We start from the raw sequence: 70841 nt of genomic DNA, 5'->3' as shown, positions 1-70841 counted from the left end.
CTCATATTTGCCACAGTTGTTAGATGATCGCTTAAAAATAAAGCTCCTCTCTCAGATTTCATTAGCACGCGAGGGGCAGCTTGACAGGTGGCAAACTGGCAGCCACTGGGTCATGTGAGCGTACTTAGAACTTTTTTTTTTTAAATAAACTGTCTACATTTAAAAATCAGAAGTTTCCTTGCCAAAAAAAAAAAAATCCACAAAAATCTGAATTTCTAATGTCTTTTAGAAAAAAAGATAAAAAATCTGGTATCTCTGGCCAAGCAGCACAAACTGGAAGAAGCTGCACAGCCCCCTTCAGGCAGGCCCGTGCTTTCCAGCGCCTCATTTGAGACACCTCACTGACCCCTATCGGAGAAGGCAATGCCGCCCCACTCCAGTGTTCTTGCCTGGAAAATCCCACGGACGGAGGAGCCTGGTGGGATGCCATCCATGGGGTCGCACAGAGTCGGACACGACTGGAGCGACTTAGCAGCAGCAGCAGCAGCTGACCTGAACGGGGCTCCCGAGAAGGGATCCCAGGCTTGGTGGCCCTCGGGACTGCCACTGGGGGGCAGCACTGACCTGCTGATGGGGCCTGCGTCAGCCCCAGCCTGTAACCAACCTGCTCTTAGCACATCCTTTCAGAACCAGAAACCTCATCCTTATTTCAGGAGCAGATGCTGCTACCCCACGTTCCCCACCAAATTTACTCCCTGAGAAACAACGGCAGTTCATCTCAACGTTCCCACCAGGCTTTGGTGACAGGGGGAAGCCACTGACTTGACCTGCCCCCTCCTTCTCTGGCTACCATCCTTTGTATCCCCTGCTCCCCCGCCACAGCCAGAACCTCACCTGTTCAGCTCTACCTTCACCCACCTGTTAACACCATCAGGCCTCAGATATTGCAGTAAGAAGCAGGACAAACGCCCTCCCCCTTTTAAGGTAGTTCATTCTTCATCAAATACACTACTTGCCTTTGCTCACTCGGGGTGAAGGTCAGCTGACTTCATGAGGCAACAGGTCTGCTCTCTGCTCTCACCCTCTCCAACCTCACGGACAACATCTTCAGTGGCAGCATTTAGTATAAGCTCCAGCTGCCCTTCAGGACAGACGTTCAGCTACTATGCATTAAGAACCTTAAATTAATCATCCCACTTAATCCAGAATGCCATTTACTGTTCCTACCCCTTTCCTGTATTCCAAAATGCAGGAAAAGCCTCATATAAGATACTCTTGGCAGTACTTCTGAGTGAACAATCAGAAACAACCCAAATGTCCAGCAATAGGGAAACAGTTAAAAAACAAACTATGCTATAGTCCCACTTGATGGGCAACTGAAAACAATTAGGATTATGAAGACCATATGATGAGATGGAGAAGTAATTCTGATATGAAATACTATGTAAAAAGAGAATATAAAATTACATGTACAGTAATGACAAGTAACTAAAATCAACTAGGCCAAGAATTAATGAAAATACCAAAATGTTACCTTTTTATCTGTACTAGAGAACTCAGAGTGTGGGTAAGCATTTTTCAAACCCCCTACCAAATATTATGTATATATTCTTTTTATGTGTGCATAAGAGTATGAAGTTGGAAAATTTGATGTTGTCGAGCTCCGTCGTCTACTCTAATTTAGACTTTGAAAGTCTATAAGCCTCTTGTTATCGTGATAAAAAGGCCCATGGGAACCCGCGCCTCCAGGACTTACCGTCTCCAGGATCCAATGCAATCACACTAGTAAAGCAAAGCTCCAGGGCCCTGAAGTCCTTAGTTAAAGGCCAATGTTATCCTACCTGGAGATGTCTGCACTTACATAACTCCTAAGGAGACCCCAAACATCACCTGGAAGATAGGATTAGATCAAAATGGTTCTCAGACGCCACTTTAATCAAGTTTTGCACTATACAGTAATAGGCAGGGTGGTGAAAGATGGTGATTCCTTTCAAGCTAATTCACCTGCCCCAAGGCGAACAGTCTGGGCTCCCAAGAACAGAAAATGGCGTTCCTTCCCAGGGGAATCCCCTCCCTGAGCTGCCAGGACAGGATTTCCGGGAGAATGAGCACAAAGGACAGGGCAAGCTAGTTAAGAGAGCCAGGTAGATCTGTGAACTCTTGCCAGTGCAAACCGGAACTAGGCATGAGGTACCCCACCACTCCAATCCCAGCCACTCCCACTTGAGGCCAAACTGCCTCCCCGCCAGGACTGACGGCCAGTGTTCACTTGGTAACTCTCCCCGCAGTGGTGCACCCAGCAGCGCAGAAGCCTCAGCAGTCGTGGCCACCATCCAGCTGAGGCAACCTGCAGGCCAGAGCCCTCCCAGGCCTTCCTCCGCACTGGCCCCTCCGCTTCCAGTGTGTCTGCCTCGCCATAGCAGAGCAGCCAGTATGTGGGTGGCTGTGGGGGGTGGGAGGGGCCAGCAGCAGCAATGAAGCAAATCAGACGTGGGTTCTGGGGCTGCGCCGACGTGGCAGCAGGCCCGGCCACGGCCCGCAGAAGGCCCCTCAGGGCCCTGGGTCCTCCATTAGTTCTTCTCCGGGCGGTTTCTGTTCAGGACGGCTTTAGGAGCAAACTCCAGCTTGTCCTTAAGGCTCACCACCTGGGTGTGGTCCTTGCCTAGCAGCTCATCCAGCTTGCGGTCCTCCCGACGCTCTGAGATGCTCTTCTCCTCCTCCACAGGCTGTGGCTCCTTCCCCCTGATGAACCATTCCAGGTGGTAGCCCACAGCCCCGACCACGAAGGCCACAGGAAAGGTGACATAGGGAGCATAGGTGCGCACCGCGGTCCAAAGCACAGGCCACATGGCATCTGCAGGAGAGCACAAGGCCATTAGGGAGAAGAGCACCCTCCCCTCCAAGCATGGACAACCCACGACGGTGCTCCGCTTACCAGGCGGCCTGGCACGACAGACTGAGCATCCGCCCCACGCGGAGCAACGCAAGAGCGCACCCCACTTTATGCAACAGTGGGGTCCCTGAAACGATCTAGGCAATGTCAGAAGATCCCCCTGCTAGGGAAGAGGGCGAAAGTCTATTTTATGGACTACACTCTTTGACAGTTATGCAACCATGTATGGCAGTGTTCCCCACAAGAGACCCTCTGAGCCTTACCTAATAAAGCTTCAAGCCTGCTGGTGACCCCAGGCCCTCCCTGCACAGTTTGCCAACATTTCAAGAGTCGATAAGAGCCTTCCTTTGCTCTATACAATTTCTCCATCAGCAGAGCTAGCCACCCCTTCCCCACTACACACAATCCCACCATGAGTCTCTTGTCCTTTGCCCCACGTAAAGAAGAAGGAGCATATTTAGGCAGCCAAATCCATTACCCAACCAGTCTGGATTTTAGGTAAAGAGATAATGGTTTTTTCCTATTCTGAACCTGACTTTCCTGACTAGATGAACCTCTACAAATCTGCTGGCCAAACCCCTTTCAAAATACACTCTCTTCAACCAAAGCCATATCCTCATATTTACATAATAAGCTCTTGAAAATATCACCAACCCATTATACATTCTCTGGACACACTAGAACTTGAAAATGAAAATTCTATGGTTTTTTTTTTTTTTTAAAGAAAAAAAAACACTGCACAGAACTTCCCTGGTGATCCAGTGGTTAAGATTCCATGCTCCCAGTGTATGGGGCCTGGGTACGCTTCCTGGTCAGGGAACTAGATCCCATATGCGGCAACTAAGAGTTCAAATGCCACCAACTAGAGATTCTGCTTGCCACAACTGAGGCAGCACACAGCCAAATAAACAGCAGTTGATAAAAGAATCTGCCTGCCAATGCAGGAGACATGGGTTTGATCCCTGGGCCAGGAAGATCCCCTGGAGAAGGAAATGGCAACCCACTCCAGTATTCTTGCGTGAAGAAGTCCATGGACAGAGGAGCCTAGCAGGCTACAGTCCATGGAGTTGCAAAGAGTCAGACACTACTGAGTGACTAACACTTTCACTTTTTTTTTTTTTTTCATAAAACAAAACACAACACTGTACAAGCCATGGCCCTAGAATTTCCAGAACTGAAGACAACACCAAAATAATGTAAAAACACACAAAGTGGGTCACGCTAATGGCCATTCAGTCTCAAATGATTATTATTAACAATTATCAAGGACTACTCACAATTATCAGAACAGTGATATTCATTTTTATTGTGCACTAAGTGCCAGAGCCTGGGGTAAGCACTCTATATATCCTATCTTCTCTAAAACACAGGTCCACTCTGTGATAGATGGCATTACCAGAGGGTTAAGTAATGTGCCCAAAAGTCTCAACTGAAATATCATTCCTTTTGTACCCCTGTAGATGTTTCCCCAGCTCGGCTGTCTCTGGTCTACCTCACCAAAGATCAGATGACTCTCTCCCTCTCTCTTTGGTTCCAGTTCTCTTTGGAGGAATCCCAGCATTTTGTGGACCCAAGATTATAACGGACCATCACCAGGGGAAAAACTGCCAGAGCAGCTCTGAGGTTGCGCTCTGAGTCCCTGTCTTAACACCAGGCACTATGCCAGACAATTCACACACTAGTCGTCACGTGACCTTCACAGGTGCAGATCACCTCTATAAGGAAGGAATTACTAGTCCAGATTTTTGTTGAAGGCCACAAAGGCTCAGGAACATAACCTTAACTGGCCCAAGATCACCAGAAATGACAAAGCCACTAATTGGAACCCAGGCCTCTCCATCTTCAACACCTCTGTTCCTTCAGCTGGCAAGAACACACTGCAAATAGGTGTATGAGCACACAGTTCGCTCCATGCAGTCCTGTCCGCCTCTTTGTGACTCCATGGACTGGCTTCTGTCCAAATCCTGGTCTTGAAGAGAGCTTCCTGCAATTCTTCCCTGTCAACTTGGCACTTCACTTCCTAAAAGAGCTTCTCTTTTTGAAAACTCTGAGATTTGTGATACACTCAGAGATTTGTGAAATGATAAGGCACCCCTGAAGAATCTCAAACCTAATACGTCTTCATTTTCTTTCCTATCTTGTAAGCAAGTCCTCTGGGAGTAAACACTTTCCCTCAACAGCAACTCTCTGCACAGGTCACCAATTTGTCTTAAAATATATGAAGCATGAGTCCACCGTGTTTTTCTCTCTCATATGCAGCCCAAGGTCTCCCTCTGTGGTTCATATTCTAATCATCCCCAAATAACTTAATCCATTCAACATTTAGAAACACTTTCTTTGTGTCGCACATTGGGCTGGCCTACCCCATTTGTGTGCATTTCTCAAAACACTTTGCGGTCCAAAAGGGCAAGGCCAATGTTTGTGCGTTCCCACTGTGGCCTATCCATCTCCCATCCTTCCCATCCCATCCGGCATTAAACGCTGAAAAAGTTTGTTGAATGAATGAGCAACTGGCCTGTGTAAAACCACCGCAGTCATTCAACCACCCGCCCTTAAAAGGCGGCAGGAACACAGCAGGTGCCTCTGCTGATCACAGGAAGCTAGATACTATAACAAGTCATCCCTAAGGGGTCAAAACGAGAGGCCAAAGTGTCTGGCAAATACCGTGAGGCCTATTTCCAGCCCCGCACGGAGGAAGTCTGAGCAGGAAAAGGTCAAACGGGTTGCGGGGAAACCTGCCCTTGTGCCGGGGGTCCTGGAGGCCCAGTAAGATGAGAAACTGCAGTCAGGAGATTTGAGAACCGCTAACAAGGGCAAAGGAGACCAGACTGGGTGGAAAAATCAATCCTGACCTTCACTGAGACCGGTCCAGGGATGAAAGCACAAGGAGGTCAGGGTCCAAGGGTCTGCCCTTCGCCCTTCTCTGGGTTCCCCGGGCCCGGCCCCTGTCCCACCTGTCTGACCTCGTCGGGTCCGTCCTCACCCACCTGCCTAAGACCGAGAAGCCTTGACAGCTAAGTGTTCGCAGGGCGCTCAGACGCTCACACCGAGCCCGGGGAAGAGAGAGGGGCCATCTCTTCTTCTCAAGCCTCGTCAGGACCAGAGCCAACGCTAGGCATTACCCCTCCCCTAACTCAGAGGTCAAGGCCACGAGGCGTCACCACAGCTACGGGCGGCCCAGCAGCAGCTCCGGAACAGAGACCGCCTGCCGGGACGCGTGCTCACCTGCGCGAAAGTCCGCACACCACGTCCGGACCCCGCCCTCCAGCCGAGCGCCCGGAGCCCAGACACCGCCTCTCCCAGCTGCCTGCGGGGCCTAGCCCCGGGACCCGCCCACTGGCGCCGGCTCCCTCGGAGCGCAATGATTGGCTGAAAGGACTGGGGGAGCTAGGCGCAACCGGCCGCGCCGAGCTGAGAAGCGTACAGCGTCCCCTTCCGGCCGGGAGGTTTCTCAGTGACGTCACCACGGGCTTTCGGTTGGAGAAAGGATTCAACTGATGTTGACTAGGCGGCCCCTAAGACTTTGGTCTGGACACAGAAAAATAAAAAACATGACCCTTGACCTCAAGAAGGGCTCCGCAGAGTAAAATCTAGAACTCTTAAAAACTATTCCGATCTGGGCTAGCTTTCTAGCCGTGTGACATTGGGAAATGTGTGACATTCAGCCGTGTGACTGAGCCTCCTTTCCCTCTTATGCATAGACGTAATAACACCTATTTCGCAGGATGTTGTGAGAGTTGATGAGATAATGTATGCGAAGTGCTCTGCTGGCATATTGCAAGCAGGGAAATAAATTACACTACTGTCAGCATCAGTTCAGTTCGGTCGCTCAGCTGTGTCCGTCTCTTCGCCACCCCATGGACCACAGCACGCCAGGCCTCCCTGTCCATCACCAACTCCCAGAGTTCACTCAGACTCATCTCCATTGAGTCGGTGATGCCATCCAACCATCTCATCCTCTGTCGTCCCCTCCTCCTCCTGCCCCCAATCCCTCCCAGCATCAGGGTCTTCTCAAATGAGTCAGCTCTTGGCATCAGGTGGCCAAAGTAAAGTATTGGAGTTTCAGCTTTAACATCAATCCTTCCAATGAACACTCAGGACTGATCTGCTTTAGGATGGACTGGTGGGATCTCCTTACAGTCCAAGGGACTCTCAAGAGTCTTCTCCAACACCACAGTTCAAAAGCATCAATTTTTCGGCGTTCAGCTTTCTTTATAGTCCAACTCTCACATCCATACGTGACTACTGGAAAAAATCATAGCCTTGACGAGAGGGACCTTTGTTGGCAAAGTAATGTCTCTGCTTTTTAACATGCTGTCTAGGTTGGTCATAACTTTCCTTCCAAGGAGTAAGTGTCTTCTAATTTCATGGCTGCACTCACCATCTGCAGTGATTTTGGAGCCCCAAAAAATAAAGTCAGCCACTGTTTCCACTATTTCCCCATCTATTTCCCATGAAGTGATGGGACCAGATGCCATGATCTTAGTCTTCTGAATGTTGAGCTTTAAGCCAACTTCTTCACTCTCCTCTCATACAAATAATTAAAAGACAGTAACACCTAATTCTTACTTGGCCTGACACCCCACTCCGGTACTCTTACCTGGCAAATCCCATGGATAGAGGAGCCTGGTAGGCTGCAGTCCATGGGGTCACAAAGAGTCGGACACAACTGAGCAACTTCACTTTCACTTTTCACTTTCCTGCATTGGAGAAGGAAATGGCAACGCACTCCAGTGTTCTTGCCTGGAGAATCCCATGGACAGGGGAGCCTGGTGGGCTGCTGTCTGTGGGGTCGCACAGAGTCGGACACGACTGAAGCCACTTAGCAGCAGCAGCAGCAGCATAGCTGATTAATGAGGACTTCCCTGGTGGCTCAGATGGTAAAGCATCTGCCTGCAATGCGGGAGACCTGAGTTCAATCCCTGGGTCGGGAAGATCTCCTGGAGAAGGAAATGGCAACCCACTCCAGTGTTCTTGCCTGGAGAATCCCAGGGCCGGGGGAGTCTGGTGGGCTGCCGTCTACAGGGTTGCACAGAGTCAGACACAACTGAAGTGACTTAGCAGCAGCAGCAGCAGCAACACCTAAGTCTTAGTTGGCCCCCCAGGTGCAAGTAGTCACTCCCTCCTCTGTGTCCCCATTGCACCCTGTACAGATGTCTATTTTATAGCGTATAGAAGTAGAGAAAAAACAACAGAGTGTAGGCTTCATAACACCCCAGCTAGCTCTGCGTCACCACCCGTGTGATGCAGCAGAAACACATACTAAGCCCCCTCCTCTTCCCCCCATAGAGACCACTGTTCCACACCTCCATGCCTTTATTTACACTTTTTCATCTACCTGGAATGCCCTTCCCACCTTTCTTTACCAAAGGAGCTCTGGCTTGTTTTTCAAGCTTAAAGGACACCTTGGTAGGAAGCCTCCTAGATTGCATTATCAGGTTAGATCCCCTTCCTGTACAATCTCAAAGATCTCAATGCTAAGTTCTGACAATGGAGGAGGAGAAAAAGGAACTGATAAAGAATAAAGAAAGGTGTAGGAACCGGGGACTTCCCTGGTGGTGCTGTGGCCAAGACTCTGGGCTCCCTATGCAGGGGGCCCAGGTTTGATCCCTGGTCAGGGAACTAGTTCCCACATGCTGCAACTGAAAGATCCCTGAAGCCTCAATAATGATCAAAGATCCCGTGCTGCAACTAAGACCCAGAACAGCCAAGTAAATAAGTTTTTGAAAAAGAAATGTATAGGAAACCACTATTAGCAGAAAGTGTTCACTAACTGAATATGTAGAGAGAAGAAAGCTATGACAAACCTAGACAGCATATTAAAAAGCAGAGATATCACTTTGCCAACAAAGGTTCATCTAGTCAAAGCTATGATTTTTTCCAGTAGTCATGTATGTATGTCAGAGTTGGAACATAAAGAAAGCTGAGTGCTGAAGAATTGATGCTCTTGAACTGTGGTGGTGGAAACGACTCTTGAGAGTCCCTTGAACAGCAAGGAGATCAAACCAGTCCATCCTAAAGGAAATCAGTCCTGATATTCATTGGAAGGACTGATGCTGAAGCTGAAACTCCCAATACTTTGGCCATCTGATGCAAAGAACTGACTCACTGGAAAAGACCTTGATGTTGGGAAAGACTGAGGGCAGGGGGAGAAGGGGACGACAGAGGACGAGATGGTTTGATGGCACTGTTGACTCCATGGACATGAGTTTGAGCAAACTTTGGAAGATAGTGGAGGACAGAGAAACCTGGTGTGCTGAAGTTCAGGGGGTTGCAAAGAGCTGGACGTGATTAGCGCTGAACAACAACAACAGAGAAGAGAACAGAATGGCCTACAATAACTAGCCTTCTGTCAGCCAATTAACATTTTCTAGGCATTGCCAAAGCCTTTGACTGTGTGGATCACAATAAACTATGGAAAATTCTGAAAGAGATGGGAATACCAGAACACCTGATCTGCCTCTTGAGACACCTATATGCAGGTCAGGAAGCAACAGTTAGAACTGGACATGGAACAACAGACTGGTTCCAAATAGGAAAAGGAGTATGTCAAGCCTGTATATTGTCACCCTGCTTATTTAACTTATATGCAGAGTACATCATGAGAAACGCTGGACTGGAAGAAGCACAAGCTGGAATCAAGATTGCCGGGAGAAATATCAGTAACCTCAGGTATGCAGATGACACCACCCTATGGCAGAAAGTGAAGAGGAACTCAAAAGCCTCTTGATGAAAGTGTAAGTGGAAAGTGAAAAAGTTGGCTTAAAGCTCAACATTCAGAAAACAAAGATCATGGCATCTGGTCCCATCACTTCATGGGAAATAGATGGGGAAACAGTGGAAACAGTATCAGACTTTATTTTTTGAGGCTCCAAAATCACTGCAGATGGTGACTGCAGCCATGAAATTAAAAGACACTTACTCCTTGGAAGAAATGTTATGACCAACCTAGATAGCATATTCAAAAGCAGAGACATTACTTTGCCAACAAAGGTCCATCTAATCAAGGCTATGGTTTCTCCAGTGGTCATGTATGCATGTGAGAGTTGGACTGTGAAGAAAGCTGAGCACCGAATAATTGATGCTTTTGAACTGTGGTGTTGGAGAAGACTCTTGAGAGTCCCTTGGACTGCAAGGAGATCCAACCAGTCCATTCTGAAGGAGATCAGCCCTGGGATTTCTTTAGAAGGAACAATGCTAAAGCTGAAACTCCAGTACTTTGGCCACCTCATGTGAAGAGTTGACTCATTGGAAAAGACTTTGATGCTGGGAGGGATTGGGGGCAGGAGGAGAAGAGGACGACAGAGGTTGAGATGGCTGAATGGCATCACTGACTCGATGGACGTGAGTCTGAGTGATGAACTCCGGGAGTTGGTGATGGACAGGGAGGCCTGGTGTGCTGCGATTCATGGGGTCGCAAAGAGTCAGACACGACTGAGTGACTGAACTGAACTGAACTGAGGCACTGGAGATGCAAAAATAGCTGGGACCATCTTTTCCCTCAGGAGTTCTCTAATGTGGAAGCAGAAGGGTCTAGCAAATGTTGAGAGAGTGTGCAAAATGTGATGACAGGAGTGTGCACAAGCAGCACAGAGAAGGATCCTCAGGAAGAATCAGGGAAGATTCCCCAGAGGAACCTTGAGTCTCAAATGCTGGCGAGCAGTTCTGCTGCCTGAGAACTGAGTGGGGCTCCAGGACACAGACTTAGGAATGAGAGAGCTGTAGGTTCAAATGCTGGCCCTGCTGCCTGTTAATCTCAGAAAATCTGTTCACCCATTGTTAAAAAAAAAAAAATGACAAAGAAAGGCTTTCTTAGTAGTCTGGTGGTTAAGATTTCACCTTCCGGGATGGAGGGGGGCGGGGTGCCATGTGCAGTTTCGATTCCTGATTGGGAGCCAAGATCCCACATGCTCTCAGTCAAAAAATCGGGGTGGGGGGGTGGGGGGGACAGAAACAACATTGTAACAAATTCAATGAAGACTTTAAAATTGGTCCACATCCAAAAAATAAAAATGAAAATAAAAACTCCCTGGGTTGGGAAGATCCCCTGGAGAAGGGAAAGGCTACCCACTCCAGTACTCTGGCCTGGAGAATCAGACACGACTGAGCGACTTTCTTTCACACACTTCACTTTCAGCTCCTAAGTGCTTGGTAATCGGTCACCCATGTTTTGCTTTCACTTTACATTTCCTTTTCACTTTATGTATTCCTCAAATTCAGGCCTCCTTCTGCAATGTCCTATGTCCATTTATGGCATTATTTAGTAAGCCCAAAACTTGACTGACATTTTCAAGGCCTCTTCATCTTTGCATTAGTCCCTACATCCAGTTTACAGCACCTAGGCCTCCTCAATGTCTCTTAAATTCAACATCATCCCTTACCTGGACCACCTTGGCAACTCCTTCAGTGGTCTCCCTGCCTTCCATTGTCTCCTTCAGTCCATTTCTTTCAAACACTTAAATAAAACCATGAAATCTCCAGCTTACACTCATGGGTCCCTTCCAGCCACATCTCCTTTATTTCCTCTCTACCCTGTCCTGCCTGTCACCTCTCGCAGTCTCTGCTCTTCCCATCCTCTACTACACACGTACTGTTCCATGACTTTGCCTAAGTGGGTCTGTTTGCCTGAAATGAATGTCTTCCCTTTTCATCCCTCACTCCAAAACCCTTAATTCATCCTGCAAGACCCAGTTCAAAAGGCCTCTCTTGCAGAAAGCTTTCCCAGACTTGCTGGCTGTTAGAGGCTCCCTCCTCCGGTCTCTTCAGCCCCCTGGGTGAATAGGCCTCCCTTTGTGCCATAACTTTGTGTTTATGTGACTCGCTAAGCCAGATGGGAGCAACTCAGGGGCCAGATCTAATCCTTCACATGCCCATGGAGCTCAGCACAACCTGGGCCACAACACCCTAAGGAGACTCCCCCCATCAGCCCCTCCACCGGCCCCACACTGGGAGATTTTAGACATCACGTCTGCAGCGGGATGCCTGCAGTCTCAGATGCTGCCTGTCCTCTGCCGTCCACTGCCATATACCTCTTGGCCCCAGCAAGCCTGGCCTAGTTTCTGGGAAAACGTGAGACTCATAAAAAGCTGTATAATGTGGAGGGTTATACTTAGACTTAGCCATTTCCTGGCTTCGTGATTTGGGGTAAGTTGTTGAACCTCTTCAAGCCTCAGTTTTTTCATCTGTAAAATGGAGTTGATAACAACACTGCCTCATAGGACTGCTCTGAGTATTGTCTAGTTCAAACTTCACCCAGGTCCCCACTTTCAAACCTCAGGATGATAAAGTCACTCAGCCAATGTCTCTCTTGGCAAGTCTTGGGATAACAGACTTATGAGCACTTCTAGGTGAAACTTGAGAGAGTCAAACAATTTTAGTGTTCCCAAACCTGGCCAGCATCAGAATCACCTCATTTGTCAAAAACTTATCCAAGGGCAAAGATTCTATTCACTTTGTCTTGCACAGGAGCCCTCTTCACCTCCCACTGGATAGAGGACCTCTTGCTTTTCAGGTGGTCTTCCAAACCAGCCTGTAAAATATCTGCTCATGTCACTCTCCTGTTCAAAACCCTTCGTGGCTCCCCATGGCCCTCAGGACCCAGGCAAACCTTCCTCAAATTGAGCCAAAAGCCCAGCATGATCAAGCCTCTGCATTCCCAATGCCTCTTTCTCCCACAGGCTTCTGCACAGATGTTCTCTGATCTTGTACATTCTTTACAGCCCTCTTTCAGGGGCTAATACCTAGTCATCTCTCCAGCACTCACCCTTATAATGTAACTGCTTGCTTGCTGCTGCTGCTGCTGCTAAGTCGCTTCAGTCGTGTCTGACTCTGTGCGACCCCACAGACGGCAGCCCACCAGGCTCCCCCATCCATGTGATTCTCCAGGCAAGAACACTGGAGTGGGCTGCCATTTCCTTCTCCAATGCATGAAAGTGAAAAGTGAAAGTGAAGTCGCTAGTCACGTCCGACTCTTCACAACCCCATGGACTACAGCCTACCAGGCTTCACCATCCATAGGATTTTCCAGGCAAGAGTACCAGAGTAGGGTGCCATCACCTTCTCCGAACTGCTTGTTTACTTATCTATTTTTCCCATACAGCTGCTAGCACCATAAGAGTAGAAACTTGTTCAGGGCTATCTTCCCAGTGATGGACAGGGCCAACCATGGTTCTTGATAAATACTTGCTGAATAAATGAATGAGAACTGGCTAGTACAGAGTGACCCAGAAGAGCAGGCAACCCTTTGGGAAGGTTCTTCCTCCTGTCTCAAGGTGACACGTCAGCCTGAGGACTGGCAAGAGGACATGGTGAGCAGGAGCTGCCATCTTTTCCAGGGCTCAAAAGGCTGTAGAGCTAAAAGCTCAGGATTGACATTGGACAGACTTGGGTCTACACTCTTAGCTCTGCCTGTGACTTTGACCCAAACACTTGACCTCTCCTGAGCTCCAGCTTTCTCATCTGTTAGAAGATTGAACTACATGTAAGTGTAAAGCACTTACATCTTGCCTGACCCACAGCAAGCATCCAATAAATGTTAGGTTGGGGATGCCACTTAGCTTCCCAGGAAAGTTCTATTCTCTCTTTTGTTTCCCATCAATGTGCCCATGCACTGGAGGCATCAGAAAATGTGACGGCACAGAACTGAACAGTTTTCCGGAGCAGAGAGAACAGTGGCTTTTTAGGGAAAGGAACACCAATATTTGTTCATATCGAAGAACAGCAGCCCTCACTGTTTATGAAACACATGCTTCCCTCTGGGGCGGGGAGGGAAGCCCAGGCAAGTGGAAGGCATAAAGGAAACCAGGTTGACTAGAAGGAGGAGAAAGACTGGCCCCTCCACCCCGACCCCGGCCCCTCTGGGAGGATCTTTCTGTCGCCACCAGGAGGCCAAATCCCCTTTCCCGCAGCTGGCCCACGAAACCCTGCTCTCCCCAGATCAAGATTTTGGCTCGGGCCTCCGCATCCCACCACCCCGCTCCCTGTCCCCCCGACCCGCTCCCCCAAGCACGCATGCGCTGAAGTGGCTTTTTCTGGAGAGAGCAGCTGGCTCAAGTGCAGTTCTGCCGTTTTATTTTTCCTGGGATACTCAAGGGGATGTGGGAACAGCCACAGGTGTGGTGAGGGGAAGCCCCCATCTCCCCTCCCCAGCAGCTGGGGAAAGGGGAGAGGCCCAGGCGCCCTGGTCCTGGGTTGGTCCAGCCACTGTGGTCCCTGGGCCCGGTGGGCTGAGGGCTCAGGGGAGAGCCCCTGGGAGGGTGGGGCGGGCTCCTAGGCGGGGTTCGGGATTCTTCATAAAAAGCCACGAAGCTTGATTTCCCCACGAAGCCCAGCCCCGCGGGGTGGGGGGAGGGGGTGTGGGGTGGGGAGAGGGGGGACGCAGAGCCCAGATGGGGGACCTGGCCCGGCCTGGCCCGTGGAGGGTGGGGTGGGGGAGTAATGGCAGAGATGGTGCCCGTGGGGAGGAGGTGGGGACGAAGCGTCGGACCTCGAGGAAGAGGGGTCCCGGTGGGGGCACAGGGCGGAGAGGCACGGCCCCCAGCCCAGCCCGGGCGCCTTCGCGTGGGGTCAGGAAGGTAAAAAACCCACGAGCGCGTGACGGGCAGGAGGGGCCGGGGCGTGCGGTGCCGGCGGGGCGGGCGCACGGGGCGGCCCGCGTTCACAGTGACCTCGACGCTGGGTGTACAGTACGGGTAGAAAACCGCGGGCCCGGGCCCGGGCTGGGCGGGCCGGGCCGGTCACAGCCTGGTCTGGGCCTCGGGGATGTAGATCTCGATGCTGTCGGCGCTCTCGGTGGCCGAGCTGTGGCGGAAGGAGGCGGCGCGCTTGGCCGCCAGGAGCCGCTTGCGCGCTTCCTGCCGCTGCCGGTCCACCGAGTCCAGGGAGCGCTCCTTCACCGGCACACCCCGGCCCCGCGAGGGCTTCTTTGGTATCGGCGGAGGGACCTTCTTCTCCTCCTGCCGGCAGAGGGGCGGCGCTTAGTTTGGGGGCGGGGTCCCGGCCGACTCCCCACCTCGCTCCCCCTCGACCCCGAGGGGTTCAGAGCGCACATCTCTGACTCGTGAGCCAGGCTCTCGCGAGCGCGTGCGGGGCCCCCGGAAGCCCCAGGGGCGCCTGTTCTGCCAAGGTCAAACTCACATTTTTCATCTTTTAAAAAAAGGTGGACTCGTGCGCCCCCTGGTGAAGCCGTTTTCCACCTCTCGCATCAGAGAGAGGGTTTGCTCCCTCTCGGGGAGTGGATGCGCTCCCTCCAGACCCAGGGGGAGTGCAGCTCCCCTGACCCGGGCAAGGCAATGCGGCTCACATTCCAAGCTGCTGGGCCCCATCTCTATGAAGGTCTAGTGAGATGAGGGCTGAAGGTCCCCTCCGTGCCTAGAGCCAAGCTGAGGGCAGTCTGCCATTCTGGCTCCCTGAAACTACAGCTGCAGCCACCAAAGAAAGGGGTTCTTGCATCTCGGGCAGTGATGAGATGGTTCTTGCCTTGGAACCAAGCAGAGGGCAGGGACCCAGAGGGTGGTCGTAGAGGGTCCCCATCACCTGTCCAGGGCTGCCTTGGCTGCCCAGGGTCTCTTCTCCTGCCCTCCTCTCCCCTGCCCACACTCTCTGGGGAAGGGCATTTCCCAGGGTCTGGACTCTTGGCTTAAAGGGACCTCCCCCCACCTTAGGCTCCAGGAGTTTCCAGCTGTTGGCCTTGAGTTGCTGTAGCTCCAGGAACTTGAGGGTCACATCCTCGATAGAGAGCTGCAGGAGGTCCCAGAAACCCGCCAGGTCCTGGAAGGTGGGCACAGGGAACGCAGTGGGGTCCTGCAGTGGAAGGAGTCAAAGGGGAGGCAGCCAGTCAGAGAGGCCTGAGCCCCAGCCAGGACCTGAGAAAGCCCCACCCCACCCTCATTGTCCAATTCAATCTGGGAGAGTGGAGTGGGGACCGGGAGGCAGGGAGACAAGAAAGAGCCCAGACCTCTCCATCATGGGCACAAACACCTGTCCTCATTTCCAGGCATCCACACGCTCTGGTCATCTACCAGGCACACACACCTGGTGGGCTCTATGCCCACGAGCACTCACCATGCTTTGCTGACACAGCCGGAAGAACTGCTGAACCTTTTGGGACAGGAGAAGTTGTGTGCTGCCCACGGCACTGCGGATTTTCTCCAGGACTGGAGAGCAAAAGGAGATGGGGGAGGGGAATGATGCCTCTCCTTCCTCTGCCTCCAGGAAGTCTGCCTGGGATGACTCTGACCCCTCTTGTTATCTGGCACCATCCATCTGTCAGTCTCCTCCGGCCCCTCCCTGTCCCATATACTCAAGATACTAACAAGTAATTCCTGCCCCACTTCACCAAGAAGACTGACTCCCCAGACACTGATGTTTCTTGCATCATATGATCTACATTTCTTGACTGGTTATCCTTGTGTCCTCTTCCCTTCCATGTCAGGGGACAGGTGGAAATCAGTACCAGTCCAGCCCTACAGCCTTAGCCAGCCAGGCACTAGCTCAGTGATGCCTCGCTGGCAGAACTTTGTCACCCATTGGCATGTGAGTCCCTGGCTCACTGAGAATTACCAAAGAATGAATTACCAAATTACCAAACGTCCCTGACTCATCTTCTAGTCACGATCGTATCAGCTTGGTGGTTCGGCAGTAAACTGTTGTCTCCCCTCACACTGGACCTGCGGGCCCCTCTGGCAGGACCATGTCTTCCTGGCTGAGTCTCCTTCTCCCAGGCCACAGACAAGAGCTGACCCACACGCCGCCTCCCCCTCTGCCCGAAGTCCTGCTCTCACACCTGGATCAGACCTGGATTCCCAGCCAGCCCAGGTGGGAATAGGGGCCCCTGGAATCTCCATGGCCTTGGGCTGGTGGCTATCTCCTAGAAAGCCCAGCCCTTTCACCCACTCACTTTCCCCAGTCCTAGCTCTGGCCTCTGAAGCCGCTCGCGCTTCCTTCCAGGAGCTCCCGGCATGCTGCCAGTGGGAGCCACCAAGCCTGGGGTCACGCAGCCAAACTGTGAGAAAGGCACAGTCACGCCCAAGCTCCTCTCCTGTGCCAGCGCATTCCCGGCCACCGCCAGCCGCCCTGCACTCACCCTCCTCCGGCAGCTCGTAGTCCTCCGCCTCGCGCTCCATCTGCTGGCACCAGTGCTCCAGCTTCTCCACCTCCGCCCTCAGCATCTTGATGAACCACTCGCCATCCCGTGGGCAGGGGGACGTGCGGCCTGAGTCCGGGAGGCTACGTGAGCCGCGCTCCATCCAGGAGTCGCGGCGCCCGGACCCGGGGCCGGGGGTAGGGGCAGGGGCAGGGCCGGGCGACCCATCGGTGGCCGGCGGCTCGTACGGCAGTGGGTAGCCCTCGCGGTAGGCCCACTGGCCCTGCGTGTGGACCGTGCGGAAGACTGAGTAGGTGGGGGCCCGGGGCCCGGGCTGCGGCTCAGAGGCGTGCCTCTGGAAGGAGCGTCCGAACTGCAGAGCCTTATCTTCTGTGGCCACGGCGGCCAGGCCGGCCAGGCCCTCCAGCTCCAGGTCAGCCTGCACGCCGGCTGTCACGCTGTTGGAGCGTTTGAACCTCGCCCGCCTGGTGAGAGAGCTGGCAGTCATCCCTGCCCCTGCCCAGTCTCACCCCAGCCCTCACCTGCACCCCAGGCCAAAAGGACAAGGAATGAGACAGCAAGACTACAAAGTGATGGACAGTCACCCACCACCTTTAAACGGATCGGTCCTCGCCACGGGTGAGCACATAATATACCTACCTGCTGCACCAGTTCTGGCTCCCTCAAACCACGCATACTCGATGGGCAGAGCAGAGGCTGGCATATACCCATCAGACAAGACACAGCCAAAGTGCCAGGGCGTCATCCTGCAGAAGCTGGGTTGAGGGGTGGACCAGAGGTGCCCCAGGAGGGTCCAGGGTGGTGGCTCTTCGCCACAACCACGGAAGTATCTCAGCATTTTAACACTGTGTCTTTGCTAATTTATACCAGCTGTATGGGTATGTCCTTACCTCTATGGAGAGACAAATCAGCTATGGCCCAGAGAGGCCCACGGTCACCCAGCTGCGAAACAGCAGAGCCAGAATGTGGACCCAGGGCTGCCACGCTCCACAGCCCAAGAACTCCCCACCACACCAGCTGCTAGAACATCAGGAAGAACTGTCTTAGAGCAGCTGGGGGAAGGGGGTTGGGCTGCAGCTGGGATGACTTCTCCCCTAGGGACCCCATGGCTCAGCACAGAGCCTGGCCAGACAGTCAGCAGGTGCCAAGAGAACTGAATTAAGTTGCTGACAGGAATGACACAGGGCCTGGAAATTTCTTGTCTTTGAGTTAATAATATGCAAATCGTATGCAAAACAGAGTCAATTGGCCTTGTTCTCCCCTCCCCACCCCCCCACCTGACTGAGTTCAGTCAGAGTGAGGGCTCTTTTCTATAAAGAAGTCACTTCTCCTGAGGGGCATGAGGTTGGGGTCAGACAACACTTAAAGAAGTGAGAGTCAGGAGATGCGGGGGTGGCAAGGAGAGATGAATAGAAGTTTGCGGTCTGGAAATTCAAGGAGCAGGCAAGAAAAGCCCATGTGTCCTAAGCTACCTCCACTCTCATGGTCAGAAGAAAAAGGGGGTTGGGAGCTAGGTTTAGGGGCTCCTCCAGCTTCCTGGGAGACTCCCACAACCCCCACAACTTCAGCCTTCCTCTTGCTGCCCAGGCCTTCTTTCCCTGCCTGCTTCGCCTGCCTGCTTCCCTCCAGCTGGCGGGCTGACTGCTGGGAGCCTGTTGCCATAGAAACCAGGCCCGGAAGGATGCGGCAGGACCCAGGAAAGAGAGATGCACTCATGTGCAGTCTCCAGCCAGTCCTATGTTCCAACCCCCACCCAGAGAGAGAAAGCAGGAACATATCCACATTGCGTCCCACATGGTCTTCACCTTGCCACCTGCCCTGTCTTGCCCTGGTCAAGATTTGCATCATTCTTACCCTGACTACTGGATCAGCCTCCTTTTAGACACAACTGCCTCCACTCAGTATAGCAGAGAAGAGCACAGAACTAGAAGGCAGACCTGAGTTCTAATGCTGGCCTTGATGCTATGTGCCTTTGGGAAGTCACTCATCTTCCACCTAGACCATCTAGTACATATATATACATATGTGTGTGTGTGTGTGTATAAAATACATTATATGGGATATATGAATATATATTATATACAAACACACACACATATATGATATAAAATGATAGGAATGGACCAGTACCATTGCCAAGGTAGCTCGTTTCTCTAAAATTATACTTTGCAGGTGGGGGAAGAGTGTAATTGGTGAGGAGATTAAGAGGGACAAACTTCCAGCTACAAAATATTATAAATAACTCACAGGGGTGAAATGTACAGCATGAGTAATATAGTCAGTACTACTGGAGTAACTTTATATGGTGACAGATGGTAACTAGACTTATTGTGGTGACCACTGCAATATATATATATATATATACACACACACATACATATACACACATATATATAGCGTATGGAAATACTGAATTTTTAAATAAAATTATAACTTAAAAAACTATATTGTATACAATTATACCTATGCATATTTTAGGATCTGGGGCCCAACCTTCCCTCACCAATCCACCCAGGACTAGAATAGTCTTTCTTCCTTTCTTTAATACTTATTTACTTATTTGGCTGTGCTGGGTCTTAGTCAAGGCACAAGGGATCTTTATTCTGAAGTGCAGGATCTTTAGTTGTGGCATGAGAACTCAGTTGCAGCATGTGGGATCTATTAGTAGTTCCCTGACCAGGGATTGAACCTGGGCCCCCGGCATGGGGAGTGCAGAGTCTTAGCCACTGAACCACCAGGGAAGTCCCTGGAGTAGTCTTTCTGAAGCTGACCTCTGCCCAACTCATTCGCCTGCTCAAAACCCTTTCATTGCTCCCCACGCCACCAAGATAGGGTCCAGGCTTCCTGTGCTGATGTTTACTCTGGATGCAGTTCCCTCTGATCTCATCCAGCTTGCACCCTCTTTGCTCCCTGAGTAGATTCTCGGGGCCCTGACTTTAGCCCCTGTGCTTGCTATTCCCCCACTTGAAAGGGCCTTCCTCCTCCTCACTGCCTGTTGGTTCCTTGCTCAAGTGCCCTCTTCTGTGAGCCTTCCCTAGACCATCCGCAGAACCATTTCTCCCTCAGCGGTCTTCTTGCACATGGAGGCAGTCCCACTTTTTAGCGCTTCCCAGGTGGCTCAGTGGGCAAAGAATCCGCCTGCAGAGCAGGAGACACAGGTTCCATCCCTGGGTCAGGAAAATGCCCTGGAGAAAGGCATGGTAACTCACTTCAGTATTCTTGCCTGGGGAATCCCATGGACAGAGGAGCTTGCTGGGCTATAGTCCATGGGGTGGCAAGGAGTCAGACAGGCCTGAGCACCCATGCATTCCACTGTTTGGTTACATGTTTCTGTTTCTGGTGAGAGTTTTGTGTGTCTAACTGAACTGTTAGGATGCCCTTTGGCTTCCTTTGAATATTTTTGTGCTTTGAGCTCCAGTTAGTCTCTGGCTCCTTCAGTGCTCCAGCAATTGCAAACCGTGCTGGGAATGTGGGGCTTGCCCCAGTAAATACATTAGTGAAGATATGCCTCCCCTATTTGCTTTCCTGTTACCCCCACGAAGCATGGACCTGCCCTTTGGTATCACTGGTTCTGTGCCTTTCACTCTCCTCTGAGAGGTCCTGAGAAGATCACTCTGTGTCTTGATGGAAATAGGCCACATAGTCTGGAACTTCAGAAGCCTGAGTGCTCCAGGCTTCATGGTTCTCAAGTCAGTACCTCAAGGAGCTCTCTCATCGTGTCTACTTGAAGGAAGACCAAAGAAATTGAGGAGCTTATAGGATTACTGGAAACACAATCTTTACCAACACTTACAGCCAGGAGCCAGAGATTTGCACAGCGTAAGCAGGAATTGGTCATCCTTGAGCAAGTGGCACTTAAAACTAGCAGTGTCAGACTTCCCTGGTGGTCTGATGGTTAAGAATTTGCCTGCCAGTGCAGGTGTTTGATCCCTGGTCCAGAAAGATTCCACATGCCATGGGACAGCTAAGCCCATGCACCACAACTACTGAGCCCGGGTGCCTAGAACCTGTGCTCCGAAACAAGAGGAGCCACCGCGATGAGAACCCCGGGCACATCAACCAGAGAGTCGCCCCCACGTGCCGCAACTAGAGAAAACCTGCTTGCAGCAACAAAGACCCAGCGTAGCCAAAAATAAATAAATGATTTTAAAAATAAATAAAACTAGCAATATGGGATAAGACTACCCAAGAAAAGAGCAATGGAACAAAGATGCAAAGTCCTGGGAACACAGACATTTCAGGGACTGGTAGAGACAGTGTAGCCCCCGATGTGTCTAAGCCAAAGAGGAAAAGGAAGAAAATCAAGAAAAAGTCACCTAAAAGCAGATAGGAGACCAAAAAAAGTGGGGAGTCCCCCAAAAAAGGGTCTCAAGAGGGAATGAGCAGCCAACTGGAAAATGCAACCAACTGAGAATAAAAGGTGTCCACTGACTTGGCAACATGGAAGCCACTTGTGATCAAGGCGAGAGCCAGTTTGGTGGAGTATGAGCAAGATGCAGAGGCAGGGGCTGTGAGGAGTGTGTGCTTGAGTGCTCACTCACGTCCGACTCTTTGCGACCCTAAGGACTGTAGCCCACCAGGCTCCTCTGTCCCTGGGATTCCCCAGGCAGGAGGTGGAGAAAACTAGGTGAGACAATGGGCTTCCCCGGTGGCTCAGCAGTAAAGAATCCGTCTGCAATTCAGGAGACACGGTTCCATTCCCAGGTCAGGAAGATCCCCTGGAGAAGGACATGGTAACCCACTCCAGTATTCTTGCCTGGGAAATCCCATGGACAGAGGAGCCTGATGGGCTATAATCCATGGGGTCGCAAAGAGTCAGACAGGACTTAGCGACTAAACCACCACCACCACCATCAGGCAAGACAGCTCTTCCAAAGAGCCTGGTAGAGAAGGGAGGAAGAGAGAAGGCAAAGTACTTTTAAGGAAGGGATAATATGATTATCTGGCAATTATATCTCAATAGGACTGGGAGGAGGGACATTTTGTTGAGGATGGTTCTCACATGTTATATCCCTAAGGGGCAGGCAGAATAATGGCCCCCCAAAGAAGTCCATGTCCCAATTCCCACAACCTGTGAATATGTTACCTTCCACAGCAAAAAAGACTTTGCATAAAAGACCACATCAAGGATCTTGAGATCCTACACCATCCAGTTGTGTACATTTTAGTCAAAAGAGTCCTTATCAGTGAAAGAGGGGAGCAGGAAAGTCAGGATCAGAGAAGGCAATGGGGCAACAGGATCAAGGCTGGAATGACATCATGTGAGGACTCTGTCCACCACTGTTGGCTCTGAAACCAGAAATGGGCTACAAGCCAAGGAATGCAGACAGCCTCTCTAAACTGCAAAAGGTGACAAAATAGATGCTTGCCAGAGACTCCAGAAGGGATCAGTCCTGCCAACACCTTGATTTTAGCCCAGTGAAACCCAGTTCAGACTTCCAACCTCTAGAAATGTAAAATCATAAATATGGAGTATTGATGCTGCTAAATTTGTGACTATATATCGTATCAGCAACAGGTAACAATGCAATTTGTAAAGAGAAGTCAACTGAAGCTAGAGGAGAGAAAGGCAGTAATCCAAGGACCAGATATGAGGCGAATAAATAAAAACGAACATCCTCTAAGCAGTTAGCATGTGCTAAAGCACTTTATATGCTTTAATCAATATGCTCAATCATCACATTAGTATCACCCCTACTTACAGGTGAGAAAACTAAGACTTACAGAAGCTTAGTGACTTCCTAAGACCTGATAGTATCAATTTAGGGCAGTCTGTCCACAGTGGCCAACTCTTAAACCATGACACTCCACTGCCTCCCTAGGACTGAGGGAGAGGGCAGCCTTAACCAGAAAGGCAGATACCTCAACCTCTGAGGCCAGACTGTGGGAGGAGTCAAGGGAAGAGATGCAAGCTAGAGATTGGTCCAGAAGCGGAAAGAGATCCCACCAGATGACCTCAATTGTTACAATAAAATATGCTGGGAGGGGACTTCACTGATGGTCCAGTGGTTAAGACTCCACACTTTAACTATAGATGGCACGGGTTTGACCCCTGGTCAGGGAACTAAGATCCCACTTGCTGCAAGGCATGGCCAAAAAATAAAATATAAATTAAAAAAATAATAAAGTAAGCAGGGCAGTTGTCTGCTGGAGATTAGGGGGTAAGGAGGCTGGGCAAGGAAATGAGAATGAACAGCTTTTGAGGAGGCAGGCTAGCAGAGTGGTTAAGCATGTATGTTCTGGAGCCAGACGGCCTGGGTCCAAAGCCCAGCTCTATGGTTTGTGCCTCAGTTTCCTTATCTGTAAATGAGAATGATAACAGTACTGTTATGATAAATCTAAAAAACTTAACCACACCTGGCCTGCCCATTGCAAATGTTAGCTATTATATGGTAAGGCAGGAAGACTTGTAGCTTTCACTGAAAAGAAAGGGAGGTGAACAAATAAAATAATGGGAGTGTAGCACTGAGAACCCAGCAAGACCATTGTAGTTACTGATTATCATGATTGCTTTTGATCATTTCCATCTGTTCTCCCACAGCACTCTGAATAAAACCTCTTTTATACTCCATATCACACTGCATTATAGTTGCGTATTTGTCTATCTGTCTCCCTTATTAAATTGGGCAGTTCCTCAAATAAATGTTGCTTGAGTGGTAGATTGGTTGGTTGGTTGGTTGGAAGGAAGGATGGCAGAGACTACGAATCATCCTTCAACATCCATTGCCCTTCTCCCTTAATTATAGAATCCCACAGTTTTAAGTTAGACACATGGCCACTTCAAATAAAGGTTCTTTTACCAATTCCCCCTTGCAGCCAGGTACAGCATGTGGTTAAGCTGTAGCTCAGGGGATATAAGCAGAAGTAGAATGTGCAACTTTCAGAAAATGTTCCTAAAGGGAAAGGGTATGCCTTTCTTTGTTCCTTTCTCCTCCCTGCTGCCCAGAATGCAGACACGATGGCCGGACCCCAAGCAGCCATTTTGGACCATGGGATGGAAGCCAAGGACTGAGGACGGAGGAGCAATAAGGTAAAAGAAGACTGGGTCCTGACACTGTGTAGCACCTGCCAGCCCTCAACTGACTCTCTGGACTTCTAGGCACGAGAGAAATAAACTTCTGTCATATTTGAGTCACTGTCATTTAGGGATTTTCTGTAACTCACAGCCAAACCTAATCCTAACTCGAACAGATTCATTTTCAGGGCACTGAAGTGCAGGGCTTATGCCCCTATTTAGTTTTGGATCTGGCAGTATTTGCTGCAGTCTTCATCAACAGCTGCAAACACAGGATAGAAATTGGCTTCAGTTATGAATCACCATTAACTCATAACAATGCCTTTCACAATATTTTCTCCCCAAGCCTTTTAACAAGGTTGAGGAGGCCTTCTCCCCTCAAGTCCTTTAGAATGACAATGCTCACATTCCTGATGCTTCTGGAAGTTGTTATCATGGTTACTTCTGGGAGATGTTTCTACTGTGATTCTCTAAGGGATAACAAAAGGCTCTGGGAAGAAACTGGCTTATCCCAAGAGATGCATTGTCCAAGGAATGCTCAACATTCTAGGAGTTGTCAAGTGGTTTGGCTAGGAGTATTTGGCAGCAGACTGGCAGGGGTGGGAGGGAAAATGGGCCTGGAGATTTCAGCAAGGCTCAGCCATTGTACCAGCTCCCTCTCTGAGAAAGAGGTTAAACATATAATCAATCAGGGATTCCCAGGTCCACCATCCCTAGCCTGGGGGCTGTCCCCCTACCCCCACCCAAGTGGGGCTAGGATGGGAGACTGAGGAAGAATCATGACCATCTTGGAGCTGATGGCAGAGGACTAGAGGTGGTGTCCACCCCCCAGTCTTGCGGCCAGTCAGCAACTCACTGCTTTTGCAGGACTGCTCTTGGCCTATAACATCCTGAGGACGGATGCATCCTGTTCTTTCAGCATATTCCCTTCTCAAGCCCCAGTGCCAGAAATGACCACGATGCTAAGGAAGGGGTGGACTGCCTGCACAGAGTCCTCCAGGTATCCCTAAGTGGGCATTTGCATCTAAGCAGGGTTGTCAGGTAAAATACTACAGGACTCTCAGTTAAATTTTAATTTCAAATAGATAACAGCTAATTTTTTAGTATATGTCTCAAGTACTCTTTGGGAAATACTTTTACTAAAAATAAGTCATTGCTTATCTGATAATCAAATTTAATTGGCTAGTATAGTGTTTTCTACTCATGTTTTTTGTTTTGTTTTTGCTAAATTTGAGATTTTAAGATAAGATCTTAGTGGGAGAGATCTAGAAGTGGAAGCTACAAGGGGATCTCATGATTGGAGAGAGTCAGAAGTAAAAATCACGTGGTTTCGATGTTCTCAGAAGGCCCTAGGAACATTCTTCTGATATTCAGCAAGGACATTTGATGCATTCTTTTATCAAGGCCCAAAGTGTGCTGGGTCTGGAAAGACAGGTGCCATGGGATGCTCTGAAACACGGCTGGTAACTGTTTCTTAACTATGCTCCCTCCCTCTCTCCCACCACAGAGTCTTAGCACCTGCTGGTCCTTCTGCCGGGAATGCTCAGCTCCCACTTTTTGTTGATTTTTGCTCATCCTTCAGGTCTTCACTCAAATGTCACCTTCTCCGCAACGGGGAGTCCATGCCTGGCCCCCCGATGGGTCCAAGCCCCGTATCACACACTCTCACAGTGTATATGCCTCTCCTCCGAGGCTCCTGCGGTTACACTTCTCCATCGCTTAGGAGGTTCTTAGATTAACGCAGTAGCAAGCTTCACAGTGCAGGGTTGTGTCTGGCTGGGTCCCTCTTTGTGTCCTTGGTGCCCAGCACAAAACATGACACAGATACCAGGGATACAACTAATGCCTGTGGACAAAGGAATCTTAGGTGGAGGCATGGTGGAGATGGAACTGAAGGGTCACCAACCCCAACTCCTGTCTATCTCTAAGCCAGGCCACCACTGCTGATGAACAACAGCAAAGACCCACAGGCAACTCTCAGGTGTTACGGGCAATAAATCTGAATTTTTCACCCAACAGGTTAGCAGAGAACCCCTACATAGCAGAAAAGGAGAAACTTTTCCTCCCCTGCCATTTTTAAAACCAAAGTACAGACAGAGAAAGAGAGAAATACTGGGACCAGTGAGACAGGAGCAAGGACAAGAGAGTCCAAGAAAATTTGGTGGCAGCGGGTGGGGGGGAGCTAAGCCTGGATGCATGCCTAGAAAGGCTGCTGGTACTCATGGCTCACTTTTACGTACCAGTTGGGACATGGTGTGTGGTAAGTGAGACTTCGAGTGCCAGGGACATAAGGGACAGAAAGGACGGCGCAGGCGCATAACTAAGGATGCCTCCAGCAGACATGCAAGGAACCTGGCCAGAAAGATGCGCCAGATTTCTTCTCTCCCCACCTGTCACCCCCTCTGGATTCCCAGTGTGATCACCTGTCCCAAGCAATTCAGTTCCTTAGACACTGATCCAACACCATCTCCCCTCCCCAACCCATCCTTCCAAACATCCCTGAGCACCTACATGAGGACAAGGAAGACCTCAGTCTCTAACTGTCCCCACCCTTCCTGACTTCACTCCAAATGCTTCCAAAATCAGTCCACTTCTCTATCTGCTGTTCATGGCCTAGTCCAGACGACTGATTGATGTAGTGGACTGAACCAACTTAAGAAGTTCCCACCCACCACCCCCATTCACATAGAAATACTGGATCAAGCAAAGCCCTAAAGGTGGTTTTGCTACAATGCCAAGCTTGAAAATAGGAAAGAGACGACTTCAAGTATCAGAAACAAAGAAGAGATTCAAAATCTGAGTGGTGAACAGGAATCTAAGCCAAGTGAGCCACAGGAATACGGGCCAGACATATGCTAGAGGCTAGATGGTAATGCCCAGGGAGGATAAAAGGAGACACCCTGAGCCTGTGCATCCTGGGGACCTGGAAGGAGACCCCATGAATAAAGCCAGCAGCCAGAAAAAAAAAAGGCTGTTTCATTTACAAATGCAGACTAAAAAACTCATGTCATGATTCAGGTATGTGGCCTGGAAGCAGGATGCTGAAAAATCAGAATATCAAGCCTGCTCTGTGTGTGGGTGTGGGGTCTGAATGAGTAGCACCAGTGAAATACAGAAACCTCAAGCTGAGATATTAACTCTAAAACTGGTCCCAAGTTCAAGCAGTACTTCGGCATAAAGGGAATTGAACCCAGGAGGAAGCAGTGGGCAGTAACAAGCAATGGTGAGCACATAAATTGTTAAAACATGTTTGTAAATCCAAACTATTAAACCATAAAAGACATAACAACAACTGATTTGGCAGGGTTTTTTAAAGAGGTATAATCAGAATACTAGAAAAACATAACATGGAAAATGGGAACTAAGAAGGAAATTAAAGTGTTTCAAGGTTCTTATTTAGTACCTATTTCAAGATAGAAATACTAATTTCAGACTCTATTAGAGAAATGTGAAATTAAGTATATTTGTTTGAAATCTGAGGGAAATCACTACTAAAACATATACTTCCAAACCAGTGGAGAGATGGAGGGAACAGGAGAAATAAAGTCACCTTGATCAGTTCAATAGATGGCAGAAAAGTAGGGGAGGATAAAAACAAAGAAAAAGCATGTCCAGAAGAAAATTTTCAAAGAGATGACAGAAATAAGGCCAAATAAATCAGTAATCAAAAATTTATAAATGGATTAAATAGGTCTACTAAACTCTAGCCCCATACTGCTTATGAGCAGCATATCTAAAACGTAAGGATACAGAGACATGAGGAGACAAAGGATGAAAAAAGATGCAGTGGAAAATTAATCAAAAGAAAGCAGACATGGCATTTAAACCAGGCAAAAGCAACTTCAAGGCAAAAACCAGCAATAAGGATGAAAAGCATCCTATTTAATGATAAAAGGGCCAACCCATCAAGAAGATACAATAATCATAAGCCTGAATACTACTGACTTAAAAAAATGCACAATGTAAGAACTGCCAGTTAAGTTTTATTTGGGGCAAAATGAGGACTGCAGCCTGGGAGATACAATCTCAAACAGCTTTGAGAAACTGCTCCAGAGAGGTAAGGGGGCAGGATAGTATACACGTGATTTTGGTAAAGGGGAGTACGTGCAATCAAGCACATTCTTTTGTAGAAAGTTTCTGCTGAGAAACAACTGTCACCGAGAAGGATTTTAGTGCTTTTCTAGATATGATGAGATACGAGAACTGGGCTCATAGAAACAGCTTCTGAGAGTATCTGACTATCTGAAGACCCGTCCTGCCAGCTTTCCCGCAGAATGCCCCCTTTCTGCTCTCCATCCTGAGCTCCTTCATGGGTGTCGGAGGTGCTGTTGCAGCAACAGCACATGATGTAGTCCTCCTAGAGGTGGATGGCAAGCACCCACGGCAAGTGCCAACTTGTGGTCGACAATACTAAATAGCATTCTTTCAAATTAAAGAAAATGATTAATGAAATTCCCAGGGGAAACAGCACATTCATCATCATGGTAAGACATTTTTAACACACCTGTCTCATAACTGTTAAACATCCAAAAGACAAAGGTAAACATTTGAAAATGTAGTTTATAAGTCTGACTACATATACGTATATGATGAAGAAGCCCTGACAAACTCTAAGGAATAAATATCGTACAGAATGCATTCTATAACCACAATGTAGCAAATCTAGAAATTGAGAATGAAAAGGAGCCCTGCACACACACACACACACACACACAAAATACATTTGGAAATCTTTAAAAAATTCTTCTAAATAATTTACAAGTTAAAAAAGAAATTATGATGAAAGTTACAAACTAGTTAGAACTGAACAATGAAAACACTGCATCCCAAAACTGATGAGATACAGATACAGCAATGTAGTTAGAAGCGAATGGATAGCCTTAAAAACACATTAGAAAATAAGAAATAATGTTGAGAGGCTGAAAATAAACAAATATGGTAAAAGAAAGAAAATAATAACACAAAAGTAGTAGTTTCGAAAGGAAATATTAAAGGTAAAAGAGAAACAATAGAGATACTTATCCAAACCAAAAGCTAGTTTTTTTTTAAGACTAATAAAGAACAATTTTTAAAAATATATTAAAAATAATAAAATATACAAACCTTGGGCAAAATGAGTCAAGAAAGAGAGGTAGGGTATAAATATGTGGTATTAGGAATAAAAATGAGGCACAGCTTATAAATATGTTAAAATTTTATAAAATTATAATACTATCAGAATACTTATACCAAAAATTTTGAAAACTATAAATTTTTGTTATATGGCCCATGTTTTAGAAATACATGAGTCACCAAAATTGACTCAAGAAGAAAAATGAAACCAGAATAGATCAATAACCGCTAAAGAAACTGAAGCTGTAGTTTGAAGTTTCTCCTATCCTAGAGAGGCATCAGGCCCAGACAGCTTTATAGGCAGCCTTTACCAAAACTTTAAGGAAGAGATAACCCTTATTTTACACAAATTGTTTCAAAGAACAGAAACACAGAGAACACTACCAAGCTCATTTTCAGAGTCGAGCATAACCTTAATGCCTGAACTAAATAACAACAATCAAAACAAAATTGTAGGCCAATATCATTTATGAACATAAATATAAAAATCTTAAATACAGTAACAGCTATTCAAAAATCCAGCAATGTCTATGAAAATAATACAAGACTGTGACAAACAAGAGTTCCATATACTCATTCCATATACTCATACTTCCATATACTCATTTTCTCTTTGTCTGTAGCAATAAGAACCCTAATTTTCAGCTCTGCTCATTGCACTTTGCTTCCCAATAAAAGACTATTCCACAGCCAACCTTGCAGCCAGATGCCACCATGGAATGAAGCTTTAGCCAATGTGATGTGTGAAAGTGCTGTCTGTAACTTTTAGGAACTCTCTTAAAAAGGAGGGACTGCATCCTCCTCCTCTCTTCCTCCTTGGTACAGCTCAGAATGCAGACAGGATAGCTAGGGTTTAATCATCAGCTTCTTGGATATGAGTGCTATACAAAGGGTGGAAGATTAGCAAGATAAGCGGAGTCTGAGGTCCTAACACAACTTCTACATCCAGGCTTTTTACTTGTTTGTGTGCATGCTAAGTCACTTCAGTCATATCCAACTCTTTGTGACCCCATGGACTGTAGCCTGCCAGGCTCATCTATCCATGGGATTCTCCAGGCAAGAATACTGGAGTAGGTTGCCATGCCCTTCTCCAAGGCATCTTTCCAACCCAGGAATGGAACCTGCATCTTCCTGCAGCTTTAGTGAGAGAGAAATATACTGAAGACACTACTGAGTCCCTGTCTGCTGAAAGTGAAAGTCGCTCAGTCATGTCTGACTCTTTGCTACCCCATGGACTATATAGTCCATGGAATTCTCCAGGCCAGAATACTGGAGTGGGTAGCCTTTCCCTTCTCCAAGGGATCTTCCCAACCCAGGGATCAGACTCAGGTCTCCCGCATTGTGGGCAGATTCTTTACCAGCTGAGCCACAAGGGAAGCCCAAGAACACTGGAGTGAGTAGGCCCTGTTTAGCCAAACTTAATCCAAATTGATAACAGGATCCATTGAGGTTTAACCCAGGAATGAAGGAATGGGTCAACATGGAAAATCTATTGATATAATTCAGCACATTACAGATGAAAGGAGAAAATTTAGGATCATATCTCAGTAGATTCTGGAAAAGCACTCAATAAAATTCCACTCTCATTTTTTATTGAAAAATAAAAACTCTTAGCCAACTAGAAATAGAAAGGAATTTCCTTAACTGGTAAACGATTTCCATCAAAATCTGCAGCCAACATCATCATACTTCTAAGTGGGACTTAGAAGATATTCACTAATATCAGGAATGACACAAGAATGCTACACTCAACAGTGAACTAGAAGTCCTAGTTGATACACTATTACAAGAAAAAGAGATTTTACTTTTATCTATTTATTTACTTATTTGACTGTGCCATGCAGCTTGTGGGATCCTAGTTCCCTGACCACGGATTGAACCCACACCCTCAGCAGTGGAAATGTGGAGTCCTAACCATTAGACAGCTAGGGAATTCCAAGAAATTTTTAAAATATAGATTTAAAAGAAATATTCTCATTTGCAGAACTGACTACATTAAAAAAAAAACCATCATGATTTTCAGACAAACTTTGGGTCTTACTAAGACAGAGCAGCAAGGTTGCTGAATACAAAATCAACATGTAAAACCTAATAGTGTTCCCATACATTAGTAGTACCCAAGGATATATCTAACAGGGAAAAAAGATCCTCAACTTGAGATTGTCCACAATGCCTTCCTTCTGGATCATGAAAAAATCCTGCTTCCTAGCTTCCCCATGTCTGCCCTTACTTCCCTCAAATTAATTCTTCACTTAGCAGCTAGTGATCTTTTGTAAGCATAAATTAAATCATACCACACCCCTTCTTTAACCTTTCAAAGGCCACTCATTAGTTAGAATTAAATTCCAAGGGGAGTTTAGGGAAGAATGGATACATGTATATGCATGGCTGAGTCCCTTTGCTATCCACCTGAAACTATCACAATACTGTTAATCCAGCTATCCAAGTGTCCAAGTGTTAGTCACTCAGTCGTGTCTGACTCTTTGCAATCCCGTCAGGCCCCTCTGTCCACAGAATTCTCCAGGTAAGAATACTGGAGTGGGTAGCCATTCCCCTTGTCACGGGATCTTCCCAACCCAGGATCGAACCTGGGTCTCCTGCACTGCAGGCAGATTCTTTGCCATCTAAGGTACTGTACTCAAATATAAAATAAAAAGGCTTTTAAAAAAGAATTAAATTCCAGTTCTTTATCACGCCCATGCTCTACATGACCCGGCCCCATCTATTCTCCAATCCACTGCCTCACAACCACCCCATCCTGTTCCACACCAGCCATATGAACTTTCAGTTCCTGAAGCGTGTCACTCTTTCCTCTTCCAGTGCTCCCACACAGTGCTATTCCCTCTTTCTGGGATGCTTCCTGCAAGCCCACCAGCCTCCCGCCCGCTATCACCTGAGTGTTCCCAGTCAGCCCGCAAGTCTCAGCTTAAATGTCACCTGCTTAATCTGAATAAAGTCCCTTCTCTCTTAGCGCCTGCTTTTTTCTTTCATATGACCACTGTAATGTGTAATAATATCCCATTACTTGTTATACCATAGTGTGTAATCATATTTTTACTCATGTATTATTTTCTTTTTAAACTTTATTTAATGTATTTATTTATTGGCTGAACCACACAGCCTGTGGGATCTCAGTTCCCTGACAGGGATCAAACCCACACCCCCTGCATTGGAAGCAGTTTTAACCACTAGACCTCCAAGGAAATCCCACTCATGGATTGTTTACTCATTGCCTTGATTCCCTTCTAGGCCATAACTCCTATGAGGGCAAAAGTCACGTCTTTCATGCTTCCTGGAGCATTTAACAGAAGCTGTCATATAACAGATGCTTAATAAGTATTTTCTAAATGAATCAATCCAGGAATGAATGACAGAGTTTGCTGATTTAGCTCAAGTCTCAGCAGCATGCCTGCTGTATTCTTCCCAGGATTCAGGTTTGTTTTGAGGAATGGGGGACCTCTGGGGGTCTATCTGGCTGAGGGACCAAGAAGCCTCATCAAGAGGCAAACGGGGCCTCTTGGGCTTGGTTTATGGTCCATGGTTCAGCAGTAGAGTTGGCGGCAGGGTTCTGAACACAGAGCTGCACCTAGCTCTGAGTCCTACCCCACCTCTCAAGAACTCAAGTCATGGACTTGCAGGATTCGGTTTGCCATAAAGTACAACTTTTCTGAGCTCTTTATGGTATATTAAGAATTCAAAGGGGACCTTCCTGATGGCCCAGTGGCTAAAGACTCCACACTCGCAATGCAGGGGGCCTGGGTTCGATCCTTGGTTAGGAACTAGATCCTACATGCTGTAACTAAGACCCGGTGAAGGTAAATAAATAAAAAGAATTTGGAGGACAGGAGCTTTCAGGAATAACGGGGGCAGCAAGGGTGTCTTTTTGCTGTCCTCGACAGAGACGTTCACAGCCTTAGGAGCATTTGCAGCTGCAGGGAGCTAACATGAAGAGGAGGAAAATGGTGAATCCCCACAGGAACCTCAAGAAGTCTTGATCACACACACACAAGATGCTCCCAGGGGTTCCCAGAATAGCTGGGGGAATTTAGGAAAGGTCTAAAAGCCCAACTATGGCAACCGGAAACAGAGCTGCTAGGGACTGCTACGGGCACTCTAGTTTTACTCCTTCAGCGGGTACGGCCTGGGCCACACCGATTACCAGGAAACTCTTACCGCCAGCCCCAGGCAGGTTCCCAGACACCACACTTAGGGCCACTGGCCGGGGAGCAGGGCAGCCCAGAAGGCAGATGGGCCACTGTGGCACTGCTACCTGGTCATAAGGGAAAGAAAGCATCTTCCACAGGAACCCAACAACAGAGGGATTCCTTCCAGTGTTCCCTCCAGAGCTCTCAGTGCTAATTTTTCAGTTGGAAATTAAGAAAACAATCTTTCTGAGGCCATCTCATGCCAGAGAGTGGCTGTTGATTTCTTGGGTACAACACAGACTCAAGCATATAATAGGTACTCCCGACTGGTTAAATGCTTGTGTGAGCCGAAGGAGGAGGAGTGTTATATCGACCAGGGGTCCCTGAGAGGCAATCTTCATGTTTATTTGTTTCTTTTTGAGCTCACATACTTGTACACCACAGGAAGTCAGCAGGGACTGGAAAAATCCTGTGATCCTCTGTAAAGCACAACTGCTGGAGGCCTACTCTGCACCCACCTGCTACTGCTCCCTACCACCCCCTTCCCTGGACCTCTGTATATCTCCTGTCCACTGCTCAGCACCTGGGACAGGCACAGGAACTAAGAGAATTCACTTCAGATCTGATGACTGCCCCGGGTGGGGCATCTCTGTGAAGAACCTCTGTGGCTGCTCTGACGCCTCCCCAATAAAAGGACTTGTTCCCCAGGACCAGGAGGAAAGGGTTACAGGGAGACCAGGCCTGTGAGGTCCTTATGTAGCCCTCTCTCCTCTTCTCCCCCTGCCCACAAGGCCTGAGATATCCCCACTGGGACCTACCTCTTGTCTTCTTCCACCTGTACACCGATGGAATGGAACTCTCTTCGACTCCTATTCTCTGTGTCTGAGTCCGAGATAGTCTCCACCTGGTGGCAAGGTTGGGGAGTCAGTAGGCAGGGCTAGACCAAGGCCCTCAAGCTTGAGGGCCAAGGGAGAAGGGCAAGCGATGCCTGAGCCTCAAGCCAGAGGGCAGATCCTGCAAATATGACCTGCCTGAACAGGACGGCAGACCCAGGAGGTTAGATGCATTAAGGTTACAACTTCTGGGCACTGCTCTCCGCTTGCCAGGGGTGATGGTGCCAGGATGAGGGACAACGATGTGGGCCCGGCTGTTTGAAGCAGCAACCCCACCCCACGCCCCGTCGATGATCAGGCTAAGAGCAAGCAAGGAAAAGGTCTGTGTATCCAGAAGGCCCCACTGACCCTCTCAACCCATCCTCAACATGGCCAAGGCCATCCAGAATCCATGGTGTTAAAAATTTAAGCAACCAAGAAAAAGCAAACTTTCGTTGGCGCCTCCTCCTGCCATACCTGAACCCCGATGGACGGCCGCCACTTCCGCTGCCGCGCCAGGCTCCGCAGCTCCTCTCTGCCAGGAATGGTCTTGATGATGAGTGTGGGGGGCTTGGGGCTGGCCCGGGGTGGCACCGGCGCCAACTCCAGGGTGCGCGCGCCCATGGCCGGGCCGTCCAGCCCGTCCGCGGAGCTGCAGCGCCGGGCTGGGCCCTCCGCCGCGGTGAAGCTCTCGTGGGCGGAGTCGGTGCTGCTCTGGGCGGTGATGGAGATGCGGGGCGGGGCCTGGCTTCCCGGCGGGATGGGGGGCGGGGCCTTTCTGAAGTTGAAGGCTGTGGCCCGGGAACCCAGAGACACAGCGGATGAGAAACGCCGTCCCGGTAAGTCTGTGGCCGACCACCCCCCATACCCACGCGGTAGCACAGGACCCAGCAGCCACGCCTAACCCACGTGCCGCTACATAAAGAACCACGGGTCATTCCTTCACCGGCCCAGAGAGGCGAGCGAACCGCCCAAAGTCCGCGACCAGGGCCGGAGCTGGAACCCAGATCACTCTCCAACCTAGGGCTGGACCAGGGGCAGAGAGGGCATACTCACAGGAGCCGGGCCTCCCTGAGACAGAGGCAGGGGCAGCAAGGAGGGGCAGGCAGTCGTCGTCTTGAGAGCAGCCAGCCTGGATGGCCCGGAGGTAGCTGTGGCTCCGCATGCGGAAACAGCCGGGCAGATCCAAAGCGTCCACGGCCTGGGACTCCAGTTCCCCAAATACCGACCCGCACATGGCCTCCAGCTGCTGGTTCAGCTCCTCGCTGAGCTGGGTGCAGGGACCAGAGGACAGTTACCGTTGTGCTCGCATGGGGGCGTGTCTGAGGCACTTTGCCTTAGGAACATCTCTAGTTCTGCCGAGGCGGGGTCTCAGCGTGAGACTTAAGCATTTGCACTAAAAGAAACCTTGAGCCCATGCAGAGAAAGATGGAGGCACCTCTGCCCTGTGCTGGTCCCGGGGCCTGCTTTGGGATCAACCTTGGTGTCTAATCTTTCCTCTAAATACTCCTCCCTCTGCCCCAGCTAAGCAGAGACATTACTTTGCCGACTAAGGTCCGTCTAGTCAAGGCTATGGTTTTTCCTGTGGTCATGTATGGATGTGAGAGTTGGACTGTGAAGAAAGCTGAGCACCAAAGAATTGATGCTTTTGAACTGTGGTGTTGGAGAAGACTCTTGAGAGTCCCTTGGACTGCAAGGAGATCCAACCAGTCCATTCTGAGGGAGATCAACCCTGGGATTTCTTTGGAAGGAATGATGCTAAAGCTGAAACTCCAGTACTTTGGCCACCTCATGCGAAGAGTTGACTCATTGGAAAAGACTTTGATGCTGGGAGGGGTTGGCGGCAGGAGGAGAAGGGGACGACAGAGGATGAGATGGCTGGATGGCATCACGGACTCGATGGACGTGAATCTGAGTGAACTCCAGGAGGTGGTGATGAACAGGGAGGCCTGGTGTGCTGCGATTCATGGGGTTGCAAAGAGTCGGACACAACTGAGCGACTGAACTGAACTCAACTGCCCCAGCTATACCTCTTCCAGACGGCGCCATCTTCCTCTCCACCTGATCCCATCCCCTCAGGGTTCTCTCACCTGACCCCTGGGGGAGAGAACAAGGGAGCTGACAGCCAAGTATGGAGGGTGGGTACTGCAGGGAAGAACAACTTTTACTATTTACGACCCGAAAAAGTGAAAGTCGCTCAGTCTTGTCCAACTCTTTGCGACTCCAAGGACTACAGTCCACCAGACTCTTCTGTCCATGGAGTTGTCAAGGCAAGAATACTGGAGTGGGTTGCCATTTCCTTCTCCAGGGGATCTTCCCCAACCAGGGACTGAACTCAGTTCTCCTGCATTTCAGGCAGGTTCTTTACTGTCTGAGCCACCAGAGAAGCCCGTTTATGACCTACTGCATTACAAAAATGCTCGAAAGCAACCTATAGAGATACAATCATGTGGAAGGAAGGAAATTAATGAGTACATAATGGAGCAAAAATTATCAACCTTGTAGTGTTTCAAGCCCTCCCCCACCTTCTGCCCACTAACTAAGGAGGGACTCAGCCTGGTTTAGCCTGCAGGTTCCTACCCTGCCCTCCTCCTCTGAGGGAAGTTCAGTCATTGATGATCAAGATTCTTGTTTTTGGTTTTGATAGTTTGTGACGCAGAATCATTTTGTGATGTGTTAAAAAAGAATTTAAGCAACTAAGAAAAAGCAAAACAAGAATTTTGTCCATGGAACCATGTTGCATAACACTGCACTAAGACGAAATACACCAGAGGCTGTTGCTTCATTTCCTTGGAAGGAGAAAACTGGCAAAAAGAAAATAGAAAGGTACGGAAGAAGGTGGGTTAGTGGTAAACTCAACACTCAGGGGACAGGACGGTTGCATCTTTGACCCTGAGTTTCAGAACAGCCAACGCTTTGAGTATAGGCTGGGGGCTGTCTGCAAGGGCTATGTTGTAAGACTCAGCTGGACTCAAATGCTGGCTCTGCTACTTCCTAGCAATGTGGCCTGAGAAAGTCATTTAAAGTTTTGGGGCCCCAGTTTAATCACCAGTCAAATAGGAAAGATAATGGTACCATACTCGTAGGGCTATTTAGGGAACTCAAAGGAAAACATGGGAGGCACTTCGTGCAGGTAAGCCCTCCCTCTGTGCTATGTGATGGTGTCAGGGCCTTCCTGGCAAACACAGGCCACCAGTCATGACAATGGTCACTGAGTCCCAGAGAAATTCCCCCAGAGGTGATTATGCAGAGGCCACTGGATGAAGCCATGGACAAGGTCCTCAGTAGCAACCAGAGGATGAATACGACAGCAAGCATCCCGTGGCTGCATCTTGTGACATCTCCCAGGAAAGAGTCATGGCATCCTATTTACGTGCAGTCAACAGAGAAAGGAGTGGCTTGATCCATGTGTAAAATATAGCTCAACATTTCCAAACTCGGCCTCCAAAGTATATATGATATTATAACACTACAGTCTACCTCAAATTGAGCAAGAATTTCCATCCTATTCTACCGATAGGCAAACCAAGGCTCAGAGAGGGTAGATGAATTATCCAAAGGTGGCCCAGTAGGTACGTGAGAAAGCCAAAGTGCTGTTTCCTGACTCTCCTGCCAGGCTGACTGAGAATCAGAATTTCCTGGAGAACTTGTTAAACTTACATTAACTTGGGCACCACCCTAAGGATCTGAACCCAGAGTTCTCTAACTCTAAGCCTCTCTTCATTTTGACTGCTTTGAAGGTCAGAGCCAAATTTTCTGGAGATTCAGGTTCAGTAATTCCAATATTGGCCCAGTAATTAAAAAAGAAGACTGTCTTCAGCTTTTTTCTAAACAAACTTCATTACAAGTGTACAGAAATTACAAAAAAAGTGTTAGTCGCTCATTCGTGTCCAACTCTTTGTGACCCCATGGACTGTAGCCTATCAGGCTCCTTTGCCCGTGGAATTCTCCAGATAAGAATACTGGAGTGGGTAGCCATTCCCTTCTCCAGGGGATCTTCCCAACCCAGGGATCAAGCCCAGGTCTCTTGCATTACAGGCAGATTCTTTACCATCTGAGGTACAAGGGAAGCCAATGGACAAGTCACAGCTCCTTGTGAGTCTACCTCTCAGTTTCCTATCTCTTGACCTCTGGAGTACCAAGCACCAGTGGTGCCAGGCTATTTCCTAAAGCTCAAGAGATAACCTGCTGCTGCTGCTGCTAAGTCGCTTCAGTCGTGTCCGACTCTGCGACCCCACAGACGGCAGCCCACCAGAAGCTCCCCCGTCCATGGGATTCTCCAGGCAAGAACACTGGAGTGGGTTGCCATTTCCTTCTCCAATGCATGAAAGAGAAAAGTGAAAGTGAAGTCGCTCAGTCGTGTCCAACTCTTAGCAACCCCATGGACTGCAGCCCACCAGGCTCCTCCATCCATGGGATTTTCCAGGCAAGAGTACTGGAGTGGGGTGCCATGCCATTGCCTTCTCCCAAGAGATAACCTAACTCCTGCTATTTCTAGGCTAGGCTCAAGATACTCCCCAACCAGAACCAATCCAACCCAGAGGGTCCCTCTGAAGCACAAGAAAGTTGACCCAAACCCAGCAGAGAGCATTTTGGCCTCAAGTCGGAACACCAAGGATAGAAGGAATCTCACTCTGTGGCTTATCTCTGTATCTCTAGCCCTCTTCTGTGTGTAAAGCACTAGGTATAATATCTGGCATATAGCAGATGCTTAATAAACATTAGCAGACTTCTCTGGTGGTCCAGTGGTTAAAAATCCACCTGCCAATGCAGGAGACACGGGTTCAATCCCTGGTCCAGGAAGATTCCACATGCCATGGGAAAACTAAGCCCCAAAGCTGCATCCACTGAGCCCATGCACCTAGAACCTATGCTCTGCAACAAGAGAAGCTACCACAATGAAAAGCCCATGCACTGCAACTAGAGAAAGCCTGCACCAGCAATGAAGACCCAGTGCAGCCAAAAATAAATAATAAAATAAATACATTTTTAAATAGAAAGAAAGAAACTGAAGTTGCTCAGGCGTGTCCGACTCTTTGCAACCCCGTGGGCTGTAGCACCCTAGGCTCCTCTGTCCATGGACTTTTTCAAGCAAGAGTACTGGAGTGGGTTGCCATTTCTTTCTCCAAAATTTTAAAATACTTATGTATATAATAAAAATAAATAAATTTACATTGCTACTATTATTAGTAGCAAGAGGTTCTTAAATCACGATGACAATACTTCTCAGAGGCCCCTCTTTCCCAAAGGTTCTCAAGCTCTTGAAATCCCAACCATATGTTAGTACCATGACCAACTCTATCTAAGGCAGACAGAAGTGGGGTGAGAAACTCCCCAGGGCCACATGTCTTCCATCTCTACTAGCCAAGAGGAACTTCTAGAGTTCCAACAAGGGACCAGGACCCAAGAGAAATGCAGACTTTTATAGACTCTCAGAGGAATATTGCATCTGAGCTGATCTTTACTGCATTACAAGTATGAAATTGTAACATTATGCTGTGAATTCTCCTGTTTTCCCTGTACAGCCTTCCATCCTGCTCCCCCTGGCACTTACTTTCAGGTGAGTCAAAATCAAAAAATCCTCTTGGGAAAAAAGAAGCTTAACCTTTCTGCAATCCAGACTCAGAGTCAGTATTTCCAAGGCTGTGGGATATTTAAAAGAAAATATTTTGTTTGGGTCTAATTGAAAACTGTCTGTACTGGTGCTAGTGGGTCCAGTTGGGGGCGAGGCAACATCCTGTATACTTTACATATAGCATTTGGCTTAGATAACTTTGGAAAACTCTCTCATTTAAAAACATTCTAAAACACTGGATAAAATATAACAAACGTTTTATATGCATAGCTGAGCTCACAAGAAAGCGAGATAAATCCCCAGGGGACAAAAACAAAGAGGAGATTGGAAAATCAGAATATTAACTGTGTGAGCCAATGCTGCAAACAGCCCAGTGGAGGTGGGAGGTAGGGGGAAGGGGAAGCTGGTCTCCGTAACCAAAGGACTTAGATTTTAACACCCACTTGGGTGTAGGAGTAAGGCTCTGGGCCCACATGAAGCATGGAATTGGAAATGGGAACCTGCATACAAGTAGAAAAGGAGAAAGCTTTGATAAAATGATAAATCAGAAAAAAAATCAATTATCAGCACAGACTGATGACAAAGGAGCTAGTCAGCAGTCTAGGCACTGAGGAGGGGGGACAGAAGATAAATTCCCTAAGGATTTACACTCACAAGGTAGTTTTCATACAGACACAGGATTTTGTATCTACATGGGCCAGATCCCTCCCCAGATTAAAAATTAACATAAAATGGTCCCAGACCAAGAACAGTCTAACAGAGCAATCTAAAAATCTGGGGGACCCACTCTAAAGCCAAGCTGATGAAGATGATCACAAATAAAGCTCCAGTGAAGATGAACTCATATTAGAAAGTGTGCTCTGACGTGGCCCCTAAATCTTCACCTCCTGGCATTCACACTCTTGCACAGTCCCCTCCTCTCGAGCACAGATTAGACCTATTTGTCCACTTCTAATGAAAAGAATATGGCAGATACAATGGCATGTCACTTCTGAGATTAGATCACAGAAATACTAGGGCTTCCATCTCGGACACATTCTCTCACTCTCTCAGAGCCTTTGCTCTGGGGGAAGCAAGTTGCTGTGCTGTGAGCTGTGTTATATTGTGAGCCATACGGTGAGTCCCACACATTACGGATATGAAGCCTACTGACCGTAGGTGAGCATGGAAAGAGATCTTCCTCTAGTCAAACCTTGAGATGACTGCAGCCTTGGCCAACACCTTGATAAAGCCTGTAGGACATCTGACCCAGGTGGCACCAGCTAAACTGTGCTCAGATTCATGACCTATAGAAACTGTGAAATAATAAACATTTTTTGTTTTAAGACTCATGTTTTCATTGGTTTGGTTTTGGCTACATTGGGTCTTTGTTGTGCTGTGCAGGTTCAGTTCCTGGTCGAGGGATCAAACCTGCGTCTCCTGCACTGGAAGGCAGATTCTTAACCACTGGACCATCAGGAGAGTTCCAAGACACTATGTTTTGGGGTAATTTTTTATGCAGCAATAGGTAACTGGGCCTCCCAAGTAATGCTAGCAGAAAAGAGCCTGCCTGTCAATGCATGAGACATAAGAGACACAGGTTCAATCCTTGGGTCAGGAAAACCCACTCCAGTATTCTTGCCTAGAGAACCCCATGGGACAGAGGAGCCTGGTAGGCTACAGTCCAAAGGATAAGAAAGAGTCAGACATGACTGAAGCAACTTAGCACAATAGGTAACGAATATAAACACTGACATAAATAAGAACTAAAGTTTTATTGAGTTAAGCTATTGAGAATTCAAGGTTTATCTGTTATAGCAGCTAGTATTACCTTAGCTAAAGCAGATTAGCTTTTAAACTATGTTTAAATTTTCTAAAACTTAAAAGATAAATAAAGCTAAGGATAGAATAAAAGCTTTGAAAGAAAAAAAGCAGAAAGATTTCCAAAGAAACCAATTCAGATTTCTAGGTGGAGAGAGGGGAGGGGAAAATTAAAACACAAGTAATAAGTTAAGTAGTAAATGAAACACAACAGAAGAGAAAAATAGAGAACCAGAAAATATATCTGAGGAACTTACTCCAAAAGCAGCAAAGAGAGGTAAAGAAATGGAAAATATGAAGGAGAGGTTAAGATATACAAAGGAAATGATAAAAATACCCCCAAATACAACTAATAGAAGTTCTAGAGGAGGGACTAGATAAAATATGTCTGTGTTAGTGACTTAGTTGTGTCCGACTCTGTGTTACCCCATGGACTGTAGCTTGCCAGGCTCCTCTTTCCATGGAATTCTCCAGGCAAGAATACTGGAGTGGGTAGCCAGGCCCTTCTCCAGGGGTCTTCCCGACCCATGGATCGAACCTGGGTTTTCTGCATTGCAGGTGGACTCTCCAGGGAAGCCCAGATAAAACGTAGAAGAAGCGATATTTTAAGAGATAATAATGGTGGTTTAGTTGTGAACTCATGCCCAACTCTTGTGACCCCATGGACTGTAGCCTGTCAGGCTCCTCTGTCCATGGGATTCTCCAGGCAAGAATACTGGAGTGGGTTGATAATAATAGTCTAGTCATTAAGAATTTTCCAGACTTCTGACTTCAGACACAAGAGTGAGGATACCAAACCCTATGCCCTAAGACAACTATAAAGCTGCACAAAGCTCTCCAAAACAACCATTTTATCACTCTGAAAATCAATCAAAGTTATACAACAAAGAAACACATTCATGAAAATTGCTGAACTTTGGGTAAGAACAATGAGTCTGTAGTGTCCTCACCTGGAGTTGATGCCATAACACAAGTTCCCAGCTCTATAAGTTGCATTAGTTCAACTAGGGTGAACCAGGCTATGAAAACCAGCTGCTTAACTGCAACTAACAAAGGGAGCTCACTTTATTTTGAGCACTGTCCATTATAGTGTCAAGAATAAGAATAACCAGCTGCACTAACAGGTTGAGGTTTCAGCACTGTTTGGGGCGAAGCAATGGGACTGGCAGACTAGACAGGAACTTGATGAATTCTAGAGGAGAAAGATAGCCACAGAGAGTGTGATAAGCACTTCACATAATCAGGGTTAACTAGAGGCTGGGTGCATGTACCACAAAAATCAGAAAGGCCTTGAGCCCACCCACATATCCCTGGCCAATAGAGGCTATGCATATGTACAGAAGAAATGTAGGAGAGCCTGTGAAAAATAAAAGCCAGAGCAGGCTTGAAAACAGCAATGTTCCTCAGCTCACACATAGAACCATAAAAGGAGAGAAAAGAAGCCTTACTGGCTTGTAGTTTTTGAGCACAACCTCTGATCAATCTCTGGCTGGACACTAAGCTATGCAGAGACAGGGTCAACCCCCAGGAAACCAGGCTTTAAAATAAAATCAAGAAAGAAAAAAATTAGTGGAGACATCAGAGGCTACATCTGGCAAGGTAGATAGATTTCACAGATTTAGACCAGGAATTAACAAATAAACAAAGCAATAGCAATCTTCAAGAGGTAAAATAAGAATCCAGAGTTGCCACAATATGTTAAATAAAGGTTCAGTATTCAACCAAAAATTTTATGACACATGTAAATAAACAAGAAAATGTGAATGTCCCTGAATAAGGCAGGTATTATAAGAATGTTCAAAGAACTAAAGGAAATCATATTTAAATATCTAAAGAAAGTATGACCACAGTGATGGCTTTAATAGAAAATCACAATAAAGAAAAAATTTTTTAAAAAGAAGAAAAGAATCAAATGGAAATTCTAGACCTGAAAAGTACAATAACTGAAATTTAAAATTGGCTAGAAAGGCTCAGCATAAAAAGTTATCAGTAAAACTTAAGATAATCAGCATAGATTATCCAATATAAAGGGTGGAAGATTTAATAGAAATGAGCAGTGTCTCAGAGACCTATGGGCAACATCAAGTATACCAGTATGCATGTAATGGGAGTCCCAGAAAAAAGATGAGAGAGAGGAAGAAAAAATATCTGAAGAAATAATGGCCCCAAACTTTCCAAATTTGCTTAGAAACATTAATCCACAGGTCAAAGAAACTCAATGAATCCAAAGTAGGCTAAATACAAAGAGATCTATACCCAGACACAGTACAATCAACTTTCTAAAGACAAAGAGAACATATTTTTTAAGAAAATCTTAATAACAACAAGAGAAAAAACAATTCATTGCATGCCAAAAAAAATTATTAATTGACTTTTCATCAGAAATCATGAACACCAAAAGCAGTGATGTTCAAAGTGTATAGCACACAGTGTATAGCCAAAGTGCTAAAAGAAAAAAACTATCAACCAGGAATTCTATATTCAGCAAAACCATCCTTCAAAAAATGAAGGAAAAATAAAGACATTTCCAAATAAATACAGACTGAAGAAAGTATTGCCAGCAGAGTTATCTTATAAGAAATACTAATGCAAGTTCTTCAGGTTAAAAGGAAGTGACACCCAATGGTAACTCAAATCCACAGGAAGAAATGAAGAGCACCAGAAATGGTAAATATGTGAGTAAATATAAATATGTTTCACACTTTTTCTCTCAATTCTCTCTTTAAAGAATAGAATTCTCTATTCTTTAAAAGACATAAGATTTTAAAAAGGTTAAAAAAAGACAGAAGAGTGTGCAAAGTAATTATTCCATTACTATTATAAGTTTATAATAAGTTTTAGCTTATAACACACATATAGAAAATATATATGACAATAACAGCACCAAGAAGGGAGAGGAAAAGGAGATATATTAGAGCAATGCTTCTATATTTTATCAGAATAAACTAGGTTTTAATTAGTTACACGTGTAAGTCTTAGTGCAATCACTAATGCACTAAATAATATAGTAAAGGGAATTAACAAAAGGAAATAAAACTGTACACAAAATATTTAATACAAAAGGCATAAAGGAAGAGCAGAGGAACAAAAATGACATGAGACAATCCAGCCAAATCAGTAATCACATGAAACGTGGACAGACAAAACAACTCATTCAAAAGGCAGAGATTGTCAGACTGGATCAAAAAGCACAGAGATTGAAAGTAAAAGGAGGTCAGCAAACAGGAACATGAAAGAATGTTCCAGATTTGATGAAAGACATGAATCCTCAGATTCTGGAAACACATGTGTGTGTGTGTGTGTGTGTGTGTGTGCGCGCACACACATACACATCATTGTGAAACTGCAGGAAACCGAAATCAAAGGCAAGATCTTGACAGCAATCAGAGAGAAGTGAAAATTACCAACAAAGACAGTTGGGTTAATAGCAGCCTTCTCAACAGCAACAACAGAACAGATGACGGGGAATATTTTCAAAACACAGAGAAAATAAATGTTGACCTAGAATTCTGTAATAAGCTAAATTATGTTCTGTAATAAGCTAAACTATATTTTTGGTTAAAGGCAGAATTTGCCGCTGACATGTACTGAAAAAAATTACTAAAGAATTTACTTTAAAAGGAAGGAATGAGAGAATTCCCTGATGGTCCAGTGGTTAGGATGTGGTGCTCTCACTGCCTGGAGCCCAGGTTCAACCCCTGGTCAGGGAACTAAGATCCCACAAGCCACATGGCACAGAGAAAAATAAAAGGAAGGAAGGAAATGTAAGAAGGTATAGTGAGAGGCAACTAAAATAGTGTACATGCTGAAGTACTAAAGTACAAACTAAAATACTGCCACAAGCACATGTGAGAAAGGAGGCGGAGATCAAAAGTAAATGGAGGAGACAGTGGATGGAGCAAGTAACCTGGAGAGGAAGGAAAAATGCACCAGCAGTTTGGTTTTGGACATTTTAATTTTGAGATGTCTACTCAGCATCCAAGCAAGATTTCAATACACAGTTAGATATACATGCCCAGTATTTATGGGAGAATGTGGGCTGATGATAAACATTTGGAAGTCATCAGGCTCTCAATAAGCTTGAAAGCCATGAGCCTGGATGAGCTTACCCAATGAGTGGGTGTAAGAAGAAGTCCAGGAACTAAGCCCTGGAAAGCTCCGGTGTTTAGATCCTGAAGAGTTTCTGGGCCCCAGTGACACAGACTGAGAATAGGCAGCTAGAGAGAGAATCTAGAAGAATCTAAAGATGTGGCATCCTCAAGGCCAACTGAGAAAAGTGTTTCAGGAAGGAGAGAATCATCAGCTGTGTTAGATGTTGCTGATGGATCAAGTGAGACAAAGACGGAGCATTAACAAGTAAGTTTAGCAACACAGGCTGGTCTTATGTGAAAAGATGACTGTGCCAGTCAAGATTCCCTGATTCAGGAAATGTAACAAAGAAATGCTGAGAGACAGCAGCGGCAACAAACAATGAAAGCCAAGGAGGGGAGACTTTTGCATTGCTTTTTGCATTGCTTTTTTTTCCCCCAGCAAACAGTAAAAATAGCTAACCTTTATCGAGTGCTGGCTCTGTGCCAAGAACACTATTATGATGCCTATTTTTAAATAGGGAGAGTGGGGCTCAAAAAAGTCAAGTAACTTGCCCCAGGTCACTCAGCTGGTAAGGAGTGGAGCTGGAATTCAAACCCACCTCAAGCATTTAATTACTAAACTGCACTGCCTTCTTTAGTTAAGGGGAAGGTCTATACTTAGGTATAGAACTCACACTTATAAAATACCAGTTTGGGGCCAGCTTCCTTGTGTTTGCATATATTTTCTCACAGAACTCCCCAAACCCCTGTGAGATAAGCATCACTACAATTATCATTTCCACCATGAGAAAACAGAGGCGTTGAGAGGAAAGTATCTTGCCAGTGGTCCCCAGGGTGGAGTGGAGGGGAGAGAGCTCAAGCCCTGATCATCCCTGAGACTGAAGCTCTGCCCTCTTCAGTCTGTGCAGACAGTCCTGCCTTTTACATGGGGCGGGGGAGCTGGAGCAGTCAGACCAGGACAGGGCTAGGGAAGCTCAGAGAACTGACACTGCCCTTCCAAGTTCGTCACTTGGAGGATGCTTGCTGATTTTTAAGGATGTGACTCTCTGAGATCCTCAGTCTGATTCAGCTCTGAGAATCCCAGGGCATGCTTCCCAGCTCCCCAGGACCAGACCTGTGCTCTCTCCAGGGGCAGATTCCTGATTTTTAAGACCAAGGCTGAGCATGGGAGCGAGTCCTCCTCCCCACCCTTTCCCCCTGGCATGCTGGGCTGCTTCCTACCTGTCCGGTGGTGAGGGAACGGCTGTAGCCAGGAATGGAGCTCCGCGGGTGGATCCGGGGTGGGACACAGCAGCTGGGAAAGGTCAAAATTCCAGATTCAGAATGGGGGTCTGCTAGGAGGTGGGGGAGGGGAATGAGAGCAATGGGGTCCCTGAGTGGGTTCTGTTCCTCAGAAACCCCCAGAATCTCCAGGAGGAGACTCCTGAGTAAAAGGACTGTGCTAAAGAGGCATTCAGATAGGGGCTTTCACAGGCACCCCCTCTTCATATGGGCCAGAGCGAGCCTGCCCAGTTGAACCCTAAGCACGGAGCCTGACTGGTACCCACGCAATGCACACCTCCTGCAGGCAGCCAGCATCAGCTTCCTGCCCCCTCCCCATCCTCCAGCTCTCCCTTGTCCTTACTTGATCCGGGCTTGGTCCACACTGGAGGAGCGGCGAGTGGTGAAGCGCCGGGCGACCGCTTTGGGAGATGTCTTGGGGCTGCCGTCGGAGTCTCCGCTCTCCTCATCCCCCATGGCTTTGATGTAGCTGCCGCTCCGCATCCTGCGGCAGGGAATCTCCCCGTCCTTGCCCCCGGTGGGGTAACCCCCCCAGTCATCTTGCGGCACCTGCAGGGACAAGGGGCCTCAAGTACCTACTAAATCGGGAAGCCGGGACCCTCTTTCTTCACTGCCAGTGGGAGATGCACAGCCCTGGCTCAAGCAAACCACGCTCAGGAGTATGTCAAGCCAGATCAGGTGAGGTTTCCCCTACAGGACATGCCTCTTCATCCTCCATGGGCCTTCTGCTACGCAACTGAGGGCCATCTAAAGAGTCTAAGGGCTCCCACGATAGGTACCAAGAGGTTGAAGCTCAGAGGCCAAAGTGACCTATGTCAATCTCACCCCTAACAGTAAGGCAGCCCCTGACATCAGTCACCTTTCACCCCTCCTTCTCCTTCATCCTCTTAATGTGCTTGCATCCCAAATCCTCTGATGTCCCCCTCCCTTCTGTGAAGAGCCACAGGAGGAGTGACATCAGTTTGTGTTTCAGAAAGAGCACTTCAACAGTCCAAACAGAGGTTGGATTGTGGAGAGCCAGGAGCAGGGCAGGGGCTCAAGTGGTGAGAGGGAGACCAATTAAGAGGCTGATGCTGTTATCCAGGCAAGAGATGATGAGCCCTAAATTAAGACAATGACAATGAGGGGGAAGAGAAGATGGAAATGAGAGGTGTTCGGGAGCATCAGTGAGCTTGATTAGACATGGGGGGTGAGGGGGCGGGGAGGAGTCGTGGAGGACCAGGAGGCTGCCGGCTGAGGACCTGGGGGATGGTGGCATTGCTCACTGAGCCACAGAATCCCAGAGAAACAGATTTGGGGGAAAGGTGATAGGTTCAGGGTTGAGCATCTTGAGCTGGCAAAGAACTGTGGAGCAGGTGGTTGAGTGTTTGGTTCTGGAGTTCAGTGGAGAGATCTGAGCTGGAGGCAGACATGGGGGAGTCATGGGTGGCAGCTGAATCCATAGGAGTGAATGAAACAGCCCAGAGGAAAGAAGAAAGAGAGGTGGGCAGGAATCCACTGACATTTAAAAGGGGGACTGCGAAGAAAGGGAGAGGAGCCTATGAAGTCACCTGAAAAGGAGTGGGCAGATGGGTGGGACAGAAGTCAGGAGAACGCCCTGTCACGGAAACAGGAGACATTTCCAGAATAGAGGAGTTGATAATGTCAAATGCCACAGTGCACGCTAAGGTTAGCAGTTTGGGATGGGGAGTTAGAACCATATTCAAATTCTGGCCCCATCACTTGCTAGCTGTGTAAATGTGAGCAAAGTTGGTTAAACTCTGCCACAGTTTCCTCATCTGTGAACTGGTAATGATAATTACGCCTGCATCACAGCACTGGTGGAAACAATAAATGAACCAACAGAGAGTAAGGGTTCAAAGTTAACTATCATAACGGTGAGCATTGAGAGATACCTTTCAAGGAGGGCTCTCAAGAGGCCATTGGTGACCACTGCCAGGACATTTCAGAGCTCAGAAGTGTGGAAGTCAGTCCAGTAAAGGGGAGAATGAAAGGAAATGGTGGAGTCTATGCTCTAAGAACTTGGAAATGAATGGGAGACAGGAAGGAGATGGAAGAAGGTATGGGGTTAAGGAAAGTTGGTTTTTTTTTTTTTTTTTTTTAGGATGAGAGCGATCTGGCCATGCTTGCAGGATGAGGGAAAGTCAGTAAAGAGAAAGATAATCTTTAAATGTGGGGAGGAAGCAGGGGCAGTTTATGGATGGAAGGGATCCTGTGGAGATGGGCTCAAGCCCTATGGAGGGGTCACTGTGGGATGCGTGGTCCTAGTTTCATCTCTGAGCCAAGAAGGAAGGGGATGATGGGGGCTGGGGATCTTGATGAGTCTGCAGGTGGGTGAGGGAGTCGGTAATGGTTGGCCTATGCCTGTTGAAAAGGCTAAGTGGGGGTGGGGGTCAGGGCTCGGGGAGAGCATAGGGTTCTGGAGAGGAACAGAGACTCTAGGGTGAGGCTAGTTGAGAAGCTAGAGATCAGTGTAAGAACAGGGACTCAGGGATGGGTGGGCCCCATGAAGGAGCCCTCGGTGGGAGGACAGGGCTGAGTGAGGGGCGGGGCTCAATCAAATGGGAACACAGGGAGGAGATGAGGCTCCATAAGGAACAAGGGCTCCGAGTGAGAAGCGGGGTTCTGGAAGAAGTTTGCGGGAGACCTGAATCCAGTGGGAAAATAGAATCTCAACAAAAGGGCTGGGCAACCAACCAAGACCCCTGGGCTGATGCGGCCAGCTTCCCCTGCTTTTGTGCCAGGGGAGTACAGGTTGTCTGGAGAGTTTCTACAGCCCTTTGTTCTCTGCCAAACAGGCTCAGACTTCCCAGTCCTCAGATCCCCTGGAACCCCAGCCCCTGACTGATAGGGCCTCCCCTTCCCCATACTCTACGGAGAGCAGCCGCAGGCAGGCAGAAGGAGCTGGCAGGCCAGCCAGGGCACGCTCTGCCACACTGCAGGGTTCCCACTCCACGGCCGCTGCAGAGCTGCCGGCTCCTCCGCAGGACGCTGTGAGGTGCATGTTAAAAAGGAAGCCCCCAGGGAGGTCAGGGCAGCCCTGGAGAAACAGCAGGGAGCAGCGAAGTGGAGGCAAGGCTCCAGGGATGGCAGAAGAAGGGTTGATGTTCTCTCCTGAACCCTTTCTTCTGGACCCTTCAATTCTCAGTTTAGAGAACCTTCCTACCCAGGGAGAGGGCAGTGCAAGACCAATCCTGAATCCTCGAAGTCTCCAGTCTCCCCTTCTGTCTCTCGCCCCTTTCTGCTTCCACTATGGCCCTTGAGCTTTAGCAAGTTCCCCACCCAGGAGAGCCCTAACATGTGAACAACTTACCAAAAAGGCCAGTGATACCCAAAGGACACGTGCAAGCTCAATTCTCCATGCCTCTGAACACGGTGCAGCCTCTTCCTGGAACACTCAGTCCTGGAAACACTGCACGCGACTAACGCCAACTTGTCCACTGCGCCTCTGTTCAGGGGACATTCTTCCTAGAAGCTGCTCTGAGCAGCCCCTGGCCACCACCACCCAAGTGGGTGAGGTGTCTCCTCTGGGCTCCCAAGCTTCCCAAGGCTCTCTCCTCTCGCCGCCTCCCTGCACTCTATTCTGTGCGTGCTGTGCTTAGTCGCTCAGTCATGCCCGACTCTTTGCCACCCCATGGACTGTAGCCTGCTAGGCTCCTCTGTTCATGGGGATTCTCCAGGCAAGAATACTGGAGTGGGTTGCCATGCCCTCCTCCAGGGGATCTTCCCGACCCAGGGACTGAACCCGGGTCTCCTTCATTGCAGGAAGATTCTTTACCATCTGAGCCGCCAGGGAAGCTGCCTTGTCTGTCCCACTGCTAAACTGTGAACTCCTCCAGGCAGCATCTGTGTCTGCATGTTTGCATTCACAGCACCCAGGGCGCACTCATAGCATGAATGGATGTCGATTAACTATGTGAAATGTGGGTTTGGGGGCTAACCCTAAGTCTACTGGACTTCTAGAACTTGTCTAGACTCTTTCTCCTCCAACTATAGGAGGGCTCCCACATCAGGGGATGTGGGAGAGGAGCATGAGACAGAGAAGAAGGTGGATGGCAGGAAGAGCCCCTAACCCCATCTCTGTAGGATGATGGAGAGAGGACAGTGAGGGATGGACCAAGGCTCCCTAAGAAGAAGGGGTCAGAGCTCCTAGCCTCACTTGCAGACCCCATGGAGGTGGTGAAAGAGGACAGGGGCAGTGTGCCAGCTATCAGCTGCACCATCCACTCCCAGGAAGCCCTAGCCCGTTGCTGGGTCTGGAGCTCAGACTTCAGTGTGCACCCCAGCCCAGCAAAACCCACAGGACAGGTTCCCTGCCTCTTCCACAGCCTCGTGGGTGTCCCACCGCAGGTTCCCCAGAATGACAATACCATCAGAGGCACATTCTGGAAATAACTGACCTTCATATCCAAACACTACCTGGACCACCCAGATTTGGGCTGAAAAGAGGTCTGGAGAAGGCCTGGGGGCAAGACAGCTGCTTTCCAACTGCTGACCTCCAATCTTGGGGAAGCACAGGCAGGCAGCCCCGCTCTGTCCTGTTCACTGCTCACCCTCAACCTCATTCTGCCTGCAGCCTCACAAGACAGAGGCCGGCACAGCTTGTCCTAAACAGCAGGAAAAGTCTTCCTAACACTGACATACAACATTAAAATAGAAGGGCCCCTTCACTGCACAAATGGGGAAACTGAGGTCCCCCAAGGGGTTCAAGGTGTTACAAAACAGTGAGGCAGGGAAGAACCCACTGCCTCCAGACCCGTCGTCATCGTGGGAAGAGCTGGCTCCCATCCAACCCCTTCCAAAGCCCCCGGGGCGACAACACTGGTGAGGGCTGAGGATCCTGTTCCCCACCCCCACCAAAGCCTCACCTGCAGATAGTGATAAGTCCTGGCTTTGGCCTTAGCCTCCGGCCCCAGGAGCCCCTTGCTGGGCCCGGCCCCTGGGTATCCATCCCGGCCCTGGCTGACCATCATGGTATGCCAGGCACTTCGCTTGACCGATTGTCCATCCAGTGACATGGACATGCCAGTGCAGGCAAGACAGCGGCCTTCAGACCCCCCCGAGCGCCCCTTGAAGCTCAAGTCCCGGTAGGACCCATCCGGAGCCTCTAGGCAGAAGGGACCCCCGGGCTCCCCAGGGGGCCGCCCACCGGCCAGGAAGCCGCTGTCACTGTCCAAGTTGTCATCGGAGCTCCACCAGCCCGCGGCCTTGGCCTGGTGCCGGCCATCCCCCTTGCGGTCCTTGCTCTTACTCCTCTTGCCATGCCGGGACTGGTGGTGGTGGTGGTGGTGGTGGTGGTGGTGGTGGGAGGCGTGGGGGCCCCCAGAGCTCGGGCCTGGGTAGCTGTCTCCCCCGGAGCCACCTCTCCCCTCGGCCTTGGGCCCGTTGTAGTCCCGCTTCCCTGGGGCCTCCAGAGAGTGGGACTTGGCGAACAGCTTCTGCACGGAGTGGACCAGGTGCCGGATGCGGCTGGGGCTCTCGCTGCGGGCCTCGGGGGCCGCGCCAGACCCCGGCCCGGGCCCGGGCCCGGCCCCTGCCGGACCCCGCTGGTATGGCAGCGTGTGGAAGCCATCCTGTTGAACTGGCAGCTGCTTTTCAAACTGGTCCAGCAGTGTGGGAGGCAGGCGGGGGGCACCCTTGCCCTGCGGATGGCCCACACAGTCTTCACAGGTGTCGAAGGGGCCCTGGCCGGGGTACATCCTGGGGAAGGTGCTGCTACCCCCCCCAACCCCGGCCCCTCCTGGCCCTCCCTCAGGGCCTATGGATGGCCCCTCACTCAGGCTCAGGGGCCCTTCAGGAGAAAGGTGTCCCAGGCCAGCTCTTGGGGCACAGAAGCGGGGCTCGGTGGAGAAGGCCTCCCCGGAGCCCACCAGGTACGGGGCCCTGGCAGCAGGGCCCACGTCCATATGCTGCTGGTCGGCAAAGCGGGCTGGGCGGGGATGGCTGCCTCGGTCGCCATGGTAACCCCTCATGGCCTCAGCAAGGGCTCTTCATAGCGCTGGGGGCCAGGCCCCAGGAACCTCCTGGGAAAATAGGGAGCAATGGGATTAGGATTGAACAACAGGCCACTTGACCTGAAACTTTTATCAGGTGTTCTTAGAACTGCTTAGGTAATGCATATCAGTTCATTGTGGTTAATTGTACTGTCCTTACGGGCTTAAAAGTCGTACTAGACAAAGACACTCACAAGGGCACAAAATAATATCACCATTCATCAAATGCTGCAAAGATGATAAATACTTATTCCCAAGAGAAAATGTCCTCAACCAAACGGTTTTTTAAAAAATCTTAGGTAACCAGAAGTAAAAACATACCAATACAGACATAAAAACAATAGTCAAACATACAAGCCATTATGTGAACTAGCTTCTAACAAGCTGATGTGAGGCAAATTGAGCCAGCGCCACACCTGTGTCCCATCCCTACCCAATTCCCCTGCTATGAAGAGCCAGGGCTCTGGGTCACAGCTCCCAGAAGCAATAACCATAGAGAACATTGGACCCAAATCTACATATCCATCACGATTCTGTAGGATAACCCCTCCCCTTCCTTCCACACCCAGTTCCTTCCATCTGGCTGGAGGCTCATTCTCCCTCCCCTCCAGGGCTGAGACAGGAAGGGATAACCTGAGATGACTCCTCCCTCCTCTTCTGGGTTCCAAATACTCGCTGATTAAATTCCCCCCCGCCCCCCCCCCGTGCCTTTTACCGCCACCCCCATTCCAGTGGAGGAGAGGTCATGAAGAGAGGAGAAACATAAAAGAGGAATGCTGGCTGTTTAGGCAGCATCTGAATCCTAAACTGGGGTTAGAACCCAGGAGTTCCTCCTCCCAGGAACAGTGGGCTGGCAGGGCAAGGAGGTGATGGAGGGAAAGCGTTGGAACCAGTGGCCCTGGCCTCCATCCCAGGCTTGCCAAGGCTACAGGACAGAGAGGTCAGCTCTCAGCAAGAACTGCCTCCAATCAGGACTCCAGAGCTGCCAGGACAGGAGCTGCAGCAGGAGGGAGTGCCAGCAGGAGGGACGGGGACCAAGGAGCTGGCAGACGGCGCCCTCCCTCATCCCAGACCAGGCTCCTGGGCCATCTGCTGACTGTGAGATGACAGCCTCAAAGACTCCAGACAGCAGCACCTCCAAGGTTCACCCGCCCTTCCTCCCCACCACGGCCTCCCCATACCCACCACGGTTCAAGCTTCTTCCAGATCCCGCTCACAGTTCATCTCTGAGCACTTGCCATGTACTGGGTACTGTGCATACTCAATGTTCTCTAATCCCCCTGAAATCCTATGTGTAGATGTTAGCCACATCTACCCATGAGAAAACAGCTCAAAATGGTAAGGTCACAAAGCCGGTAAGTGGGTGAGTCACTTTGCATCAAGATTCAAACCCAGGTTATTTTGATTTGAGAACCCTATCCCCCAGACTCTCCTACCACTCACCATCTGGGGTGTCCCATCCTTGGTGTCAGGATCTCCACCGCCAGGCAGAATCCTAACTTCAGAAGGCTCAGGACCACTGGCTCCTAAACGGAAAGAAAAGGGTGGTAAGCAAAGAGGAAAAGAGATTCTCCCGGAGTCCTCAGAGGACTGGTCTCTGGCCTTGACAGTTTCCCTGCCCAACCCCCCAAGCCAGGACTGATTGGATCCCCCATGATGCAGAGCCTCTGGACCCCAAGGGAAATGAAGTTGGCTTAATTATGCAAATGCATGCAAATAAGCTTACAGGTTGGACTACCTCCAACTGCAGGTGTCTGTGTGATCTGTCTGTGGTGCTGAGCCTCTGCATTTTCATTGCCCTCAAATATGATTCCATTCCACAAATATTTGTTGAGCAGCTACCATACCAAGACTCAGAGTGAGACATGAATAGAGGTGATTTTAGAGTGGTCCCTGTCATTAAGAGGCTTATAGTCTAACAGGGGGACCAACCTTTCACATGAGAGGGTTATTTTAGGTCCCTGTATTTTTGCATAAGCTGCTCCCTCCTCCTAGAATCTACTTTCATCCACCCCCCACACATTCCCCTGGCTAACACTTATTCAGATTAAGCTCCACCTTCCTTTGAAGACTTTTCTGGGTTATGCCTCTCTATTGCGTTTTTAGAATACCCTGGGTTCCCCCATGAAAGCAACTATCACATTGCACTGAAATCATCTGTTTCAGTTTCTGTCTCCCCAAGTAGAATCCGGTCTTCTGCAGAGTAGGAACCAAATTCTATTTATCACTGGATCTCCAGCACTCAGCTCGGGGCTTTGCCCAGAGATGGTACTTAACAAATGTTCACTAAGTAGATGAATAAATGACTGTGCAGGAAAGAGGTTCCAAAATGTTAGGCCAGTTAAGATGAGGGCAAGAGCAGATCCAATAGAAGGAAACTGAGGACGACTTCCCAGAGAAGAGTGTGCTTGAGATGGAGAACAAGATGGCTGTGTGTAAGGGAGATGGAATTCCCAGCGAAGGCAAGAGCATGCACAAAGGCAGAAGAGGTGGGCAAATAAGCAATTTTGAGGGGTGGGATGAGAGAGTTCCAGCAGACATTTGGGGTTTGGAAAACACTAGGAAGAGATGGGGGAGAGAGAGTCAGAAAGGAAGACGACTCTGAAGTTTGCAGCAGCCGTGACTGGAAGACTAATGATGCCATTATTAGACACAGGGATGTCAGGAAGAAGAGCTAGCTTTGCGGGCATGATTAATAGTAGTGGAAGAGACACAGTCAGACCACAAGAAGAACTTCCTGACCCTGAGGGATGTGAGACAATGAGGAAGATTGTGAAGTCTCCTGGGAATCTTCCATAGAGGGGAGGGTAGGACCTGTCCAGCCTCTGGCCCACCCTATGGCCTGAGCTGGAGAGGCTGTTGGTTACCCTGCCTGGAGGGGAACTGGGGTAACCTTATAGATATCAACTGCCTATCTCCAGATGACAATTCTTCTCCACCTTTACCCCTCTCTGGGGAAGCAGAGGGGACTTCAGACCAAAATGGCCTCTCAAATAGTTATGGGAAAAGCACCTAGAAGCATCTCTCCACCTTGGAAAGATGCTTTGATAGCTTGGTCTTTCATCCATGGCACAGTCCTCCTCTTCCTGCCCCAAGCAGGACCCTTGTCTGAGACTCACAGCACAAAAGGCCAGTTTGGCAGAAACCCAGACCACCTGGTTTGCTTCATCTGTGACCACATCAAGCCTGGGAATGTCCACACCAATGGTTTGGACATCCCCAGGTTTTCCCACATCCCCCCACTACACAGGTGCTGCTGCCAGCCACTGAGCCTTCATCAAGATCTTATCAAACTCAGTCTCTCTAGCATCAATCCTGGAGGAGGGCATGGCAACCTACTCCAGTATTTCTGCTGGAGAATCCCATGGACAGAGGAGCCTGGCAGGCTCTAGTCCATAGGGTTGCAAAGAGTTGAACACAACTGAAGCGACTTAGCACATCCGCATGCACCATGCTCCCCCAGCTTTAGTCTCAGAGGAGATGTGCCCCTGTGTTTATTCCTCTCCAGATAAAGCACTCCCAACTCCCTTTCCCTTGTCCTACAGGGTAGTATTTGCTAGTGGAAAAAAGCACAAACCCCGACACCCCAAACCCTCAGGCCACCCTGAGACCTGGTGACCCACCCTCTTGAAGCCTAATGATACCTGCTCACCTATCTCCAAGGATTTTAGTATCAAGTGATACAACATACATGAAACCACACTATAAACTCTAAAGATTATGCAATATAGTCCCCCATGTGAAGCCCTCATTCTGGATTTGCAAAATCCCCAATGTCCAAATACTACACAATACAATCAAATTCAGATTACTGGGAGAAAAGGAAGCTATCCAATTTCTGGATTTCTTAAAGAGACAATTTAATTGATATAGATTTAATTATATAAACTTCCTCGTATATCTCATGATTACCATCACATTCCTTCTGCTGCCTCCCCATTACTAAACATAATCAATAAGAAGGAAAAACAAGCAAGGAGGGGACTAATAATTCAATCTATCACCATGTCCTATGGATTTTGTTTCCTAAAAATAGATCTGCCCACTTATTTCCATATCTACCAAATCACTGTCGGCTGACTGGCCAAAACTCATTCTCAACCTCCTTTCCCCTTTCCCAGACTCCCTTGTACCTAGAAGTCACATGATTCACATTTAGATAATAATATATACATTAAAAAATCTGATGAGGGTCTCTGGGAAAGATTTTGCCTTTATAATAAAGGGGCAGGACTTGCCAGTACCATCCTTCCTTTCTTTTCAGCTTGAATACAATCACAATGCCTGGAGCCAGGGCAGCTGTCTTGCCACCATGAGAGCAAGGCATAGAGAATCACAGAAACGCCGGCCCTGGAGTCACTGAGCCAGGGAACCAACAGAAGCAGTTGCCTTCCTCCAGGCCTAAACGCAGGAAGGAATAAAGTCCTCTTTATTTAAACCACTGTTGGCCAGATTTTCTGTATTTGCAGCAGAAAGTGCTGCTAACTAATCCAACTACCTCAGAACAGCATCTCCTGCCTGGATGTCTGCATAAGCCTCCTAAATGGTCTCCCTGCCTCCATTCTTACCCAGTTCCCCTCCAAATGGTCATTTGAAAACACAAATCTGATCATGTCACTTCCCTGCTTAAAACTCTTCACTGGCTTATTGATGTTCTTAGGATAAAATGCCTTAACCCATCCAACAAGGCCTGCAGGCTCTGGCCCTTCCTGGGCTTCCAAAATCCTCTCACAACACGCTCCCTCCTTGCTTCCTCTGCTCCAGCCAGGCTGGTCTTTTGCAGTCCCACAATCCCTCCCATCAAGGGGCCTATTTCCCTCCCATCTGGAAAGCTTTTCCCACCTACCTCTGCCTTGCTAACTCCTACACACCCTTCAGATCTCAGCCCAGTTGTTGCTTCCTCAGGGAAGCTTTCTCTGGCCTCCCTGACTAGGTCAGATCCCCCTGCTGTTTGCTCTCAAGGCACTGTGTACCTCTACAGCTCTTCTATCATTACCATTTTCAATTTGTGTGATTCAGAAATTGTCTGTCTCTCCCATTAGAAGGTAAGCTCCATGAAAGTGCAGGAATTCCATCCACCTTATTCACGGTATTATCTCCCCCATTCCTAGAACAATGCTTGGCAGATGGCATGTGTTGGAAAAGTGGATGCAGACCTACAAAGAACAAGATCCCTTCACTTATGACATTTTAACTGCCTCCTTGGAAAAGTCCCTGATGCTGGGAAAGACTGCAGGCAAAAGGAGAAGGGGGCAGCAGAGGATGAGATGGGTTAGACGGGATCACCAATTCAATAGGCACAAATTTGAGCAAACTCCAGAAGATGGAGGAGGACAGGGGAGCCTGGTGCACTGCAGTCCATGGGGTCACAAAGAGGAGGAAGTGACTGAGCGACTGAACAGCAACAGAAATGCCAAGGGATAGATATTACCACCACCACCCCCCCCCCGCCACCGCAATTTGCAGGAGAAGACACTGAGGCTGGGAGGGTCTGGCAGACAGTCCCAAGGCTACACAGCCAGTGGCAAACCCAGAAGTGAAAGCCAGCGTAGCCTCACTCCAAGGCCTTAGCTTTTCTCCTTCCCATGCTGCTGCCCAGGGAAGCCAAACTGATTAAACACCGTTCTGAAGGAACGCAGTAATGCATTTGTTTTTTTTTTTTTTTTTTTTAAAGAGAAACACAAAACTAAGAACTTCACACATACCACACACTTCAGAGGTAACCAGAGTGTGGTTTAGCCCTTTCCCTTGTGTGGTGAGTACTGAATTTGTCCCAAGTCCAAGATCAGAAGAGTAGAGAATAGAGGAGGCTCCTTGAAGCCCTCGGACAACTCTGGGCGCTGGTGTTACTTTCCCCTGTTATATGGCACCAAGGCATCTACCTACTTCCCCAGGACACACCGAGCTGCCCAAGGGGTGAACCTCTGGGCCCAGGGAAGCAGCCACTCTTGCGATCACCTATGACTGGCTGGGAAATAGGGGGGTGAAGGAGGCTAGGAGGGTGCCGCGTGTGACACACTCTCTGATGCAACTCACATCTTTCTGGCATTGGAAGAAGTGGCACACATGCCGTCACCAAGAAATTACCCAATTTAGCACCAACTACACAATCCAGCAATTAGTTTCTTAAACCGGAACTTGCTGGGGCTGCCAGGCTGGCGGGGTTGTTGTTACAAATCTCACTGGGAAACCAGCTGTGTAATTCGCCAGGAGGTTGTCACTGCCCCAAGCAATTACCTTCCAGAAAAAGAATGGAAAATGGAGGAAGGAAAAGGGCTGCAGAGGAAAAGAGTCACGGTGCTTTCTTTTCCTCTCCCCCAGGGCCCTGCTTGGTCAAGACAGCTGATTTTCCTTTCTTGAGACCTAGGTGACTCCCAGATTCCCTGCATCAAAGTAGTTCCTGGTATAGCCTCTGCTGTCAGACTCTCTGAGTTCAAATCCTTTTCCGTTCACTTGCTAGCTGTATGTACCTGGGAAGGTGGTTCACCTCGCTCAGCCTATTTTCTCTTTGTACAATTAGAGTTATCAGAAAGCTATGAAGGCTGTGAGGGTCAACCAGGTAAAGCATATAATACTGTGCCTGGGACGTGGTGAATCCTCAATAAAGGAGCAATAGGTATTTGTATTTTCATTTTTATGACTTTCTCCATGGGTTTACAGTGTGACCTTGAGTAGGTCACTTAATCTCTCTGGGACAACGGTATAAGACCAGAGGTATTCTACAGGAAAAGAAAAAAAAAAAAAAAAAACAATTCTGAGACTTCCCTGGTGGTCCAGTGACTAAGATTCCTCACTTTCAATGCAGGTGGCCCAGGTTTGATCCCTGGTCAGGGAACTAGATCCCACATGCCACAATTAAGAGTTCGCATGCTGCAACTAAAAAAGCTCCGCATGCCGCAAGTAAGACCTCTTGCAGTCAAATAAATAAATACATATTAAAAAAGAAAAAGGCAGTTCTTACTCAAAATCATCCACACCTGTACACTCAAGGATCAAGGAGCCTTTGCCAAAGGCCATTGTCTCAGAGGTGAACACAACGTGATGATTTGGGTTAAAGATTTCAAAAAAGCAAGTATTAACTGCTTCATGCCTTCCCCCAAGAAGCTGTCTGGAAGAGGTACACACTGGACATGATGGTCCAGATGGCAGCAAAGGGTACAGTTGCTCTCTGGCTGGGGATCAGCCTTCTCTAGTCCCCTCACACTGAGCCTCTGAGATCATCCCCATACCAGTTCCAATACAGCAGAACTTATAGCAACTTAGGCCTGGAGCTCATCTCGCTGCTGTAGGCCTGGGCTTTGCCATGGTTGTGGGTGGAGGACCTCAGGGCTTCAGGCTTTCCCTTCCTATTCCCCTTCCCTGGGTCAGCCTAACCAGAGTGGCCAGGATTCTGCCTCAGTTTCCCTTTCCAGTCCTCCTCCCCCATATCCTGACAGCAGCTTGGAGGCTGAGGCTGTTTTGTCCACTGTGAAGGGGCCAGCTACTGGGGAGCCCTGACACAGAGCCTCTGACCTGTATCCCATGCTCACTGATGGGTCTGCCTCCTCTGGCCCCCACCTTCTCCTGCATGCAGGGTTGTCTGAGCCCCCTTGACCATTTCAGCACTGGCTTTGTTCAGCTCTCTTGGGCAGGATCTCTGCCGCTGGTCAGCTTTCCTCACCCCTGGCCTCTCTTCACCTCGCTACCCAGACTTGTCGCTGAAGACTCGGCATGCCTTCTGCCCAACCTCCACCCTTCGGACCCGAGAAAAACGTTCTCTTCCCCTCACTGCCCCAAAAAGTGGAAAGAAGGAAGGGTGAACAGAATAGGAGGGAGGGTTGGGATCTTTTCATTCACTTTTATTACTTTATTTAATGAACTCCTCCTGGGGGTTTAGGGTAGGAATTGTACAGAAAATGGGCTTACTGCTCCAAAACACTGGTGTCACAGGAAGACCCAAAGGCTAAATCCATCTCCTGACCCACTGGACGGTGCTCAGCCTGTGAATAACCCATACTACCTATAATCTCTTTGAAAATCCCACCTCAGGGGGCTTTATACTTGATGTTCTCTCTGCTGGAACACTCTGCCCCAGATATTCCCATGGCTTCCTCTGTCTGATCTTTCAGGTCTCAGCTCAGAGAAGCCTTCCCTGACCACTCACTAGCTGAAGTCGAGCTCCCTCCCCCAGGAACGCTCTACATCACCTGTTTTCATTGCCTTCACAGGGCTATCACTCTTTGAAATTATTTTCTTTATCTAGCCCATGTTGATAGCATGTCTCCCCATGGCAGAATATAAGCCCCAGGGGGGCGGGGCCTATGTCTGTCATGTGCTGTGGTACTCTGAGTGTCTGGAACAACGCCTAGCATGCACAGGTGTTCAGAAAGTATCAAGGGTATGGCTGCATGTCTTCACTTTCCACTCCACTCCTGTGCCCAACAGCCCACAGACAGGACCTCCACTCCTTTCCCCCTAAGGGCTCTGGAGAGCCTCTGGAGGGTGTGGTATTAGAAATCCCACCACCAAATCCAGCCCTGCTCATCATGTTTATCTAGCCCTTCTCAACTGGCAGGTAAGGATAGTCCTTTTTCAGCCACATCTGGGGCTCTCCAGATGTGCCCCTTTTGCCTTCAAGGAAGGCAGTGAGGGGGAAGAGGAATGGGGTGGGGAAGTTACCCTCCCAACGCTGCAGAGCAGGAGGAGAGACCACAAGGAGGGGAATCTCCCAGCCCCAAATAGCTCTCTTCCTCCAGACAATCTGGGCTCCAGCTTCTCTCCCAGCAGAGGCCATGTGGCCAAGAGGAGCCAGAAGCAAAGTTCAGGCTTCTTCAGGGCTGTCAAAGGCAATAAGCGATACAGTTCAGGCTGCTCAGTCTCACGCCTCACCCCCTAGCTGCAGCCATGGTCAACTGCTTTGGACCCATTCTTTCCTTTTTGTCAACTGATCAGTCCTCAGGAGGGTCTGCCTGCCCATGCTCCCCCTTCTACCTGCCTGTTTTGGGGAAGACATCCCAGTCCACCACTGAAAGACAGACCACCAGGATTAGAATCCTACAGGACCCTGGTCAGGGATAGCTAGTGAGAGAGCCTGTGGGTCCTGGGCCTCCCGGGTCCACTGGTTACTGGACGTGAAGCCTTAAGTCTCTGGACCTCTCTCTCTAGTTCAGTGTCTTCACTTTTCAAATGCGAGCAAGCATGGGTCCCTTCTCACCACGATGTCATGAGTATTAAGGTCATGCAGGTGAAACAGCGCAGCGCTGAGGGTTAGCTCCTGACAACCAGGGAGAAACTGCAAGAACCAGAGAGATCTGGAAGCAGGGCCTTTGAGAGGACTTCTCAGTCTCTGGCAGAGGCTGGAGCCACACCTGACTCAGATCTGGGTCAGAGGTCCAAAACTGAAAGCTCACTTGTTTCACGTTTCACCCAGGACCTTCTGCTTGCCTGGCTTCTTTTTGAAGACCTCCCACCCCTGGAGATGCTAACGACAGCAGAGCAGCCCCAGTGGTCAAAGATGATGGCATCTGAGGGAACTAGAGGCCCTTGATCTGTAGACCCCAGCAATCCCTGCAGCCAGGGCTGGTGGTCTCTCTTCCAGCTCCAAGGATCTGGGAGGGCAAGTCCAGAGTGACATTTTGCTGGGTACTGCAAAGACAACCATCTGCTTCCAACCATTTTCTCTCAGCCTACCTGCATGACCATGCGTCTCAATTCTGTCATCTATAAAGCAGGGCTAACAAACCTACCTCCTAGGTTGCAGCAGTGAGTACCCAAGTTGATCTGTCCAAGGCAACTAGCACGTATGTTTCCAAATGTTGGCTACTTCTGACTTTAGCACCTTAGTGTCTTCTTTTATTTGTATGTGTTTGGTGGGACTTGGGCTGTTGCTGCCCTGGACTCCAGAATGCTGCCAGCCTTGAGCCTGCTATCAGAAAACGACAGGCAGAATCCCCCATCTATGGCAAGGGTCCACAGGGCAGCAGTTTCTCAGCCAGGTCAGGCCTGTGGCCTGTCCTACTCCCTGGCCCACGGGTCTTGTTCCCTCATGAAGCCCGCCTCCTGGGCTAGCACACTGCCCTGCAGGCTCTCTATGTGGGTTGGGACACGGGCTGCCTGCTGTCTTCTCCAGGCCTCTCCCACAGAGGAGTCAAGCACAGAGCTGGGCCCCGTGAGGGCTGGCTGGTTGGTTAACAGCCAGGTTCATGTGGTGGCACCTCTCACCCCTCAGCTCTGTCTGCTCCTCCCCCAGCATCCAGGGTATCTTAACCCCCTGCTCTCTTCTCTAGATTTCTGGGCTTAGCAGAGCCAGGACCACAGCAGGAGAGAGAATGGGGACAGGAGTCAGCACAGACTGTAGGATTCTTCCATATTGGAAGCCTGTCCCCCCACCTTTGCCTCCGATGCAGTTCAGGCATCCTCTCTTCCAAGAAACCTCACCTAAGCTTGCCCACCTCATCAACCCCAGGGCATACCTTCTCTAAGGTCCCATACTTCAACACAGTAGGATAAAAATGTGTTTGCAGGGTCTGAGCTCCTTAAAAACCAGGATCCATCTGCTTTATCTCTGTATAAACAAAACCTGGCATAGACTAGATGCTCAGTAAGTTCAGGTTAGTAATTGAGCCATCGAGAAGTAGTACCCATCTGCTAGCATAGAAATAGGGTGAAAAATGGGAGAAGGCATGAGGGAAATGACTCCCTGCAGCTGGACCAGAACTCTGCAGCAGGCAGGGCTGGTCCAGTGTGATGTGGGTTTCCTGAAGAGCTGGGAGTATCCTGTCCAGGGAGGCATGTAAGCGGAGATTGGAGAACCACCTTGGAGGATGGTATAGGATGCATCGAAGCACAGAACGCATTTCAGATCTCACAACCTCTGGAGCCTTTCAACTCCAAAGCCTAAGGCTCAGCTCACTGAATGCCTGCAACTGAGCAGGCACCATGTCAAGTGCGAAGTGTACTTTTTCGTGTAGTCCTCAAAACCATCCTTTACAGTATGTGCCATTATTACTCCCATTTTACAGATGAGGAGATTGAGGCTGAGAAATGTAAAAACTGCCCAAAGTCACACAAGTGATAGAGGATTTGAATATGGGTCTGGTCCTGGCCTGACACTCTCAACCACTAGGAGATCAAGCCCTGGCACGTCTGAAGGAGCATTTCTCTGACCAAACTGGTCTGATGAGATCACCAAGTGGACTCCCAGTGTGCCCTGACTCATCACTCAGCCTCAGGAAATCTCCACCCTCGCCATCCCTCCCCTTGCACATGGGCATCCATGGTCCCAAGAATGTTTATTCACAATTTAACACGTGTGTTCTCCAGAGGCAGCTTACACAGCCACGCAGACTCATCCAACACAACTCACAAGGCATTAACTAGTCACTGTCACATAATGTGCACACACACATACAGACTTGTTCCCACAAGGGTTCCCACATGTGCATTTTCACCCAAAGGACATGGATGCTTGTGCACACAGAAGCTACAGACACAAAACCTCACATACATCTTCACATGTTTATCCCCATACAACAGATACCCATGTTCATCTCACATCGCTTAAGCACCCATGTCTGCTCAATGTCATACATCAAATCCTCCCCCAACAAGAACTTTATCCATTGTTCCCAGATCTAATACTGGGCCCAGGTGAGCAATGGTGCTGCCTCCCTCTGGGGTTGGCCAGGCAGCCCTAAGATGGGGAGATGGCTCAGCCTGCCTGTGATGGATGGAATTAATCTACTGAGCTGGAGAAACTAAATAATTAAATCCCTAATCACCCCCCAAGCCAGCCCAAGCCAATATAGCTGAGGGAGGGAGGGGGCTCTCAGGCCCAGACCAATATCCTAGAGAGGAGGAGGGGCTTGGGAAGAGAGGCCTAGACAGAACCCTCTAGGAGGGTTCTTTGGAAGGCAGACAAGCAGCCATGGCTCTCCAGGGCTGCCAGCCCTCCCTTTCCATGTGAAAATGGAGCAGCTTGGGAAGATGCCCCACCAGCACCCACTCATACAGAATGAGAGGTGGGGTACGGTCCTCCTTCCACCAGCCCCAGAGCCCTTCCTGTCTCTCCAGGGTGTGGGTCTTAGGAGAGTAAGGGGATGGGGGGCAGAACATTCAAAGTGCCCAGGACCAGCGTCATCCATGGCGATCAACTGCCCAAAGGGGCACTGATGCAGAATCAGTCAGGCCCCAGCCACCCCTGGAAGAGGCCCTTCCCCAGCCTGGCGCAGAGGGCGGGGAAGGGCCCTCCACACAGGTGCGGCCTGCTTCCCTCAGGAAGAGGGGCCAGCATGTGACTAACAGGCTGAGGAAGAAGCAGAGGCCTGGGCAGGGGGGCTCAGGGAACGAGCCTGGGAACAGGCCCCAGTCTGATTGGCTGAAAAGTGGGTCATTTTCCTTTTGAAAAATAGGGAGAAAATGGAGAAGTAGGTCGGGCTCTCAGCCCCTCAGCCCCAGGCACCATCCCTTGTGGGGTTGGGCAAGAAGGAGAGGTCGGCACCTGCCAAAGCCCCCCGTCTCCCCCAGGACCCCACTGGGGCCCCCGGTACAGGAGGCCAAGGTCATCATCACTCAGGACGCCCAAGGACATGCACCCCCTGAGGCCAAGCGGAGAGCACAAGTCTCACCCTGCCCTGGGGGCCTTGGGCCCAACTGGAGGTGGGGGGGGGGGGCCTCAGGCACGCAGGACCAAGAGGAGCCCCCTCCCATCCTCCTGTCTGTGTGGTGCCTCCTCGCCTCTCTTCTCCCTTTCTTCAACGTCCACGTGGGCAGAGTCGTTGCCATGACACCGCGGGCAGGTGGGCGGCTCTGGCTGCTGTCTCGGCCCAACCCCCACGCTCAGAGCCCAGGTGGGAGGGGAGCGGCGGCAGCGCCCCCGCCCCTAGTCCAGCGGCGAGCAGAGATTGGCAGAAGGCCCCTGTCACACACCCCAGAAGCCCGACGGGTCTCTAGCTCTTGGAAAGGAAGCAACCCAGATGCAGGCTTGGGGGTCTCGGGGAGGAGCTCTCAAAGAGGACTTGAGGCCTTCATCCCCGCCCATCCCCGGCCCCTCGGAGTCAAGGGGCAGCGCCGGAGGGGCTGACTCACGGCCCCCACCACTTCCTCCGTTTCTCACCCGCCGGCCTCCAAGTTTCCCCCAGGTTCTGTTTCCGACGCTTCAGCCTAGACGCTGAATGGTCCTGCCTGAGGGCTAACCTCAGTGCCTCTTTCTGCAACGCAAGCTCAAGTCTCCGTGCTCTCTCCTTAGGGAGGAAATCAGACCAAGCTGAGACTCTCAGAGAGACTCCTCCCCTACCACCAAACCCCCAGTCTGTCCTAGAAATTGGGTCTCCATTCCTTGGGTGTCCCCAAATCCCTGAACTCGCACACCCTGGGGCAGGGAGGAACCGCTCACTCCGGAGTCCATCTCTCCGGTCACGGCTGCCAGCCTACTAGGAAGAAGGACCAGAGAGGAGCAAGGGAGAGGAGGAGGGGCGGGAGAAGATGGGGGCTACCCAGTGGATGCCCTCTGAAGATGCTGTACTGCCTGCCACCACATCTGGCCTCAGGAAGTCTGGGCCCGGCCAAAGGTCGCTGCCTCTGAGCACCCCTCTCAGGGTCCATGGGCCTCCCCCACGTGTCTCTAGGTCTGTGACTCTGACTTTTGAAGACCCTTTCCACTGCTCAGGACCCAGGACCCTACCCTTGCTTCCTGAGGCAGAAGCCCTGCCTCACTGACCAAATGGAACCTGCCTGGCAGTCCTTTGAGCCTGGTTGACAAAGGTAGGCGGATGTGTGGAGAGCATCAGCCAGGGTTAGCTGGAGGATGTCCAGCTTGTCACTTGGTGCTCATGGCATCCATACCATATTAACATATAAAGACATTTTTACTTTCTTCCTTAGCTTTCTTTGACTAAGACAGTAGATGTGACTGGCTAAACATGAATACGTGTGCACACGTGGGCCTGTGTGTGCATCCATGCATGTGTTGTCTACACTGTATCTCCCTTTCGCCACCTCCACTCCTGATGTTTTCCATCAGGCCACCCTCATCCTAAATTTCCATCAAAGCTCTTCCAGGGGGTTCCTAACTGGTCTCCCCACCTTGTATCTTGGCCCAGCCCGATCCACTCTCCTCACTGCCTGCCACTGTGATGTACCTAAGATCTGTATGTAGTGAGTGCCTCTGAGCCAGGCACTTCTCAGAACACAGTGCGTGCCAGAGCAACACCAGATTTCTTCATGCTCCATTTTCATGAAGTTTATATCCTAGTGGAAAAGGAGATGCTGAGCAAATGCATGAAATAATGGAGGTGGTAAGTGCTGAAATTTTTTTTTTTTTTGAGGTGAGAGGACAGCATGACAAGGGGGCTATTTAAGATAGACTGTGGGGGAGGCCTCTCCAAAAAAGTGACTTTTGAGCGAAGACTTGAATCAAGTGAAGGAGTAAGTCACGCGGGTACCTGGGGGGAGAGCACTTCAGGCTGAGGGGAAAGCAGCAGCCCAGAGATGAGGCTGTGCTCAGCTCAGCATCTTTGTGGAACTGAAAGGAAGCGCTTGCAGGGAAGGAACTTGAAATCAGGGAGGTCACTGGAGGCTACTTTACACACAGCACTTCTGTCACTCAGGGCCTACTAAGCAAGCACTCAGGATTTCACTCTGAGTGAGATGGAAAGCCATGGGAAAGGCATGAATCTGCTTCCCCACTGGCTCAGACGGTGAAGAATCTGCCTGCAATGCAGGAGACCTGGGTTCAGTCCCTGGGTCAGGAAGATCCCCTGGAGAAGGGAAGAGCTATCCACTCCAGTACTCTTGCCTGGAGAATTCCATGGACAGAGGAGCCTGGCGGGCTACAGTCTATGGGGTCGTAAAGAATCCAACATTAATGAGCAACTAACACTATCTTAGGCTGGCTGCTTTCATGGGAAAGCTCTCTGGAGGAGGGGCTGGCAAGGGAGGAGGTAGGGAGACCAGTTGGGACATTTCCTATCACTGAAATACCACAGACGGCCCCCCTTAGCCCCCATGAATACATCTGTCCTCCTGCTTTCCTGAACACTCTCCTTACTTGGATCCAGGTCTAGATTGTAAGTTACCTGAGGTCGAGGACCATCCCCAGTGTCCAGCACAGTACATGGCATGAGATAGACACTGGCTGAATGAGTGGGTGAATCAGGGGAGGCACATGTGATAGAAGAGGAACTCTTCGTAAGCTGTTGTTAACCTGGGTGAGTGAGGTCATGGGTTGCCATCAGGCCAATATTAGGACACACGTGCATGTTAATTTGCTTCAATCATGCTTTACTGTCTGCGACCCAATGGACTGCAGCCCACCAGGCTCCTCTGTCCATGGTATTCCCCAGGCAAGAGTACTGAAGTAAGTTGCCATGCCCTTGTCCAGGGAATCTTCCTGACCCAGGGATCGAACCTGCATCTCTTATATCACCTGAATTCTTTATTACTAGCACCACCTGGGAAGCCCAACTGTAGCAAATGCCTACATATTTAGTAAACGCATACATACTTTGCATACTCTGTCTATATACATATGAGCGTTAGCATGTATGTTTACATCAACAAATCCCTCTTTGGGTAGGTATATTCCTGTAGATTTTTTCATATGTACACATCAGAAGGTGCATTTATGTTGAGTTATGCATATTAAGGCAAAGACAAGTGATGTGCACATATATGTCTACACAAACACATGTACATGTGTGCACAGGCTGAAACACACACGTGGACCTCCATAAAATCCCTGCCCCTTTCATCCACTGAGCCCAGATTGTCCTGTTTGATTCTTGAAACCTCAGTAGTAATGTTAATGTTCAAGCTCTCAAACTCTTTCCCCATATACACTGCTGGGCACCATAGCATTTGATCAGCCTTGAACTCAGCTCCCTTACTTAGCTGTCCCCAAGGCCTAAACAGGTTTCTCCTCTGCAAACTCCCTTCATATGGATGGTGTGGGGAAGAGTGAGGCCCCATGAAAGATAATTTGAGAGACCTCAAGAAGCCTGATTTTTGGAGAAGAGCTACAGGCATCAGAGTGGATCGAGTTCAAGCCTGTGTGAAAACAACTTTTGAATGGCCCCAGTGTTTAGTCAGAATCTCTTTCATCCTTTCTGTCACATTTATTTACGCGGATGACAACTTATATACATATATTCATATGCTGTTAATTCATGTGCTGCCACGTACATGCTCACATGCATACTTACATTCACATATACATATGTTTGAGTGAGCACCCCACCCCCCCACAGGTTTAATTAGGTAATTGCCTTTATATTCACATGAATACCTAGATGCAGACATAGAGTCCTACATATCTATACACGTGTCTATGCAAACTCACAAATGTGTTTGTACACATTCATACAGCACTTTCACACTTATGTATGGGCACGTACACAGTCACATACACACTCACAGGCAGAAAAACACAGGCACAGGTACCGGAAGAGGAGACACCCAGCCTCTCCTCTGGCTTTTCTACCCTATGCGCAAAGCCGGAAGTCCATCTTCTCTCCAAGTGACACCACAAGCTTGCATTTGCTCTCGCCTCTTGCCAGTCTCCCAGTTCTTTCTGGAAAGTTGTTCCTATTATCAATAAGATATGCCCCACTCCTGGACATACTCCATTTCTACCCACTCACAGAGGAAAAAAAAATGTCATTCCAAAAAAGGGCTTTGTTATCCCCTTGTCTCATGCCTGGAATAATCAGTATTTCCACAGACAACCTGGGAGGCAGGGAACATGAAGCAAGTGCACCCCAGACTAGGAGCACCTTTTTCCACCCAAAAGGCAGCCCCCACTCCCATATATCTAAAACTTTTTAATTCTAAAAGGGGAAATGAAGGGAAAGTATTAAGGCCAGGATTCTTCCTCCCACCCACTCTAGGTATGGCCCACAGCTCCCAGATTCCAAAACAGCTATTGGGGCAGAGAAAAGAACAGTACAAACATTGTCTCTGGGCACTAAAACTTCTTGGGATGCCTCTCTTCTTCCCTAAAGGGCAGCTTCATGATGTCCAGTGAAACCCTCCCACCCCTGGAGGCTTAGAAATGTAAAGAGTGGGGGTAACTTGGGCTGACAAGACTAAAAGAAGCAACCAGAGTAGCTGGTTAGGGAGCAGGGAAGCAAACTGTAGACCCCTCCCAGCAGGAAAGCAGCTGCTGGAACACTAGATCCTGAATGTAGCAAGACTCTCCAAGGGGCCCCAGAGAAGGGGGTGGACATCCAACATTCCATGTGGGGGTGGAGGGGTGACTGCTTCAGGCAGTAGCAGCAGCTCCAAAGTAAAGTATTATCAAAGCTGTTATGTAACCAAGAGAGCTGAGTAGAGCACAAACACCTCCCCTCCCCAAACAGGCACCCACACCCACACCCACCACCTCCCAGCACCCACAGCACAGGAAAACTCAGCTCCTCCCAAGCAACAGAGAAGAATCATCTTGACGAGTTACATGAAAAGCATGATGGGGGAGGGGCTGCTTATTAACCAGAAGTCACATCTGGAAAGGTTAGAACTGGTTCCATTTGGGGTCCCTAACTACCTCCCCTTTTTTCTTGAACTCCCTGCCACATCCATTTTTTGCCCAGCATCCAGAAACTTTCTCCTTCCTCTCCCCTCAAGAAGGATTCCATTTGAATATTTGATTGTTCTCCTGGGGATGGGAGGTGAAGCTGCCATCATCCACTCTTGCCTGTTGTTCGCCCTCCCAGTCTCATCTGCATGTCCTGACATTTGGCTCTCATCCCCCTGGGATGACAAGAGAAGGGACCCAGAGAAATAAATCTTTGCTCTATTCCCTTCAGATTTACAAAGATGAAGCATAAGAACCCAGAAAACTGAGATGATCCTGACCCTAAGTTAGTGGGGAAAAGATTTACAAAGAAGCTGAGGATTGAAATCCAGAACCCCAATCCCCCAATTTGAGTAGTTTTTTTTCTCCCCCATATTTTCCTCTTTTCCCATTGCCCCATTGCTAGTAGCCTCCTCCTTCTCTGCTCCACGGCACTGAACAACCCCACCCACTCCTTGAGTCCTTTGCTTGG

The 70841-nt window shown here is 49.0% G+C and overlaps 2 protein-coding genes and 2 non-coding genes across 5 annotated transcripts; 1 reads left to right on the top strand and 3 right to left on the bottom strand.

The window, feature by feature from the left end:
• Window positions 1–1854: 1854 nt before the first annotated feature.
• SMIM12 (small integral membrane protein 12) lies at window positions 1855–6144 on the bottom strand. Of its 2 annotated transcripts, none has more exons than XM_040231754.1 (2): window positions 6059–6144; window positions 1855–2794 (listed from the first exon to the last, which is right to left on the bottom strand). In XM_040231754.1, exon 2 carries the CDS (start codon window positions 2787–2789, stop codon window positions 2511–2513), a length of 279 nt encoding a protein of 92 aa, XP_040087688.1. In that variant the 5' UTR covers window positions 2790–2794; window positions 6059–6144; the 3' UTR covers window positions 1855–2510. The 2 variants fall into 2 exon arrangements, with proteins under 2 accessions (XP_040087688.1, XP_040087690.1); XM_040231756.1 differs by lacking the exon at window positions 6059–6144 and adding an exon at window positions 5788–5998.
• Window positions 6145–13886: 7742 nt separating this feature from the next.
• Window positions 13887–56131, bottom strand: DLGAP3 (DLG associated protein 3). The gene is made up of 11 exons (XM_040231753.1): window positions 54265–56131; window positions 51697–52851; window positions 47172–47377; window positions 46769–46841; window positions 35138–35351; window positions 34559–34872; window positions 34028–34113; window positions 16917–17401; window positions 15896–15987; window positions 15491–15634; window positions 13887–14787 (listed from the first exon to the last, which is right to left on the bottom strand). Exons 2-11 carry the CDS (start codon window positions 52798–52800, stop codon window positions 14569–14571), a joined length of 2937 nt encoding a protein of 978 aa, XP_040087687.1. The 5' UTR covers window positions 52801–52851; window positions 54265–56131; the 3' UTR covers window positions 13887–14568.
• On the bottom strand, window positions 19606–19678 carry TRNAG-CCC. Its single transcript has one exon. It is a non-coding gene; the product is annotated as a tRNA-Gly (tRNA).
• Window positions 45094–45166, top strand: TRNAE-CUC. Its single transcript has one exon. It is a non-coding gene; the product is annotated as a tRNA-Glu (tRNA).
• Window positions 56132–70841: the final 14710 nt, after the last annotated feature.

This window comes from Oryx dammah, unplaced genomic scaffold (genome assembly GCF_014754425.2).
Source record: "Oryx dammah isolate SB20612 unplaced genomic scaffold, SCBI_Odam_1.1 HiC_scaffold_28, whole genome shotgun sequence".
Lineage (NCBI taxonomy): Eukaryota > Metazoa > Chordata > Mammalia > Artiodactyla > Bovidae > Oryx > Oryx dammah.
Note: the sequence above shows the minus strand (reverse complement) of the source record. Positions and strands in the feature narration are given on the sequence as shown.

Bases quoted from the DNA above. Each gene is read 5' to 3' on its own strand.
- SMIM12 (XM_040231754.1), bottom strand. From the start codon at position 2,789: ATGTGGCCTGTGCTTTGGACCGCGGTGCGCACCTATGCTCCCTATGTC.
- DLGAP3 (XM_040231753.1), bottom strand. From the start codon at position 52,800: ATGAGGGGTTACCATGGCGACCGAGGCAGCCATCCCCGCCCAGCCCGC. The intron at 35,352-46,768 runs GTAGGAAGCAGC...CCCTGCACCCAG, and splicing joins GTTCCCTCACCACCGGACAG to CTCAGCGAGGAGCTGAACCA. The intron at 14,788-15,490 runs GTGGGGGGAGGT...CTCTGCCGGCAG, and splicing joins GGAAACTCCTGGAGCCTAAG to GAGGAGAAGAAGGTCCCTCC.